The sequence below is a fragment of the Lycium barbarum genome, chromosome 5 (genome assembly GCF_019175385.1).
Source record: "Lycium barbarum isolate Lr01 chromosome 5, ASM1917538v2, whole genome shotgun sequence".
Classification (NCBI taxonomy): domain Eukaryota; kingdom Viridiplantae; phylum Streptophyta; class Magnoliopsida; order Solanales; family Solanaceae; genus Lycium; species Lycium barbarum.
The window spans coordinates 25,550,707-25,622,795 of NC_083341.1; positions in this window are offsets into that span (position 1 = coordinate 25,550,707).

A 72,089-nucleotide genomic window follows, 5' to 3' on the forward strand; every position below is an offset into this window, starting at 1 on the left:
AATAGGAGGCTGCAGGGCATTTAGGAGTGATTGACCTTTCCTTCTAATATTAGATCGGGTGATAAAGCCATGTTAGCAGGTCTTCCTTTGTCCTAATCTCGTGTTATGATTTCAGTAATGCTTATGAAGAGGAAGGCTATAGCAGCCCAGAAGAGCAAGACGGTGGCTGGAAGAAGGACTGAACGGGAGCCACCAGCAAAGATAGAAGAGGGTGAGTCCCATAATGAGGTTCCATCTCGGACCTCCCCAACTCCACTCTTGTCAGAGGAGAAGGAGAGGGCTCCAACTCCAGCTCCAGTACCCCCAATTCCTCCACCATGTGCTTCTGTCCAGCAGATGACCGAAGTTATTCAGTTGCTGAGCTAGTTAGTTGCCTCTCAGGCACAACGGCAGGGCGCGAGTCGGGGTGATAGAGCGGGCAGCGTGAGAGCCCGTGATTTTATTAGTCTGAATCCTCCAGAATTCTCCGGGTCAAAGCCGAATGAAGACCCACAGGGTTTTATAGATAAAATGTTAAGGATGCTACGAATAATACATGCTTCCGATATTGAGTCAATTGAACTGGCTTCTTATTGATTGCGGGATGTGGCCGTCCACTGGTAAACCTCTTGAATGTTCTTGCGGAGGGAAAATGCAAATCCTCCAGTATGGCAGGAGTTCATGGATGCCTTTTTGTGATATTACTTACCATCGGAGGTTCGACAAGCCCGAGCCGACAAGTTCTTGAATCTCAAGCAGGGGAATATGAGCACTCGGGAATACAGTCTCCACTTTAATTATTTGGCTAGGTATGCCCCAGCCATGGTAGCTGACATAGGGGACCGTGTAGACCGATTCGTGAGTGGTTTGGGGCCTCATTTGATTAAGGAGTGCTTTACAGCCTCTCTGCAGGACCGGATGGATATTGCTCATATTCAAGCCCATGCCCAGAATTGGGAGGAACAGCAACAGCTGTAGAGAGGCGAGCGTGATTATGATAGAAGGAACAGTAAGAGAGTTAGATCTTCCGGTGCTGCTAGCGAGTTCAGGGGGAGTCAAAGGCAGCAGTATTCCAGACATTCAGGCCAATCAGTGACCAGTGCACCTCCTTGATTTACGAGCAAGAGATTTGATCGTCTTATTTATTCTGGATTGGGCTAGAGCTCCAAAATTTCGAGTTTCCAGTATAGGGATGATTCAGGCTAGGTGGGACCACCTTCACCCCACTCTGCTAAGTATGATAGGCCACACTCTGGACAGTACCGCTTAGGTTCAGATGCTTGTTACGCCTGCAGTCGGGTTGATCATATGATGCACGATTGTCCATTGAGGAATGGCAGAGATGAGGCTCAGCCCACAAGATTAGCGGTTGGTTCTTCATTGTTAGTACACCTCGTGGGGCAAGGTTCGCAGACGCCAATAGGTCGTGGTAGAGGTAGGGGAGGAGCATCCAGTTCAAGTGGTCCTTAAAACCGTATCTATGCACTAGTTGGACGACAGGATTTTGAGACCTCCCCCGATGTTGTCACAGGTAAATTGTTAGTATTATCTCATGATGTATATGCATTGATTGATCCGAGTTCTACATTGCTATATGTTATCCCTTATCTTGCTTATTAGATTGGGGCAAAACTCGAGTTGATTAAACCTTTCAAAGTGTTTCATTAATTAGATGTTAGTATGATTAGACGGGAGTGGTAACTTCTTCTTGAAGTAAGTAGTGGAAGGGATAAGTATATAATTATTCGTGACCCTTGAGTATAAATAAGCTAATCATTTAGAAGTACAAAGGGGTACAAGAGGTAAGAGAACGATGTGCGTGCTAAAAGAGCTAGATATCGATAAAGGCTGTTTTATCATATAACGTATATGGGCAAGGATGTTGTACGGAGGTACGAGTATAAGGATAAGACAAAGTTAGGACTAAGGTATAGAAAGATTCTTTTTCAGAAATCCTCTTGTCACAAGATTATTGAGTTAGTAATATAATGCTGAATACCTAATGAAGGGTGTGAATGATGCTGCGAAGAGATTGGTTATGTAGTGGTAGGCGAATGAGTTGGAAGTCGCGAATTGATATAAGATGTACCCTCCATTAAGACGATAAATTTGTAGTTTAAAAGAAGTTTATCTAAAGACCGAGTGGTTATGTGGCAAAGAGAAGGAGGAACATTAACAATCAGGACAAATTTTGAGAATAAACATTAGCGCTAGATGCCATCACGGTGAGGAAATAGGGAAAGAGAATAATAGAAGAAAGGTGATCTTGGAAGAACAATAACTATGAAGATCCTTTTGATGAAAGCTTAGGCCCATCCAGGATCAGTACGTGACTCGTTACGAATAAGTCCAACTGATCAGATAAATTTAGACGGCGAATTGTTATGACTAAGATTGGTTACGGATTCGTTGAAAGTGTGTACTTGCAAGGAAAAGGAGAACTAATGAGATGTTAAATATAAAATAATGGGCTAACACCCTAAGGGGGGGGGGGGGGGGATGAGACAAACAAATATTGGACCAGAAGTAGGCCTTGTTAAAAGATGGAAATATGGAAATAAAGGAATTGGAGACCACCTCAAAGGGATACTACATTAGCAGGATGATAAGGTGAAATGACGATTTGATGATAACAATAACTAGTCAGTCATGTGCATGACCGAGTAAAGATTGAAAGGGAGTACACTATGGAGGAAGAAATTACTTAGAAATTTAAGATAAGAATGTAATAGGAAGTTCAGAGATGAGCAGGTAGAGAAGGATTGAGTATAATGGTATTCGAAGTAGATAGTAGACTAAGATAAAAGTTAAGTGAAATAGCCACTGAAGACAAGAGAAAGGTTAATAGGATAATGAGTTTGGGCAAGAGACAACACATCAATAACAGGGGATAAGAGTCTTGAAAAGGAGTACAGGAATTCGATTGCAATGAAAATAATAGGATGAATATACGAGGGATATGTAAAAATATGAACACGTCACGTTATTGAAAGGAAGATAAGAAGGGGACAAATATTGATAAGATATTGGAATAAATAGGACGTCTGACTATGGTACAACTACCTAATTAAGGGAGACTACAATACAGTATGAGTTGGGAAAATGAAAGAGCGGGTCGTGGAAAATAGATACGATAGTACATCGATTACGATAGTACTGAAAAGGAAATTTCGAGATATTTTTGATGTAAGTATGATAATTACCAATAGCCCAGACCGAGCATAAAAGAAAAGCGAGCGTCGAGTAAAGTGGATGGTGAAAGGAAATTTCAGGGTTATATTAACTGGAAAAAAAATTAGAATACCGTGAGGATCAATTAAGTTGCAATGGAAAAGCAAGGGATACTATATTACCAATTTCTGAGGTTGTCCTTAAGAGAAGAAGGATAAGTTAAGCTCCAAGAGAATTGAAGGCATGGAATATCTATAAAGCGTAAGAAGGATACATAAAAGTCTATGGAATAAGAGTTTCGACCATAGAAAAAGGCGATAAAAGTATGTGGTAAGCACTGGGTACACGAACATATAAAGGTATAAACAATAGAGGTTGAAAAGACAGTGCAGTCAATACGAGTATGACTTCTATCCACAGGAAGAAGAAGAATAATATCAAAGAATCGATCAAGCAAGAAATTTAACATAATCGAGTCCATAGGTATGTAAGGATTTTGAGCTAGTAGTTGTACGACGAAGAACTGCATATGTATTAAGAAGAAACCATGTTATTGCTTATATGAGGAAACCAAGGAATCCAATAAAGATTAGTCATCAGAAATTGAGGCGCTCCCTAGCGCGAAGGATCATCGAATACTATTGTAGTAAAACTAGTAATGTCAGAGATTCATTGTGAGAAAGCCCGAAAGGGGTAAGGAAAATACCAGCTAGTTGAAAAACTCGGTCATTGCCAGTACAACCAAACGGTATACAGGCAAGAAATTATGTAACATTTCCCCAGAAGAACTCCAGACAGAGACACCAGCACCCTCAAGTACATAATGCTTCCTTAAGGGATTTCTTTGTCGTATGTGGCCAGTATGGATATTAATGTTGTAGCCATGTGAGGCAATTATATATTTTGGGTTGTTGTGACAGGATGGTAGTGGTACAATTACAGAGGAAACTCTGGCGAAATTGTCATAGAAACTCCTAAGGGCATAACATTCGAGGACGAATGTTTTGAAGGGGGGGAGAATGTTACACTCCGTATTTCTATACGTTGAGATTTATACGTGTTGGTTGCTGTAAGTAGGAACTTTGAAGTTGTCTTCAAGGATATATATGATTGTACGCGTTTATCTTGCTGTTGTAAAGGTTTTACCTCACATAATGAGCTATGGGAAGATTGGAGAGCAAGTTAATTAAGGAAACTAAGTTCGTAGGAACTTTGGAGAAAATATGAAGGGCAATTTCGGTCCAATTTGGAGAAATAATATCTTTTATTATATGAGGAATTTTGTAGCAAAGCAAAAGCCTAAAATGAAGTCCAGGAAGTCTAGTTTCCATCGCAACAAACTGTACATCGATCGAACATAGGGATCAAGTGTTATAATCATTTTAAGACAGGCTGTCATAGCAGGGATTTACTCACATGGATGTGCTTGGGGGTGGCGCGAACGCGTAGAGGAGCCAGGGGACAACTCAGAGCGAACGTGCCCCAAGGTGGCGCGAATGCGCTGAGTAATTTTTAGGTTGGTTAAGGCAGACTCTGGAATGTTATAAAAGGGGGCTTACCTCTAATTTTTCATTCCAAACACCCCAAATCCTCTCTAGATTTCTGGAAATTTCCCCCAACTACCAAACCATAAATTTTAACGCGAATTAAGTATAATCTCCGGATTCAGGTACCGACAACGTATAGTTGCGATTATAATATCGTATTGCGGTGAATCTTGGCTGGAGTTCAAGGAGAATATTGAAGGTATCGCGGTTCTACCAGGAGTAAGGTATGAATATTCCTTTATTAGTATTTATCTAGGTTTAATTATGGAAATAAACTTACTAAATTGTCGTATAACGAATTTATTGGTTGAGAAATTGGAGAAATATCGTGTGGGATGTTTTATGGAGTATTTTGGCATTGAGGATGATGTTATTGGTGTGGTTGTTCTTGTTGTTGTGTTAGTTGTTGGATTATGATTTCAGGCTAGGCATAAAAATAGGGGAGATGTTGCTCGATTTTCGGCAGGATATGAAGTAGTTTAATTTGAAATCTTAATATAAGTATACGACAATAAGTCTAACCATAGTATGAGTTTTCTCAAATGTAGATTTACGAGCTCGGGAGGATAAGCATAGGTAGTAGGAGACAAAAAGGTATGTAAGGCTAGTCCCCTTTCTTTCTAAAGGCATGACTCCTACGTTACGATTCCATATATGTCTTCCCAAACATCTTTGTTCCCGAAAAAGCTAGAAGTTCATGATTCCCAAGGTTTTTATGATATTAAAGACAAGATGTTTTCTATGAAGACCATGATGAAAATGATGACTTCTTTCTTGTGAACCCATACATGTCTTCCATAATGTCCTTATTTCCAAAGGTAAAGATTCATGATTCTTGAAGTTTCTTATGACGCTAAATATGATTATGTTTTCATGATGAAAATGATGATGATGATGATGTTTCTAGAATTTTCAAAGTTCATGATTTAAAATGCTATGATGAGATTGTTGAGCTTATTTCATGAGTTCCTTGATGCTATTCATTGTTGTTGATCTCACCTTATAATCATTATTCCTTCAAGGTGAGGTTAAGCGATGATGATTGTTCCATAATATAATTGGAGGTGACCGGCCTTACGTCACTCCGATAAAGTGGTAACTTTTATTTGGGCTCTCATGCATGCTACTTATATTATATATGTATATTTTATATAGGGGACATGGGGAAAGGTGAGGCATTACATACGCATAACCACTTGATCAGTTGGTATATTATGATATCGACCTGGACGCGGGATGCCCGGATGAGGGATATATGGGTAAATGGATCGGGTTGTTCTTTCCGCGACAATATATATATTTTTATATAATGATGATATGATATATGGATCAGGCTGAATGTTCTGCAGTAATATAAAATATTTATGGATCGGGTTGTACGTTGCGCAACACTATTATTTATATATATATATATAAGGAATTCTTTTACTAAAAGAAAGCTAAGCATGCATGGTATCCGCCTTACGAGGCAGCCAAATATACGGGTTATCTTTATCTCATGTCATGTTCTATATTTCTTATTATGTTGTTACTCATGCCTTACATACTCAGTATATTGTTCGTACTAACGTCCTTTCTTGCTGACGCTACGTTCATGCCCGCAGGTAGACAGGTACACGGATTTGACCCGTAGTTGATTTATCAATGGATTCTCAGGAGCACTCCACTTACTTCAGAGCTGCAGTCTATCAGTATTGGTCCTTATGGTCGCTTGTGTTCTATGTAGAGGCTCGTAGACATGTGTGTATAGTTAGACATTTCATAACCCTACCGGTCTATATCATTTTATAACATTTTAGTAGCCTTGTCAGCTGGTGATGATGGACATAACTATTGAAGATTATATAGATATGTGTCGTTATATTGTGATATATGTCCTTACATATCATGATATCTAGGAGCTATCCTTGTGGTCCACCCAGAAATGTTTATGAGATGTATATTTAGAGGTGCTCGGTGTGTTAGCTCCGGGTGCCCGTCATGGCCCTCTGGTTGTGTCGTGATCGGTAAGTCAATCTACAATCACCCAAATTGAATTATGCTTTCGAAAAGAGCTAGATAGACCTGTTATGAAATCCATATTTATCATTTCCAGATGGGAATGCCTATGTTCTGAGCCAACCCACATGGCCTCTGGTGCTCGGCTTTCACTTGCTAGCAATTTGGACACTTAGCCACAAAATCTGCTACGTTCTTTTTCATGTCATTCCACCAGTAAATCTCCTTAATATCATAATACATCTTTGTGGAACCTAGGTGAATAGAATACCTGGAATTGTGGGCTTCAGACATAACCCGATCTCTGAGCCCATCTTTATCTGGAACTCATAGTCTGCCTCTGTACCTCAAAGTGTCATCATCTCCCCCTTGTTCAACGGTCGTAGTCTTGTGTTTGTGAATCCCCTCCCTTAGCTGCAATAGGTAGGGACTAAACTGTTTTTCCTTCACTTCAACTACTGCGGAGGATTTAGCCATGTTCTGAACAACAACGCCACCATCTTCGGAGTCCATCAGTCGAACTCCTAGGCTTGCTAAGCGGTGGACTTCCTTCATCATAGTTCGCTTATCTATCTCAACATGAGCTAATCTTACCATAGAATGCTGACTAAAACCATCGGCTACAACATTTGCTTTTCGTGGATGATAGAGGATATCAACATCATAATCCTTAAGCAATTCGAGCCATCTTCTTTGTCTAAGATTCAGCTTCTTTTGCTTGAAAATATACTGAAGACTCTTATGATATGTGAAAAGATCAACATGCACTCCATACAAATAATGGCGCTAGATCTTTAGCGTGAATACCATGGCTGCAAACTCAAGGACATGAGTCGGATAATTCTTCTTTTGGGGCTTGAGTTGTCTGGACGCATAAGCTATAACCTTGCCCTGCTGCATTAAAACACATCCAAGACCAACTCCTGAGGCATCACAATGCACCACGAACCCTTTGGTACCCCCTGGTAGCGTCAAGGCATGAGCTGAAGTCAACCTCTTCTTCAATTCCTTGAACCTTTTCTCGCAATCCTCTGACCACCGAGACTTGACCTTCTTCTAAGTCAGTCTAGTCAAAGGGGACGAGATAGAGGAAAATGCCTCTACAAAACACATGTAATAGCCTGCTAGACCCAAGAAACTTCTTATATCGGATACTGAGGTGGATCTAGGCCAATTATTCACTGCCTCTATTTTCTGAAAAAATCTATTTTCTGAAAATCCACTTTCACGCCTTCGCCTGAGATGAAATGGCCAAAGAAATGCTACTGATTTCAACCAGAATTCACACTTAGAAAATTTCGCATATAGCTTACTATCCTGCAGTGTCTGCAACACTATTCTGAGATGTTCTGCATGGTCAGTTTCGCTGCGGGAATAAATCAGGATATCATCAATAAACACAATAATGAACAAATCAAGATAAGGCTTGAAGACCCTATTCATATGGTTCATGAAAGTTGCTGGTGCATTCGTCAAACCAAACGACATCACCAAAAATTCGAAATGCCCATACCGAGTCCTGAAAGCTGTTTTAGGAATATCCACCTCCTTAACCTTCAAATGATAGTACCTTGATTTAATGTCAATCTTGGAATAACAATGGGCACCCTGAAGTTGATCAAATAAATCATCGATTCTGGGGAGAGTATACTTGTTCTTGATGGTGACTTCATTCAACTGACAATAGTCAATACACATACGCATTGGTCTATCCTTTTTTCGAACAAACATGACTGGTATGCCCCAAGGTGAGATCCTTGGCCTTATAAATCCCTTATCTTGAAGATTTTTCAACGGGGTTTTTATCTCTTTCAACTCTGCTGGAGCCATTTTATAAGGCAGAATAGATATCGGCTTAGTGCCGGGAAGTAGACCAATTCCAAAGTCAATCTCCCTATCAGGAGGGACTCCGGGAAGATCCGCAGGGAATACTTCTGGGAACTCATTTACAATTGGTACAGACTGGAGAGTGGGGGTCCAAGCATCTGCATCCCTAACTCAAACTGGATGATTGATATACCTTTTAGAGATAATCTTTTTGGCTCTAAGATAGGAAATAAACCTACCCCTTGGTGCTACTGCATCACCCTTCCATTCTAAGATTGGTTCACCGGGAAATTCAAAACATACTACCTTGGTCCTAGAACCCACTATGGCATAACAGGACTCTAACCAATCCATGCCCTTGATTACATCAAAATCTACCATCTCAAATTCTACTAAATCGGCTATAATAAGGCGAAGATACACTTTGACTAGACAGCTCCTATAGATATGTCTAGCTATAACTGATTCTCCAACTAAAGTGAACACTTCAAAGGTTTCACACAACCTTTCAGGTTCTATTCCAAATTTCTTAGCAATATATAGGGTTACATAATATAGGGTGGATCCTAGATCCATAAAAGCATAGACATCAAAGATGAAGACTGTTAGCATACCTGACAACATCTCCACCAGCCTCTGTATCTTGACGGTCTACCAGCCCATACAAGCGGTTCTGGCCATTTCCCATATCACTGGACTTTGCTGCACAACGCCCTTGCTGGGCCTGAGAGTTACGAGGGCTACTAAATTAGTGGATTGAGCTGCATTACCTCCATTATTCTGCCTTGCTGATGGACAATCCCTCAAGAAGTGGCCCTACTGACTGTACCTAAAGAAATAATTTGTGCTCGAATGACACACCCTTGGTGCCTCTTAACACACGTGTTGCAAGTAGGGTAATTAGGGACTCTATAGCCCAGACTAGCCTGCGACTGTGAGCCTGTTGCTCTAAAATTCTGGCTTTTCTTGTTAAACTTAGACCTCTAAACTAGTGAACTATCTGAAGATATGGCAGGTCTTAATTTTGATTTCCTGAAGAACTGGCAATTACCACCTCCTTGAGATCTCCCATGATTGAAATTCCCTACAGACCTAGATGTCTTGCTGAACTCCCTGTCCTTCTCCTTATGTAGCCGCTCTTCTTCTTTCAGCCTACCTTCATTCCCTTGGACAAAGGCAACCATCTTATTAATGGTCATTGTTCTGAGCAGCTATATTAGCATCACAATGCAAGTCGGGTATAAGGCCCAACACAAATCGCCTAACTCTAGCCCTCACATCACGTACCGTCTCCGGAGCATACTTGGCGGGAGCAACAAATTTAAGGTAGTTCTCGTTCACACTCATCTCATTCTATCTGAGTCTCTCAAACACAAAAGCCTTAGTCTCCTAAACCTCAATGGGTGGAAAATGCCCCAGAAACGCGTCTGCAAACTCTTTCCAAGTTGCAGGAGCAACATCTTCCCCTTAGAACTCTTCCCATGTTTCATACCAACTGTTAGCAACATCGTTCAGCTGGAACGCAGCAAACTTAGCTGCCTTTGCGTCTATACCATGCATCACCCAAAATATCTTTTGAATGTCATCAACGAAATTTTGCGAATCTTTATCCCTTTTGGTCCCTGTGAAAACTGGAGGTTTCATATTGAGGAATTCCCAGGACGTAGAACTACCTGTCCTATCAATATCACATGTTCCCTGGCTCTAAGCCTGAGTAGCAAAATTCTAGGTAAGTAACTAGATAGCTCCCCTGACATTCATGTCTGAAGTACTGGGCGGAGGACTAATTAGGACCTCCGCATGCCCTCTAGTAGAAAGTAGGGGTGCGGGAACTGAGGTGGCTCCTTGGGTCTAGATGTTCTCTTCCTGAGCAGCATTAGTCGTAGCCCTCTTGCTAGTAGCTGAAGTACTCTTAGTATACTTTCTCTTCCCAGGCATTTTTTGAAACACGTAAATCACACGAGTTAGTAGCTGAAGTCCTCTTAGTATACTTTCTCTTCCCAGGCATTTTTTGAAACACGTAAATCACACGAGTTAGAAGGATTCCTGAAAGCACAGCTCGAACTGCACGATTTAGAGTATGAAAGAAGAGAGACAATCCTAGATGTCTTGGTGGTCAACTGTTTACATGTGTGGCACACACACACATGTACAAGTGACCCCACTGGACACGGCTTCATAGACTCCCTAGGAGTCTTGAACCTTGTGCTCTGATTCCAAGCTTTGTCACACCCCGAACCATGGCCTGGGCAGAACACAGCACTCGGTGCCTGACTGCATGTGAGCGAGCGAACGAACTGGCTAACTAAATCAACATGTGATACCAAAACATACTTCAATACGGAAATAACATTAACACATGTTGTTCTACTAAAATCTGACTGAGATATCATAAATGTGAAAATACTGAATAAGTCTGAATAAGGAGCTGACAAGGCTAACACAAAACTGCTAAACACTTGACTGATTGGATTATAGTCAACGAAGCCCCTAAAGAGTACCGAACTACTAATTGTTTACCGGGATAAGGCCCCGGCATACCTCACTGACTGAACTACTATGAAGACTGAAAGTTTGATAATGCCCTGAGGGAACTAGGGCTCACCAAGTAGCTGATACGAGAAGGTCCTAGCAATCAGAATAGTCAACCTATAAATCGTTACCTGCATCACGAGATGCAGGCCCTGGGCAACAAAGACGTCAACACATTCGAATTGGACTGGTATGTAATGCAACTAAAAGAAAGAACTGTAAATACTGAGACTAAAACTGAACTAATAACTGAACTAAAATAATAAAGTAAAGATATGAATACTCCCTGTTCTGAACGAGGAACCACCTGTTTATCTGAGTAACTAATCTGCGGCCTCAGGGTTAATATATATATGCACAAACTGTGGTTTTGGGCCCAAGTATACGTATGTATAACTGCGGCCTTAGGCCCAATAATACTGGTATTCATCATTAAACAATTTACATAATAGAACTGAGAATCATGCTGAAAGATACAACACGGACATACTGGGCATTGATTCACTCTGACATGTATTAATGAATTGATTATGAGAACTGAATCCTTAATTATTTATAAACATGCTGAGTATTCTAGACTGAGACTCATGTGTATCAAACATGAGTCTATATCGATTATGTACTAAGCTCGCAACGTTCAGAATGAAAGTCATGAATGAATTACAAAACTAGAGAATAGAATTTATTCAACTATTCAAGGAACTAAGCATAACTATATTTCTAAGGCAATTAGTAACACTGTAAAAGAACATGGCATAGGGAGAATCATTAACATTCCCAAACGTAGAGAGTTAGCCTCACATACCTTAACTTCCTTCTTTCTGGGTGTAATACGACATTCGTCAACCCTTTCAACTTTAATCTATAGCAATACAAGTCAAAGGGAATCTATATTAGCACTAATATTCATGCTTTGGTCATTTAAGCATTTTGTCAAACACATGGTGGGCATAAAGCTCCACAACCTTCATTACTGGTGTTTCTACACCCAACAACCCATTCTCTTGCTCTTAGATGATACTACAATCTCATATTTCTTATAATCAATATAATTCTTCATCACCGAAAAGATAAACATCACTGTGTTAATCAATAACCAACAATCAACAACCCAAACCTATAACCGTTCAGGCTATTCTATCAAACCCCTCAAGTCATATCTCATGAACTTATAGTCCATAGTCATCAATACAAAACTATAATCTATTAAAGGATGAAGGTGTCACCTTTTTTACGATCAATTCTCTTGAATTTGAATTTTAGGGTTCTTTCGTCCAAAACGAATTAAGCTAGTTCATTTCTTTTAAGGGTAAAACCAAAGATCATCTTCTTGAAATGGCCAATTCCATTACTCTTAACTTCCTAGGTGCTTCTAGACCTTTGAATACACTAGTTTTTATAACCGTTTTTACCTTCAAACCTTTTATAAAGTGATGGGATTTAAAGAAGCCAATACCCTTTCAAGACAAGAGTGTTCCCCCATGGTTTATAGGCTGGTCATGACATCCCTCATTTGGGGGGTAGATACTATGAGCCAAGTTGGGCTTGACCCTTCTCTACCCCCCTCTTTGAGGTGTCTTGAAAAGACCATCCTAAGCCACGTCATCCACACTGCCTTTAAGAATACCCACCATATCCCAATAATCAACATCAAACCAATTCCAGTCTAATACTACGTCAGCATTATTAATAAAGCGTATGGACAGGCTGCCGCAGGGATCTTCCACAAAAAGAATGAGGATGTGGCAAGAATATCCCACATTCCCAACCAAAACCCAAAAGGGCCCTCACCTTCTCACCAAGCCCCACCCTTTCTGAATTACTCTACCCTTATGTACAGCTCAGCACCCTCGTATTACACACAACCAATATTTACCAATGTTGTGCTGGCCTATGCGGCCCTGCCCAGTGTCCGTGTATCCACCCCTACTTACCAACCACCACCACAAAAAACGTACCAGCCACCACCACAGTGAACCTATTGTCCACCGCAAAATAAACCCCTGTAAGCCTACCAAACCAAGAACTACCAAAATCAGCTACCACTCCCTACATATAACTCGCCACGTCCAGCTTTCAAGAAGAGACCTGTGAGGGAATTCACGACCCTCCTCGAATTAAGGGCTAGACTGTTAGAGAGGCTGCTGGCTGTAGGGATAATTCAGAAAGCCCAGCCAAAATTAGTGTAGCCCGGGAGCTGGTTTTACAGGATCGATCAAACTTGTGCCTACCACTCGGGAAGGGTCAGGCACAGCACTGAGGACTGTATAAATTTAAAGCACAAAATCCAAGATCTAAAAAGGGAAATCATTTTGGAAACTGCCGCCCCTAACGTGAACACGAACCTATTGCAAAATCATGAAAATGGCAGGGTCCACATGATAGAAAGGGACGAAAACTGGGAAGCTTGTGGAACGTTGTCCCTCACAATCACCTAGCCTCTGGAACAGATAGTGGCTTCCCTCACACTCCAAGAACATCCTAAATTCAAAGTCTTGATCCCCAGTCCGAGACTTTCTAAGGCCATGTTCAGAACTCTGATCCCAACACCTGTGGTGGCCCAGGTAGCGGTGGTAATTTTGAGTGGAAAGTTAACGGTGGATTAAATACTCTTTGGAGACGAGTGATAATGTCCCCTAGATTTGTATTGAGGTTGTAAAAAAGTGTCAAGAAGTTTCCATAAGGATTGGAGATCAAACGAGTCGACGAGAATGAAATCGGAACAGCTGGGCATTATACGGCCCAACATACTGGTCGTATAAATTATACTGGCCGTATGTTAGGTCGTATATTTATCCAAGAGGGGAAACATTCTCTGGACCAAACATACGGCCACACATACGGCCCGTATAAAATGTACGGACCGTATGTTGGTCCTTATATCTTGGTCGGGACTGATTTCAAGAATTAATATAAGGACCCCTCTCTCATTTTATTTCATTTCATTTCCACTCCCCACTCTTCAAGAAACCTCTAGAACACTCTCCACTATTCATCCATAAGAAATCAAGGGAAATACATGATCAACTACATCAAAACCATAAAATCAAGTGTTTGAAACCTAACAAAAGTTCATCTACACCAAGAAAACTCAAGCGACGTGAGTTAGGGTTTTGGTGCAAGAAGAGAAGTTCCACTAAAGGGTTTTTCATACATCATCTAAGGTGAGTTTTATGATTATTCTTGGTTGTTTAAGGTATTGAAAGCTAAAAGAACTTGGATTATAGAAAGATGTAGGAAATGGGTCATCAATGAGTGAATAGTGTCATGGTTGAGTAGTAGTTTGGGATTGAGCCATGATTATTGATGTATTGTGATTGTAAATATGTTATGACTGAAATTTAGAACATGGAATAAGTATGATATGATAGAAAATGTAATAATTATGACCACGATTATTGAGAAATTGAAGAGGAATTGTGAAATGCGAATAATGTGGGTGAATGATGATTGTTGCCTATTATATTTTATATGTTGATATGAATGTTCGGGAGTTGAAATATGAAATGGAGAAAGTAGTAGAAACAAAGGAAATGCTGCCCAATTTTCTTTAGCATTAGTAAGCACGTTTAAGTAATCGATTATCTAATGTTCATACGACTTCTCTTGAAGGTAGAAATGTGGGCATCAAAGGAGAACAACCAAGTGATAAATTAGTTAAATGTAAAAGGTGTGTGAGGCTAGTCCCTTCTTTCTATGGCATGAATTCGATGGTATGATTTTCCTTCTTCTCCATGAGTCATCTATATCTCAGAAAACTAATAGCCTATGTTCATGAATAGCCACATGAGATGAGAGATATATTATGAGTTCAATAATGATGATGATGAGTCAAGTATAAAGATTCTAGAGTTCATGATATGATGTTCCTATAACAATAATGATGTCATATATTGTATACACTCACCTTATATATTATTTCCTTCAAGGTGAGGCAGAGTACCATAAAGTAAATGATGTCATATATTGTATACACTCACCTTATATACTATTTCCTTCAAGGTGAGGCAGAATACTTATAGATGTCCATAATGGAATCGGGGGTTCACGACCTTAGGTCACTTCGATAGAGTATAGCTATCTTTGAGTTATTATACATGCATTATGATGAGTATATGTTGATGATATTACACCGTTCCTATATGGACGGGCAAACATACCACTGCAGTGGGCAGCTTATACCCCGGACGCGGGAGGCCTGGACGCAGGTTAATTATTATCACAGCGTACCTATATGGACGGGCAGCTTATACTTATACATTTATGCATACAGGATATGATGATGATTATAAAGTAAGCCAACATGCATTATAAAGTAGAGGATATGTTATGTGTCGGGTAAGAATTTTGAGTGGCAAGTTAACGGTGGCTTAAAGACATTTTAGAGACGAGTGATAGCGTCCCCAAGATTTGTATTGAGGTGTTAAACAAGTGTCAAGAAGTTTTCATAAGGATTGGAGATCAAACGAGTCGACGAGAACGAAATCAAAACAGCTGGGTATTATACGGCCCAACATACTGGTCGTATAAATTATACTGGCCGTATGTTAGGCCATATATTTAGCCAAGAGGGGCAAAATTCTCTGGACCAAACATACAGCCACACATACGGCCCGTATAAAATGTACGGACCGTATGTTGGTCCGTATATCTTGGTCGGGACTGATTTCAAGAATTAATATAAGGACCCCTCTCTCATTTTATTTCATTTCATTTCCACTCTCCACTCTTCAAGAATCCTCTAGAACACTCTTCATTATTCATCCACAAGAAATCAAGGGAAATCCATGATCAACTACATCAAAACCACAAAATCAAGTGTATGAAACCTAACAAAAGTTCATCTACACCAAGAAAACTCAAGGGAAGTGAGTTAGGGTTTTGGTGCAAGAAGAGAAGTTCCACTCACGGGTTGTTCATCCATCATCTAAGATGAGTTTTATGATCATTCTTGGGTGTCTAAGGTATTGAAAGCTAAAAGCACTTGGATTATAGAAAGATGTAGGAAATGGGTCATCAATGAGTGAATAGTGTCATGGTTGAGTAGTAGTTTGGGATTGAGCCATGATTATTGATGTATAGTGATTAAATATGTTATGAATGACATTTAGAACATGGAATAAGTATGATATGAGAGAAAATTCAATAATAATTATGACCACGATTATGGAGAAATTGAAGAGGAATTGTGAAATGCAAATAATGTGGGTGAATGATGATTGTTGCCTATTATATTGTAAATGTTGATATGAATGTTCGGGAGTTGAAATATGATATGGAGAAAGTAGTAGAAACCAAGGAAATGCTACCCAATTTTATTTAGCATTAGTAAGCACGTTTAAGTAATCGATTATCTAATGTTCATGCGACTTCTCTTGAAGGTAGAAGCGTGGGCATCAAAGGAGAACAAGCAAGTGATAGATTAGTTAAACGTAAAAGGTGTGTGAGGCTAGTCCCTTCTTTCTATGGCATGAATTCGATGGTATGATTTTCCTTCTTCTCCATGAGTCATCTATATCTCAGAAAACTAATAGCCTATGTTCATGAATAGCCACATGAGATGAGAGATATATTATGAGTTCAATAATGATGATGATGAGTCAAGTATAAAGATTCTAGAGTTCATGATATGATGTTCCTATAACAATAATGATGTCATATATTGTATACACTCACCTTATATATTATTTCCTTCAAGGTGAGGCAGAGTACCATAAAGTAAATGATGTCATATATTGTATACACTCACCTTATATACTATTTCCTTCAAGGTGAGGCAGAATACTTATAGATGTCCATAATGGAATCGGGGGTTCACGACCTTAGGTCACTTCGATAGAGTATAGCTATCTTTGAGTTATTATACATGCATTATGATGAGTATATGTTGATGATATTACACCGTTCCTATATGGACGGGCAAACACACCACTGCAGTGGGCAGCTTATACCCCGGACGCGGGAGGCCTGGACGCAGGTTAATTATTATCACAGCGTACCTATATGGACGGGCAGCTTATACTTATACATTTATGCATACAGGATATGATGATGATTATAAAGTAAGCCATCATGCATTATTTCTTTTATAAGTGACAGTCAGATACAGTTGCTCCTTACTGATGTTTCCTTTGTCTCATTGACGTATTATTATTTCTTATGCCTCGCATACTTAGTACAATGTTCGTACTGACGTTCGTTTTCTTTGAACGTTGTGTTCATGCCCACAGGTAGATAGGGAGGTGAGCTTGATCCAGACTCGTAGGAGCTAGTAGCTAATTTTAGAGCACTCCATTGTTCTGGAGGTGCCTTTGATTATTCTTTTGTGTATATATATGTATATTTGGGCACGACGGGGTCCTGTCCCGTCCCTATGTCTAGCATTCTAGTAGAGGCTCGTAGATACGCAGTTGTGGGTTATATGGTCTCACAAGGTAACTACTGTATAAAGACATATATTATTTTGATGGCCTAAAGGCTTATGTATATAAAGGTATTTACATTCTCAAGTGAAAAATGATTTTCTTATGAATTGAGTATGAATTTGATAAAAGAGCTTTTAATAGGTATGATGAATAGTAGACCGAGTGGTGCTCGGTGGTTAGCTCCAGGTACCCGTCACGGCCCCTAGTCGGGTCGTGACAAAAGTGGTATCAGAGCAGTTCAGTCCAAGGAAGTGTCTACGAGCCGCGTCCAGTAGAGTCTTGTTTATGGTGTGTTGCGCGCCACACTAATAAACAAGAGGCTACAGGGCATTAAGGAAAAATGACCATCTTTCATCTTAAGAGATCGTGCGGTAGAGCCATGTTGTAAGATTTTCTCCTCCCTAATAGTGTGCTATGATTTTGAGAAATTCCTCCAAAAGGAAAAGCTACAGCCGCCCAGAAGGGCAAGAGTACGACAAAAAGGCATGTAGAAAGAGAGCCTCCAATGAATGTAGAAGAGGGCGAGTCATATAACGAGGCCCCATCTAATACTTCCTCCACCCCGCCCAATGTAGAAGAACAAGGAGGAGCTTCAGCTCCAATTCCTCCACCAGTTGCTTCGGGTCAACAAGTGACCGAGGTCATTCATCTATTGACACAGTTGGTTGCCGCCCAGGCACAGTGGCAGAATGTCAGTTCAAGTGATAGGGCAACTAGTACTTGAGGATTTTATTGATGAGATGCTGAGAACATTGAGGATTATTCATGCCTCCGAGACTGAATCTGTGGAGTTGGCATATTATAGACTCCGAGATGTGGCGGTATTGTGGTACAAAAATTGGCTAGCATCAAGAAAATAAAATACGGTTCCTCCCGTGTGGCAAGAATTTGCAGATACTTTCATCTGTCACTATTTTCCACCCGAGGTCTGCCGAGCTAGAGCGGATAGGTTCTTAAATTTAAAGCAAGGAAATATGAGTGCCCGGGAATAGAGCCTTCAATTTAATTCGTTGGCTAGATATGCCCCGACTATAGTGGCCAATATGGGAGACAGGGTACATAGGTTTGTAAGTGGCTTGGGGCCACATTTGTTCAAGGATTGCTTGACGGCTTCGTTACAAGCTGGGATGGATATTTCCCGAATACAAACCCATGCCCAGAACTTAGAGGGACGACAGCAACCACAAAGGGGTGATCGTAACATTGATAGGAGGCAAAGCAAGAGGGCCAGATCTATGGAGGCAGGCAGTGATTATAGAGGGGGATCAAGGCAGACACATTCTAGATACTCAGGCCAGTCGGTGACTAGTGCACCTCCTCGATTTACAGGTAGGAGATTTGATCGCTCCTTTTATTCAGGGCAGGGTCAGCGTTCGAGGGCCCCAGATTCTCAGTTTGGGGGAGATTATAGCCAGAAGAGACCCCCAGTACCGCAATGCAGCCAGTGCGGTAGGTTACATTCCGGACGGTGTCGCCAGCGTTCGGATGCTTGCTATGCCTGTGGCCGGGTTGAGCATATGATGCGAGATTTCCCGTTGATAAGTGGTAGAGTTGGGGTTCAGCCCACATGATCAGTGGCTGGGTCATCTTCAGTGCGCCCGGTAGGTCAGACTTCCCAGATGTCAGCAGGACGAGGTAGAGGCAGAGGGGGAGCATCTACTTCAGGCGCCACTCAGCCCCGTGTGTACGCTTTAGCCGGACGACAGGATCTCGAGTCCTCCCCAAATGTGGTCACATGTACATTATGCATATTTTCCCATGATGTATATGCATTGATCGATCCGGGTTCTACTTTATCTTATATTACTCTGTATGTTGTCGGTCGTATTAGGGTGAAACCTGAGCCGATCAAAGCTTTTGAGGTATCTACTCCGGTTGGTGATCCCGTGATAGCGAGACAAGTGTATAAAAATTGTGTACTTGTGGTATGCAACCGCCAGACCAAAGCTGATTTAATTAAGCTGGAAATGCTAGATTTTGGTGTAATTATGGGTATGGATTGGTTGGCCTCATGTTATGCTAGTGTTGATTGCCGAATGAAAATAGTTCGATTTCAATTTCCGGGAGAGCCCGTGCTTAAATGGAAGGGTAATATAGCATCTCCAAAAGGTAGGTTTATTTCCTACCTTAAGGCAAGGAAAATGATAGCTAAGGGCTATATTTATCACTTAGTCCGAGTACATGACACCGAAGCAACATCACCAACGTTCCAATCTGTTCCGGTAGTGAATGAATTTCCGGATGTATTTCCAGATGAACTTCCAGGCCTTCCTCCACAAAGAGAGATTGACTTCGCTATTGATGTATTGCCGGACACCAAGCCTATTTCTATCCCTCCGTATCGAATGGCCCTAGCAGAATTGAAAGAGCTAAAGGCACAGTTGAAAGATTTTCTTGAGAAGGGGTTTATTAGACCTAGTTCATCACCGTGAGGAGCACCAGTCTTGTTCATGAGAAAGAAAGACGGTTCCCTACGAATGTGCATCGATTATAAGCAGTTGAACAAGGTAACAATAAAGAACAAATATCCTCTCCCAAGGATTGATGATTTATTTGATCAACTACAGGGTGCCAAGTGGTTTTCTAAAATAGACTTGAGGTCGGGCTATCATCAAGTGAGAATTAGAGAAGAAGATATTCCCAAAACAGATTTTAGAACGAGATATGGCCACTATGAGTTCCGAGTGATGTCGTTTAGGTTGACTAATGCTCCGGCAGTGTTCATGAATTTGACTAATAATGTATTCAGGCCACTCTTGGATTTATTCGTGATAGTATTCATTGATGATATTCTGGTATACTCTCGCACAGAATCAGAACATGCAGATCATTTACGTATTGTTCTTGGGATTCTTCGAACCCGAAAATTGTATGCAAATTTTTCAAAGTGCGAGTTTTGGCTGAATTCTATAACATTTCTAGGCCATGTTATTTCAGATGATGGCATTCGAGTCGACACTCAGAAAATTGAAGCTGTGAAGACTTGGCCAAGGCCTACGACACCTACAGAGGTCCGTAGTTTTCAGGGACTGGAAGGCTACTATAGAAGATTCGTAGAGGGATTTTCCACTATTTCAACTCCATTGACAAAGCTAACCCAGAAGTCAGCTAAATTTCAGTGGAATAATGCTTGTGAACGCAACTTCCAAGAGTTGAAGGACAGATTAACCTCAGCTCCAGTCTTAACACTTCCAGAAGGGCCAGATGGCTATGTGGTGTATTGTGATGCTTCCGGCGTTGGGTTAGGATGCGTGTTAATGCAGCACAGTAAAGTCATTTCTTATGCTTCAAGACAGCTGCGGAAACATGAAAAGAACTATCCAACTCATGATCTCGAATTGGCTACAGTTATTGATGCATTAAAAATGTGGAGACATTACTTGTATGGTGTGCATGTCGATATCTATACAGATCACAAGAGTCTTTAGTACATTTTCAAACAGAAGGAGTTAAATCTGCGGCAGAGGCAGTGGTTAGAGTTATTGAAAAATTACGATGTGAATATTTTATACCACCCCGGAAAAGAAAATGTAGTGGCTGATGCGCTTAGCCGCCGATCAATGGGTAGCCTATGTGAAGTTCCTCCGAAAAATAAAGACATGGTTCATGAGCTCCACCAATTAGCTAATCTTGGAGTGCGTGTCATTGATTCGGGTAGTGCAGGGATTGGTATTAATGAACCCACAGTTTCATCTCTGAATATGGAAGTGAAAGAGCGTCAGTATGAAGATCCTCAGTTGTGCCACTATAGAGACACATCTCATGGAAAAGATAAGTCCCTATTTGAAGTTTCTATGGATGGAATTCTTAGATACCGTGGCAGGCTATGTGTTCCGAATGTCGTAGAATTACGCCGTCGAATTCTAGAAGAAGCCCATTATTCTCAGTATTCTATTCACCCAGGTGCAACAAAGATGTATCACGATCTCAAGTTGATATATTGGTGGGATGGAATGAACAGAGGTATAGCAGAATTTGTAGCTCAGTGTCCAAATTGCCAACAAGTGAAAATCGAACATCAGAAGCCAGGAGGATTATTGCAAGCAATGGAAATCCCTACATGGAAATGCGAAGTGATCAACATGGATTTTATTGTAGTGTTACCTCGTTCCCGAGGCAAGTATGATTCTATATGGGTGATCATGGACAGACTCACGAAAGCAGCTCATTTTCTTCCAGTTAGAACCACATACTCAGCAGAAGATTATGCGAGGTTGTATCTCAAAGAAATTGTGCGACTCCATGGTATTCCACTATCCATTATTACAGATAGAGGAGCGCAGTTTACAGCCAGGTTCTGGAAATCCTTCCAAGAAGGCCTAGGTACTCTAGTGAAGCTTAGCACGACATTTCATCCGCAGACGGATGGGCAGGCCGAACGTACTATTTAGACTTTGGAGGATATGTTAAGAGCATATGTTCTGGACTTTGGTGGTAGTTGGTATGATCATTTACCTTTGATTGAGTTTGCGTCTAACAACAACTATCATTCCAGTACCCAAATGGCTCCGTATGAAACATTATATGGAAGGAATTGTAGGTCCCCAATTGGATGGTTTGAAACAGGAGAAGTACAGCTGATAGGCCCTGAATTGATTCAGCAAGCGGTAAAAAAAGTCAGGGTGATCCGAGATTGATTGTTGACAGCCCAGAGTCGCCAAAAATCTTATGCGGACAATCGCCGGCGAGACTTGGAATTTCAGGTTGATGATTGGGTATTTTTGAGATTTAAGTCCTCGATACATTGAACCTTATAAGATTATCCGCAAGGTGGGTCATGTAGCCTACGAGCTGGACTTACCTTCAGAGCTTGAATCAGTCCACCCAATTTTTCAGGTCTCAATGCTCCATAAGTGTATTGGAGATCCTATGAGGATTGTTCCGATTGATGATGTTCAAGTGACAGAAAAGCTAGCATATGAAGAGGTACCCATTGCCATCTTAGACAGGTAAGTACGAAGACTTCGAAATAAGGAAGTAGCTTCAGTCAAAGTCTTGTGGCGAAACAACAACCGGGAAGAAATGACTTGGAAAGCAGAAGAGAGAATGAAATCCACATATCCGCACTTATTTCAACCCCCAGGAGAGGTTCAAGATGAAACACTAAAAATATGAGGTATGTATGCTTACTTTTCATGCTTTTGGTCGTGTGTGGCCAATTTATAGTTCTATTTTGTTGTGGCCCTGTGAGGCATTATTATTATGGGTTGTTGTGACAGGATGGTAGTGCCATAATACAGGGGAAACTCTGGCGAAATATTTGTAGAATTCCCGAGTATTTAACATTGGAGGACGAATGTTCCAAAAGGGGGGAAGAATGTTACACCTTGGAAAAATTCCCCGTTAATGTACAGTGAGTAGGCTAGCAAAAAGAGTGACGTATATGAAGTTTTGATGAGTAAGAAATAGCATTTGATGATCCTAATCGAGATTCAAAGATATTTGATGTAAGGGAAGAAAGTTGTCAAAGAAAGTAGAGGATATGTTATGTGTCGGGTAAGAATTTTGAGTGGCAAGTTAACGGTGGCTTAAAGACATTTTAGAGACGAGTGATAGCGTCCCCAAGATTTGTATTGAGGTGTTAAACAAGTGTCAAGAAGTTTTCATAAGGATTGGAGATCAAACGAGTCGACGAGAACGAAATCAAAACAGCTGGGTATTATACGGCCCAACATACTGGTCGTATAAATTATACTGGCCGTATGTATGGCCATATATTTAGCCAAGAGGGGCAAAATTCTCTGGACCAAACATACAGCCACACATACGGCCCGTATAAAATGTACGGACCGTATGTTGGTCCGTATATCTTGGTCGGGACTGATTTCAAGAATTAATATAAGGACCCCTCTCTCATTTTATTTCATTTCATTTCCACTCTCCACTCTTCAAGAATCCTCTAGAACACTCTTCATTATTCATCCACAAGAAATCAAGGGAAATCCATGATCAACTACATCAAAACCACAAAATCAAGTGTATGAAACCTAACAAAAGTTCATCTACACCAAGAAAACTCAAGGGAAGTGAGTTAGGGTTTTGGTGCAAGAAGAGAAGTTCCACTCACGGGTTGTTCATCCATCATCTAAGATGAGTTTTATGATCATTCTTGGGTGTCTAAGGTATTGAAAGCTAAAAGCACTTGGATTATAGAAAGATGTAGGAAATGGGTCATCAATGAGTGAATAGTGTCATGGTTGAGTAGTAGTTTGGGATTGAGCCATGATTATTGATGTATAGTGATTAAATATGTTATGAATGACATTTAGAACATGGAATAAGTATGATATGAGAGAAAATTCAATAATAATTATGACCACGATTATGGAGAAATTGAAGAGGAATTGTGAAATGCAAATAATGTGGGTGAATGATGATTGTTGCCTATTATATTGTAAATGTTGATATGAATGTTCGGGAGTTGAAATATGATATGGAGAAAGTAGTAGAAACCAAGGAAATGCTACCCAATTTTATTTAGCATTAGTAAGCACGTTTAAGTAATCGATTATCTAATGTTCATGCGACTTCTCTTGAAGGTAGAAGCGTGGGCATCAAAGGAGAACAAGCAAGTGATAGATTAGTTAAACGTAAAAGGTATGTGAGGCTAGTCCCTTCTTTCTATGGCATGAATCCGATGGTATGATTTTCCTTCTTCTCAATGAGTCCTCTATATCTCGGAAACTAGTAGCCTATGTTCATGAATAGCCATATGAGATGAGAGATATATTATGAGTTCAATAATGATGATGATGAGTCAAATATAAAGATTCTAGAGTTCATGATATGATGTTCCTATAACGCTAATGATGTCATATATTGTATACACTCACCTTATATATTATTTCCTTCAAGGAGAGGCCGAATACCATAAAGTTAATGATGCCATATATTGTATACACTCACCTTATGTACTATTTCCTTCAAGGTGAGGCAGAATACTTATAGATGTCCATAATGGAATCGGGGGTTCGCGACCTTAGGTCACCTCGATAGAGTATAGTTATCTTTGAGTTATTATACATGCATTATGATGAGTATATGTTGATGATATTACACCGTGCCTATATGGACGGGCAGACACACCACTACAGTGGGCAGCTTATAACCCAGACGCGGGAGGCCTGGGCGCAGGTTAATTATTATCACACTGTACCTATATGGACGGGCAGCTTATACTTATACATTTATGCATACAGGATATGATGATGATTATAAAGTAAGCCATCATGCATTATTTCTTTTATAAGTGACAGTCAGATACAGTTGCTCCTTACTGATGTTTCCTTTGTCTCATTGACGTATTATTATTTCTTATGCCTCGCATACTTAGTACAATGTTCGTACTGACGTTCGTTTTCTTTGAACGTTGTGTTCATGCCCACAGGTAGATAGGGAGGTGAGCTTGATCCAGACTCGTAGGAGCTAGTAGCTAATTTTAGAGCACTCCATTGTTCTGGAGGTGCCTTTGATTATTCTTTTGTGTATATATATGTATATTTGGGCACGACGGGGTCCTGTCCCGTCCCTATGTCTAGCATTCTAGTAGAGGCTCGTAGATACGCAGTTGTGGGTTATATGGTCTCACAAGGTAACTACTGTATAAAGACATATATTATTTTGATGGCCTAAAGGCTTATGTATATAAAGGTATTTACATTCTCAAGTGAAAAATGATTTTCTTATGAATTGAGTATGAATTTGATAAAAGAGCTTTTAATAGGTATGATGAGTAGTAGACCGAGTGGTGCTCGGTGGTTAGCTCCAGGTACCCGTCACGGCCCCTAGTCGGGTCGTGACAAAAGTGGTATCAGAGCAGTTCAGTCCAAGGAAGTGTCTACGAGCCGCGTCCAGTAGAGTCTTGTTTATGGTGTGTTGCGCGCCACACTAATAAACAAGAGGCTACAGGGCATTAAGGAAAAATGACCATCTTTCATCTTAAGAGATCGTGCGGTAGAGCCATGTTGTAAGATTTTCTCCTCCCTAATAGTGTGCTATGATTTTGAGAAATTCCTCCAAAAGGAAAAGCTACAGCCGCCCAGAAGGGCAAGAGTACGACAAAAAGGCATGTAGAAAGAGAGCCTCCAATGAATGTAGAAGAGGGCGAGTCATATAACGAGGCCCCATCTAATACTTCCTCCACCCCGCCCAATGTAGAAGAACAAGGAGGAGCTTCAGCTCCAATTCCTCCACCAGTTGCTTCGGGTCAACAAGTGACCGAGGTCATTCATCTATTGACACAGTTGGTTGCCGCCCAGGCACAGTGGCAGAATGTCAGTTCAAGTGATAGGGCAACTAGTACTTGAGGATTTTATTGATGAGATGCTGAGAACATTGAGGATTATTCATGCCTCCGAGACTGAATCTGTGGAGTTGGCATATTATAGACTCCGAGATGTGGCGGTATTGTGGTACAAAAATTGGCTAGCATCAAGAAAATAAAATACGGTTCCTCCCGTGTGGCAAGAATTTGCAGATACTTTCATCTGTCACTATTTTCCACCCGAGGTCTGCCGAGCTAGAGCGGATAGGTTCTTAAATTTAAAGCAAGGAAATATGAGTGCCCGGGAATAGAGCCTTCAATTTAATTCGTTGGCTAGATATGCCCCGACTATAGTGGCCAATATGGGAGACAGGGTACATAGGTTTGTAAGTGGCTTGGGGCCACATTTGTTCAAGGATTGCTTGACGGCTTCGTTACAAGCTGGGATGGATATTTCCCGAATACAAACCCATGCCCAGAACTTAGAGGGACGACAGCAACCACAAAGGGGTGATCGTAACATTGATAGGAGGCAAAGCAAGAGGGCCAGATCTATGGAGGCAGGCAGTGATTATAGAGGGGGATCAAGGCAGACACATTCTAGATACTCAGGCCAGTCGGTGACTAGTGCACCTCCTCGATTTACAGGTAGGAGATTTGATCGCTCCTTTTATTCAGGGCAGGGTCAGCGTTCGAGGGCCCCAGATTCTCAGTTTGGGGGAGATTATAGCCAGAAGAGACCCCCAGTACCGCAATGCAGCCAGTGCGGTAGGTTACATTCCGGACGGTGTCGCCAGCGTTCGGATGCTTGCTATGCCTGTGGCCGGGTTGAGCATATGATGCGAGATTTCCCGTTGATAAGTGGTAGAGTTGGGGTTCAGCCCACATGATCAGTGGCTGGGTCATCTTCAGTGCGCCCGGTAGGTCAGACTTCCCAGATGTCAGCAGGACGAGGTAGAGGCAGAGGGGGAGCATCTACTTCAGGCGCCACTCAGCCCCGTGTGTACGCTTTAGCCGGACGACAGGATCTCGAGTCCTCCCCAAATGTGGTCACATGTACATTATGCATATTTTCCCATGATGTATATGCATTGATCGATCCGGGTTCTACTTTATCTTATATTACTCTGTATGTTGTCGGTCGTATTAGGGTGAAACCTGAGCCGATCAAAGCTTTTGAGGTATCTACTCCGGTTGGTGATCCCGTGATAGCGAGACAAGTGTATAAAAATTGTGTACTTGTGGTATGCAACCGCCAGACCAAAGCTGATTTAATTAAGCTGGAAATGCTAGATTTTGGTGTAATTATGGGTATGGATTGGTTGGCCTCATGTTATGCTAGTGTTGATTGCCGAATGAAAATAGTTCGATTTCAATTTCCGGGAGAGCCCGTGCTTAAATGGAAGGGTAATATAGCATCTCCAAAAGGTAGGTTTATTTCCTACCTTAAGGCAAGGAAAATGATAGCTAAGGGCTATATTTATCACTTAGTCCGAGTACATGACACCGAAGCAACATCACCAACGTTCCAATCTGTTCCGGTAGTGAATGAATTTCCGGATGTATTTCCAGATGAACTTCCAGGCCTTCCTCCACAAAGAGAGATTGACTTCGCTATTGATGTATTGCCGGACACCAAGCCTATTTCTATCCCTCCGTATCGAATGGCCCTAGCAGAATTGAAAGAGCTAAAGGCACAGTTGAAAGATTTTCTTGAGAAGGGGTTTATTAGACCTAGTTCATCACCGTGAGGAGCACCAGTCTTGTTCATGAGAAAGAAAGACGGTTCCCTACGAATGTGCATCGATTATAAGCAGTTGAACAAGGTAACAATAAAGAACAAATATCCTCTCCCAAGGATTGATGATTTATTTGATCAACTACAGGGTGCCAAGTGGTTTTCTAAAATAGACTTGAGGTCGGGCTATCATCAAGTGAGAATTAGAGAAGAAGATATTCCCAAAACAGATTTTAGAACGAGATATGGCCACTATGAGTTCCGAGTGATGTCGTTTAGGTTGACTAATGCTCCGGCAGTGTTCATGAATTTGACTAATAATGTATTCAGGCCACTCTTGGATTTATTCGTGATAGTATTCATTGATGATATTCTGGTATACTCTCGCACAGAATCAGAACATGCAGATCATTTACGTATTGTTCTTGGGATTCATCGAACCCGAAAATTGTATGCAAATTTTTCAAAGTGCGAGTTTTGGCTGAATTCTATAACATTTCTAGGCCATGTTATTTCAGATGATGGCATTCGAGTCGACACTCAGAAAATTGAAGCTGTGAAGACTTGGCCAAGGCCTACGACACCTACAGAGGTCCGTAGTTTTCAGGGACTGGAAGGCTACTATAGAAGATTCGTAGAGGGATTTTCCACTATTTCAACTCCATTGACAAAGCTAACCCAGAAGTCAGCTAAATTTCAGTGGAATAATGCTTGTGAACGCAACTTCCAAGAGTTGAAGGACAGATTAACCTCAGCTCCAGTCTTAACACTTCCAGAAGGGCCAGATGGCTATGTGGTGTATTGTGATGCTTCCGGCGTTGGGTTAGGATGCGTGTTAATGCAGCACAGTAAAGTCATTTCTTATGCTTCAAGACAGCTGCGGAAACATGAAAAGAACTATCCAACTCATGATCTCGAATTGGCTACAGTTATTGATGCATTAAAAATGTGGAGACATTACTTGTATGGTGTGCATGTCGATATCTATACAGATCACAAGAGTCTTTAGTACATTTTCAAACAGAAGGAGTTAAATCTGCGGCAGAGGCAGTGGTTAGAGTTATTGAAAAATTACGATGTGAATATTTTATACCACCCCGGAAAAGAAAATGTAGTGGCTGATGCGCTTAGCCGCCGATCAATGGGTAGCCTATGTGAAGTTCCTCCGAAAAATAAAGACATGGTTCATGAGCTCCACCAATTAGCTAATCTTGGAGTGCGTGTCATTGATTCGGGTAGTGCAGGGATTGGTATTAATGAACCCACAGTTTCATCTCTGAATATGGAAGTGAAAGAGCGTCAGTATGAAGATCCTCAGTTGTGCCACTATAGAGACACATCTCATGGAAAAGATAAGTCCCTATTTGAAGTTTCTATGGATGGAATTCTTAGATACCGTGGCAGGCTATGTGTTCCGAATGTCGTAGAATTACGCCGTCGAATTCTAGAAGAAGCCCATTATTCTCAGTATTCTATTCACCCAGGTGCAACAAAGATGTATCACGATCTCAAGTTGATATATTGGTGGGATGGAATGAACAGAGGTATAGCAGAATTTGTAGCTCAGTGTCCAAATTGCCAACAAGTGAAAATCGAACATCAGAAGCCAGGAGGATTATTGCAAGCAATGGAAATCCCTACATGGAAATGCGAAGTGATCAACATGGATTTTATTGTAGTGTTACCTCGTTCCCGAGGCAAGTATGATTCTATATGGGTGATCATGGACAGACTCACGAAAGCAGCTCATTTTCTTCCAGTTAGAACCACATACTCAGCAGAAGATTATGCGAGGTTGTATCTCAAAGAAATTGTGCGACTCCATGGTATTCCACTATCCATTATTACAGATAGAGGAGCGCAGTTTACAGCCAGGTTCTGGAAATCCTTCCAAGAAGGCCTAGGTACTCTAGTGAAGCTTAGCACGACATTTCATCCGCAGACGGATGGGCAGGCCGAACGTACTATTTAGACTTTGGAGGATATGTTAAGAGCATATGTTCTGGACTTTGGTGGTAGTTGGTATGATCATTTACCTTTGATTGAGTTTGCGTCTAACAACAACTATCATTCCAGTACCCAAATGGCTCCGTATGAAACATTATATGGAAGGAATTGTAGGTCCCCAATTGGATGGTTTGAAACAGGAGAAGTACAGCTGATAGGCCCTGAATTGATTCAGCAAGCGGTAAAAAAAGTCAGGGTGATCCGAGATTGATTGTTGACAGCCCAGAGTCACCAAAAATCTTATGCGGACAATCGCCGGCGAGACTTGGAATTTCAGGTTGATGATTGGGTATTTTTGAGATTTAAGTCCTCGATACATTGAACCTTATAAGATTATCCGCAAGGTGGGTCATGTAGCCTACGAGCTGGACTTACCTTCAGAGCTTGAATCAGTCCACCCAATTTTTCAGGTCTCAATGCTCCATAAGTGTATTGGAGATCCTATGAGGATTGTTCCGATTGATGATGTTCAAGTGACAGAAAAGCTAGCATATGAAGAGGTACCCATTGCCATCTTAGACAGGTAAGTACGAAGACTTCGAAATAAGGAAGTAGCTTCAGTCAAAGTCTTGTGGCGAAACAACAACCGGGAAGAAATGACTTGGAAAGCAGAAGAGAGAATGAAATCCACATATCCGCACTTATTTCAACCCCCAGGAGAGGTTCAAGATGAAACACTAAAAATATGAGGTATGTATGCTTACTTTTCATGCTTTTGGTCGTGTGTGGCCAATTTATAGTTCTATTTTGTTGTGGCCCTGTGAGGCATTATTATTATGGGTTGTTGTGACAGGATGGTAGTGCCATAATACAGGGGAAACTCTGGCGAAATATTTGTAGAATTCCCGAGTATTTAACATTGGAGGACGAATGTTCCAAAAGGGGGGAAGAATGTTACACCTTGGAAAAATTCCCCGTTAATGTACAGTGAGTAGGCTAGCAAAAAGAGTGACGTATATGAAGTTTTGATGAGTAAGAAATAGCATTTGATGATCCTAATCGAGATTCAAAGATATTTGATGTAAGGGAAGAAAGTTGTCAAAGAAAGTAGAGGATATGTTATGTGTCGGGTAAGAATTTTGAGTGGCAAGTTAACGGTGGCTTAAAGACATTTTAGAGACGAGTGATAGCGTCCCCAAGATTTGTATTGAGGTGTTAAACAAGTGTCAAGAAGTTTTCATAAGGATTGGAGATCAAACGAGTCGACGAGAACGAAATCAAAACAGCTGGGTATTATACGGCCCAACATACTGGTCGTATAAATTATACTGGCCGTATGTTAGGCCATATATTTAGCCAAGAGGGGCAAAATTCTCTGGACCAAACATACAGCCACACATACGGCCCGTATAAAATGTACGGACCGTATGTTGGTCCGTATATCTTGGTCGGGACTGATTTCAAGAATTAATATAAGGACCCCTCTCTCATTTTATTTCATTTCATTTCCACTCTCCACTCTTCAAGAATCCTCTAGAACACTCTTCATTATTCATCCACAAGAAATCAAGGGAAATCCATGATCAACTACATCAAAACCACAAAATCAAGTGTATGAAACCTAACAAAAGTTCATCTACACCAAGAAAACTCAAGGGAAGTGAGTTAGGGTTTTGGTGCAAGAAGAGAAGTTCCACTCACGGGTTGTTCATCCATCATCTAAGATGAGTTTTATGATCATTCTTGGGTGTCTAAGGTATTGAAAGCTAAAAGCACTTGGATTATAGAAAGATGTAGGAAATGGGTCATCAATGAGTGAATAGTGTCATGGTTGAGTAGTAGTTTGGGATTGAGCCATGATTATTGATGTATAGTGATTAAATATGTTATGAATGACATTTAGAACATGGAATAAGTATGATATGAGAGAAAATTCAATAATAATTATGACCACGATTATGGAGAAATTGAAGAGGAATTGTGAAATGCAAATAATGTGGGTGAATGATGATTGTTGCCTATTATATTGTAAATGTTGATATGAATGTTCGGGAGTTGAAATATGATATGGAGAAAGTAGTAGAAACCAAGGAAATGCTACCCAATTTTATTTAGCATTAGTAAGCACGTTTAAGTAATCGATTATCTAATGTTCATGCGACTTCTCTTGAAGGTAGAAGCGTGGGCATCAAAGGAGAACAAGCAAGTGATAGATTAGTTAAACGTAAAAGGTATGTGAGGCTAGTCCCTTCTTTCTATGGCATGAATCCGATGGTATGATTTTCCTTCTTCTCAATGAGTCCTCTATATCTCGGAAACTAGTAGCCTATGTTCATGAATAGCCATATGAGATGAGAGATATATTATGAGTTCAATAATGATGATGATGAGTCAAATATAAAGATTCTAGAGTTCATGATATGATGTTCCTATAACGCTAATGATGTCATATATTGTATACACTCACCTTATATATTATTTCCTTCAAGGAGAGGCCGAATACCATAAAGTTAATGATGCCATATATTGTATACACTCACCTTATGTACTATTTCCTTCAAGGTGAGGCAGAATACTTATAGATGTCCATAATGGAATCGGGGGTTCGCGACCTTAGGTCACCTCGATAGAGTATAGTTATCTTTGAGTTATTATACATGCATTATGATGAGTATATGTTGATGATATTACACCGTGCCTATATGGACGGGCAGACACACCACTACAGTGGGCAGCTTATAACCCAGACGCGGGAGGCCTGGGCGCAGGTTAATTATTATCACACTGTACCTATATGGACGGGCAGCTTATACTTATACATTTATGCATACAGGATATGATGATGATTATAAAGTAAGCCATCATGCATTATTTCTTTTATAAGTGACAGTCAGATACAGTTGCTCCTTACTGATGTTTCCTTTGTCTCATTGACGTATTATTATTTCTTATGCCTCGCATACTTAGTACAATGTTCGTACTGACGTTCGTTTTCTTTGAACGTTGTGTTCATGCCCACAGGTAGATAGGGAGGTGAGCTTGATCCAGACTCGTAGGAGCTAGTAGCTAATTTTAGAGCACTCCATTGTTCTGGAGGTGCCTTTGATTATTCTTTTGTGTATATATATGTATATTTGGGCACGACGGGGTCCTGTCCCGTCCCTATGTCTAGCATTCTAGTAGAGGCTCGTAGATACGCAGTTGTGGGTTATATGGTCTCACAAGGTCACTACTGTATAAAGACATATATTATTTTGATTGCCTAAAGGCTTATGTGTATAAAGGTATTTACGTTCTCAAGTGAAAAATGATTTTCTTATGAATTGAGTATGAATTTGATAAAAGAGCCTTTAATAAGTATGATGAGTAGTAGAACGAGTGGTGCTCGGTGGTTATCTTCGGGTACCTGTCACGGCCCCTAGTCGGGTCGTGACACTACCACCCTAACACAACTCGGCTACGACATGGGAAAGATCCGCCAGAGTGCGACAAACTTCAAAGGATTCGACGGAGCCTTAAGTGACTCTTTAGGAGAAGTCGACCTACAAATTCGGGTTGGGCCTGCCTCCTTCACAGCAGAGTTCCATGTCATGGTAATCACTGCCAATTACAACATGCTCTTAGCAAGGCCCTGGATCCACTCTGCTGGTGCGGTACCGTCAAGTCTGCACCAGGCCATAAAATTTGAGTAGCAAGGACAGGAAATCGTAGTGACAGCTGAGAGGGATATTCAGAAGCCTCCTTACAACACGGTTCCCGTGATTGAAGGGAGTCCTCATCTCTCCAACTTTCACATAGTGGAATAAGTGGGATCCACTCATGGAGAAGAAGAAGTCGGTAAGCCCATGCTAGCAGTCTACAGAATGATTGCCTCTACCCTGCTGAGAAACGATTCTGAATGGGGAAAAGGTCTAGCAAGGGAACTCGAAAGGATAACATAACTCATGCCGATCCCAAAATAAAAATAGCATTTCGGCCTAGGGTATACCCCTAACGAAGATGAGCTCACAAGGAAAATTAGGAGGAAGCCCAGAACGAGGAATCTACCTCATCTAATCCCGGGTCTTTACCAGTCATTCCCTAGAGAAATGCCGATGCTGAATAAAGAAGAAGCTCGTGAACGTCTCAAATCACTATTTCAAGAAGAAGGATACTACGTGGTTGTTGAAGGAAGTCAGGAAACGCCCAGCATAAGCAGCCTGAGGCCGGAGGAACGCCTGAACAATTGGACATCCGCCCCCTACTTGGCTCCTCGGTAGAGAGATGTACATTTCTTGAAATAAAATATTTTGCTAAAAAACGGCGACGTCGGCCGAGGCGCTAATGATCGACCCCTTTTCTAAAAAGTTATTTTTGCGGTGTTTTAAAACGAGAATGGTCCGATGTTGTTCCGGCCCAGGACTACAGTTGTAATCAGTTGCCTTTTGAATTAATGGAAGCCTCGTAAATCACCACCTTTACCGACTAACAATAACTGCTTTTCTTGCTAACTAAGTAATAACAACCGATAATAAGCCTAATTTACTTCGCCTCACTTTTTCAGTAATAATCATAATAAAATGACAAAAAATGTCATGACATGTCACGAAACGAGCGAAGAAGGTGACCAATAGGAGTATGAAGAGTACGACGAATCAATAATGATGCCAGAAGGGCTGGTGGAAGAGTTGGAAGAATTAGAAGAAAAGGAGAAGCCAAATATGGACGAAACTAAGGTAATCGACCTCGGTGACGGAAAAGATGTCAAGGAGACACGAATCAACGCTCATTTAGGGCCCCACAAAGGGAAAAGCTCATAGCTTTACTAAAAGAATACATGGACGTCATTGCTTTGTCGTACCCAGATATGTCGGGGCTAAGCACCGAGATAGTGGCCCACATATTGCCCATCAAAGAGGGATTTACCCCAGTAAAACAAAGAATGCAAACGTTCAAACCAGACATGAGTATCAGGATAAAGGACGAAGTCGAAAAACAGATCGAGTCAGGAATAGTGGAAGTGACGTCCTACCCCACTTGGGAGGCCAACATAGTGCCAATGCCCAAGAAGGACAGGAAGATCTGAATCTGTGTAAACTACAGAGATCTGAACCGGGCTAGTCCGAAGGATAACTTTCCTCTCCCAAACATCCACATCCTGATAGGTAACTGAGCCAAGCATGAGCTGTTGTCGTTTGTAGATTGTTTCGCTAGGTACCACCAAATACTCATGAGCGAGGAAGACGCTGAAAAGATAGACTTTATCACCCCTTGGGGAGTCTATCATTACAGGGTAATGTCGTTCGGTCTCAAAAATATCGGCGCCATATACATGAGGGCTATGACCACCGTATTCCATGATATGATGCATTGAGAGATTGAAGTCAATGTGGGCGATGTCATCATAAAGGTCGGAGCACGCCACACACTTGCGCAAGTTCTTCGACAGGCTTTGCAAATTCAACCTGAAGCTAAACCCTGCTAAGTGCACATTTAGAGTGCCCGCCAAAAACCTGTTGGGATTCATAGTCAGCTGTCGGGGCATTGAATTAGATCCTACCAAAATCAAAGCGATTCAGGAATTGCCGCCACCCAAAACCAAGAAGGAGGTCATAATTTTCTTGGGGAGGTTGAAATACATTGGGCGGTTCATAGCCCAGTCCACCGTGATCATGGAGAAAATCCTTAACTTTATCAAGAAAGACGCTTCCATGAACTAGATGAAAAAATGCCAAGAGGCATTCGACAAAATCAAGAGATATCTCTCCAATCCCCCCGTTCTGGTGCCGCCCAGGCAGAGGAGTCCTCTCTTACTATACCTATCAGTATCAGAGAACGCTTTCAGTTACATGGTGGCCCAGCATGATGACAGAGGCAAAAAGGAGCATGCCATCTACTATCTAAGCAAGAATTTCACATCCTATGAGGCACGGTACAAGCTCGTAGAAAAAACATGTTGCGCTCTGACCTGGATCGCTTAGAAGCTGAGACACTACCTGTCGGTGTTCACCTCCCACCTCTTATCTCTAATGGATCCATTAAGATATATTTTCAGGAAACCCATGCCCGTAGGAAAGTTGGCTAAACGGCAAATGCTGCTAAGTGAATTCAACATCATATACATAGCACAAAAGGCAATCAAAGGACAAGGCATAGCCGACCTAATGGCAGAAAGCCCTGTCGACGATGAGCTTGACCATTTGCGGACTTTCATCCCAGATGAGAAGGTACTAGCTATGGAAGAAAAAATGGCGGAGCCATATAAATGATAGAGGCTATTCTTTGACGGGGTGGTCAATTACAAAGGATCAGGCATCGGGGCAGTATTGATATCAGAAACAGGACAACACTATCTGATTGTCGCAAAGCTCAACTTTAGGTGTACTAACAACATGGCAGAGTACGAGGCTTGTGCCCTCAGCCTTAGGATGGCGTTTGACATGAACATACCAGAATTGTTGGTAATCGGAGACTCTGATCTACTTATAAATCAGGTAAAAATGGACTTGGGTAGCTAAAACCGACAAGATACTCCCGTACGTGAATCTGGTGCAAAGACTATGTGGGAGATTCAAGAACATCGACTTCAGGCATACCCCGAGAACCCAAAATGAGTTTGCAGACGTGGTAGCTACGATAGCCTCAATGATCCAGCACTCCAAAAGCAGTCACATCGACCCTTTAAAGATGACAATAAGGGAAGAACAGGCCCACCGTGCCCACGTCGAGGCCGAGCCAGATAGCCAATTGTGGTACGCCGACATCAAGGCATACTTAGAGAAGGGAGAATACCCTAGAGAGTTCAGCAATTCAAAAAAAGACCATCAGGAGGTTGGCCAACGATTTCTTCCTGAACAAGGAAGTACTATACAAAAGAACCCCTGATCTCGGGTTGCTCAGATGTGTGGATGCCGAAGAGGCCATGAAATTGCTAAAGGAGGTACACGCAGGGTTATGCGATCCTTACATGAACGGATTCGTCCTTGCAAAGAAAATCCTAAGGACAGGATACTACTGGATTACCATGGAGCATGACTCGTGCAAATTCGTTCAGAGATGCCATCAATTCCAGATACATGGGGATTTGGTCAAGGTTCTTCCTACTGAGTTACACGCGATGAGCTCGCCGTGGCCCTTCGTAGCATGGGGGATAGACTTCATAGGACCCATCGAACCCCCGAACTCCAACGAAAATCATTTCATTTTAGTTGCCATTAACTACTTTACCAAATGGGTGGAAGCCACTTCCCACAAGTCAATGACCAAGAAAGTCATGACCGACTTTGTCAGGAGCAATCTGATATGCCACTTTGGTGTACCCCATCTGTCATCATGGATAATGGTGACAATTTAAACTATCATTTGATGAAGGATGTTTGTGAACAATTCATAATCACCCATAGGAACTCTACCGCTTATCGACCATAGATGACTACAGCCGTTGAGGCTGCCAACAAGAATATCAAGAGAATCTTGAGAAAAATGATGGAAAACTACAGGGATTGGCACGAAGAACTGCCTGATGCTTTGTTAGGGTACCGAACGACGACCAGTACTTCCACCGGGGCAACCCCATACCTCTTTGTCTATGGCATAGAAGCGGTCATACCTGTTGAAGTGGAAATCTCTTCACTCTGGATCATTCAAGAGGTGGAGCTATCAATTGCGGAATGGGTTAAAAATCGTTATGAGCATATGGCTATGATAGAGGAGAACATAATGGTGGTAGTATGCCACGAACATCTATATAGACAAAGAATGTCTCAAGCCTTCAACAAGCGGGTTAGAACCCGACTCTTCCAAATCGGATAACTCGTGCTCAAGCCAGTATTTCTCCACCAAGAAGAATATACGGGAAATTCGCGCCAAACTGGCAAGGGCCATACATGGTCAGGATAGTACTCTCGGGAAGAGCCATAGTCCTAGCCGAGATGGACAGACAAGAGTGGCCCAAGGCTATCAACGCAGATGCGCTCAAGAGATACTACGTTTAGGATTCCATTTGCGTGTAATCGCGTCGTTATTTCCTTGTAATCGTACCTTTTGCTTGTAATCATACTATAATAGGAGAAAAAAATCATATATGTAATGAACTACGCAATGACTTGACTTCCCAAGGCAGGATACGTAGACAGTTCATATCGGACCTGGTCGCTTTATAAGGAAAACAAAAAAAAAAAACCCCTATTAATTTATCCCGAACTACGTTCGACCTGAATTCCTGTTGCGACAGGATACGTAGGTGCTTTTGAGCTTGGTCTCCATAAAAGTAAAACCTAGAAGCCATTATGAAAACCCCAGAGACAATGAAGAAAAATGGAAGCGGCAAAATTAAACCACGAGGACAGACCAATGTCAACACCACACTGGGGTAGAATTTTTGAGAGGGTCTCAAAAATTCCTATCAGGAGCAGTCAATAGAGAGACAGAAAAACTAAGACCCTACACTGGGGTAGTTGCTACACCCCGTATCTTCGAAGAGCACTTATCAAATTTGATACATAAGTACGTTGAGTTGGGGTTAAGTAAAACAACTTTGGAATATAAGGACCAAGCATTATTAAGTATATTTAATAAGTGAAGGATGTATATAAGGTATACCGGAAGGTTTTATAAGGAAATAAGTTGAAGCAATGAAGTAGTGCGACTTTGGAGGAAGGATGGGTAGTGTTTGTGTGAAAATTCTGGTCCAACTTGGGGGACGCATATCTCTTAGCATAGGAAGTGTTTTAAGGTGAAACAAAAGCCTAAAATGAAGTTCGTCGAGTCTAGTTTCCAATGCAACAAACTACTCGTCGATAGGACATCGGAGTAGAGAATTATGGACGTTACACGTTCAGCTGACAGAGCAGAAACGTGTGCTAAGTACTGCTACAGTTCCGACTTGCTACAGTACTGCTACAGTGAAATGCTACAGTCCCGACCCGAATTTGACCCTTATAAAAAGTGAAAGAACCCCCATTTTTCAGCCAACTACACCCAAAAACATCCCAAACTCTATAGAAAATTCCCCAACCTTCCCACACCCACTTTTTAGCCCAAACCAGGTATAATTACCGAATTTTGGTCCGGATAGCGTATAGTTATTGTTGCAGAATCATATAGCGGTGTGTCGTGGCCTAAACTTAAGGTGGAAAAGTGAAGATAAAATAATATTAACAGGACAAAGGTATGGATCTCTTCCTATTTATGTTGATATTGACTTATTTACAAAGATAGAATGGTTGAATGGTTGTATAGTGAATTAATTAGTTATGGAAGTTGAAAAATAGCGTGTGGGCTGTTTTATAGAATACTTTGATATGGGTAATGATATTATTGATTTTGGTACTGTTGTTGTTGTTGTTGGTTGATGAACTAAGAATTCGGGCTAGGCACATAAACAGGGGAGATGCTGCCCGATTTTCGATAGAATATAGAACAATTTGATTTGAAACTCGGAATAAGTGTGCGATAAAGAGGCTAACGTTAGTGTAAATCCTCCTAAATGTAGACTTACGAGCACGGACGCATAAGCGTAGCCTATAGGAGGTTGAACAGGTATGTTAAGGCTCGTCCCTTTTTTTCAAAGGCATGATTCTGATGTTATGACATCAAAATGTTTCCATATCTTCCCCGTTTTCAAAAGTTGGACGTTTATGACTCCAAGGCATAACCCCTTTCCTAATAATTCATAAATGTTTTCCAAAAAGACATATTTTCCAAACCAGGGATTTATGATTCTGTGAGCTCTTATGATAATAGCAATGAACATGTTTTTACGATGATAATGATGTCAAAGATGAGAATATTTTCTATGATGATTATGATGATGATGATTTTATGATTAAAAGTCTCAAGTTATGAGACTAATGCTTTTATGAGATTATTGAGCTTATTTCATGATTATGTCGATTTTATTCATTGTTGTTGATCTCACCTTATAACAATTACTCCTTCAAGGTGAGATATAGCGATGATGATTGCTCCATAACATAAATCGCAGGTTACCGACCTTACGTCACTCCGATAGAGTTATAGCCTTTCTTGGGCTCTCATGCATGCTGCTTATATGATATATGATATATGTATATGTATATGTATATGTATATGTATATGGGGAATATGGGAAAAAGGGCCGGAGCGCTATAGACGCTGATATATGTACATGATACATGTATATGTATATGGGAAAGAGGGCCCGAGCATTATATACGCGTAACCACCTGATCAGTTGGTATTATATGACATGATATCATCCCGGACGCGGGACATATGTGGCTAAATGGATCGGAGCCGACGCCTCGGCAACATGATATGTTCTATTTTCTATATATATGAACAAGAAATGTTTTTTTTCAAGAAAGCTAAGCATGCATAGCATCCGCCTTAAGAGACACTCATATGTACAGGTCACTCTTTTATCTTACGATATGATCTACATTTCTATTCCGTTATTATTCATGCTTTGTACTCCTTACTATATTATTGTTCATGCCTTACATACTCGGTACATTACTCGTACTGACGTCCCTTCTCGTGGACGCTGCGTTCATGCCCGCAGGTAAACAGGAAGACGCGTCTGATCCCTAGGAGCTCCAGCAGCGGTACATTGTGAATATATGTATCTTATCTACAGGCTCGTAGACAGATGTGTACAGTCAGATGTTTCAAAATCTTGTTTGTTCTTGTCGTTGTATAATATGTTAGTAAAGCTTATTGACACTTGTTTACGAGTATGCTATTGATGACGGTGTTGAGTAAAATATGACGGTATCGTCCATTGGCCCACTCAGTAGTAGGAATAGAATGCGAGATAAGAGGTGCCCGGTATAGTAGTATCAGGTACCCGTCACGACCTCTAGTGGGGTTGTGACAAAAGTGGTATCAGAGCAGTTCGTCCTAGGAATTGTCTACAAGCCGTGTCCAGTAGAGTCCTATTTATGGGTGTGAAGCGTGCCACATTCATAAGCAGGAGGCTGCAGGGCATTTTAGGAATAATTGACCTTCTTTCCTATCTTAGATCGTGCGATAGAGCCATGTTATCAGGTTCTCCCCCTTTCCTAATCGTGTGTTATGATTTCAGCGATGCCTGTGAAGAGAAAAGCTACGGCGGTCCAAAAGGGCAAGACGGTGGCTGGAAGAAGAGTTGAACGGGAGCCACCGATGGAGGTAGAAGAGGGTGAGTCTCATAACGAAGTCCCTCCTCGGACTTCTCATGCTCCACCCGTGTCAGCAGAACAGGAAAGAGTTTCAGCTCCAGCCCCAGTACCTCCAGTTTCAATGCCAGCAGCTTCGGGCCAGCAGATAACAGAAACTATTCAGTTGCTGACCTAGTTAGTTGCCGCGCAAGCTCAGCGGCAAGGTGCGGGCCAAGGCGACACGGCGGTGATTGCTAGAGCCCGTGATTTTATCACTTTGAATCCTCCAGAGTTTTATGGGTCGAAACCCGATGAAGACCCGCAATGCTTCATAGACGAGATGCTGAGAACGCTGCAGCTAATACATGCTTTGGATACGGAGTCAGTAGAGTTGGCTTCGTATATATAGCGGGATGTAGCTGTCCAGTGGTATAATGCTTCAATATCTTCGAGGGAAGCAAATGCACCTCCCTCAGTTTGGCAAGAGTTCACCGAAGCATTCCTGCGACATTACTTACCACCGGAGGTTCGACGGGCTCGAGCCGATATGTTTCTGAATCTCAAACAGGGAAATATGAGCACCCGGGAATATAGTCTCCGTTTTAATTCTCTAGCCAGGTATGCCCCAACCATGGTGGCTGACATGGGGGATCGTGTGCATCGATTCGTGAGTGGGTTGGGACCACATCTAGTTAAGGATTGCTTGAAGGCTTCACTCCAGGATGGGATGTATATCGCTCGCATCCAGGCCCATGCCCAAAACCTAGAGTAACAACAGCAGCCGCAGAGAGGCGAAGGTTATTCTAATAGGGGGTCCAGAAAAAGGGCCAGATCTTTCGAAACTAGAAGTGAGTATAGAGAGGGACAGACACAGCAATATTCCAGGTATTCAGGCCAATCAGTGGCCAGCGCACCTCCTCGATTCACGAGCAAAATATTTGATCGTCCTATCTATTCAGGACCAGGTCATAGTGCCAAAGCTTTAGGGTCCCAGTATAGAGCTGATTCTAGCAGGATGAGGCTACCCCTACCACGGTGTACTCGGTGTGGCAGGCCACACTCTGGACAGTGTAGCGCAGATACAGATACTTGTTTTACCTGTGGTCGAGTTGGCCATTTGATGCGTGATTGCCCACTGAGGAATGAAGGAGACAAAGCTCAGCCCGTCGGGTCGGCAATTTGTTCATCATCGTCCGTGCACCCTCCTGGACAGACTTCCCAGGCTCCAGCAAGCCATGGCCGAGGCAGAGGAGGGGCACCCAGTTCAGGTGGTCCTCAGAACAGTATATATGCACTAGCGGGACGGCATGATCTTGAATCTTCCCCAAACGTGGTTACAGGTACACTATCGGTATTCCCCTATGATGTGTATGCGTTGATTGATCCAGGTTCTACTCTATCATATATCGCTCCTTATATTGCTGAACGTATTGGGTTGAAACCCGAGCCAAATAAAATGATTTAAGATGTCTATGCCTGTTGGTGACCAAGGTGTTTTCGCCACTATTGAGAATCTGGAAATCCAGGATGAAAGGTAGTCGTACACATAGGTGAGAGCTGAATTTTGAGGATCGAAAAGGGTAAAATAGTAATTATGTAATCGGAAGAGTAAGAGATCCTTTCTAATTCGGAGGGAGAGGCAGTACAAGAATGTTTTGGAATCTATCAAGACTTCAGCGTGCTCTAGATTATGCGGTGAAGGTCACGCGGTGAGGTAGATGTGATCATGCCAGCATTAACGCACCGGATTTCATCAGAGTTCCAAGGTTAAGCGTGCTAGGGTGAGAGAAATGTTAGGATGGGTGACCCCCTGGGACGTGTACTAAAAGTCCTATAAATTTAGACATAAGACATGAATAAGAAGCTAAAGTAGCCTAAGGGAAATTAGAGTGTGCAGAGTAGTTGGGAACCTTAAGAGGTCACGTAGAACGAGGCAGACTAGACCGGTGAAGAGAAAGAAAGTGCATTACAGCTCTAGAATTAGGATGAGTTGAAGTAGCGCTTGGAAATACCTTGCAAGCGAGGCGTTAGGAAATGTACATATGTATGCACATGATATCCCATTTATGGCTGCATCAGCCGGTATGTGTATCCCAGCAACCGGTGTTGCGGTATCTTGAAGGCATTAATCGAACAGGGTAATAAAGTTCATGTGACAAAAGAACGTTACCAGGTAAGCTGATTTACTTTCACTACCGGATAGGTCTGGAGAGTTCTAATGCAATGGCATTGGGAAAAGAAAGAAAGTGAAAATACGGAAGGTAAGGAGATCAAAGTGTTGAGAAAGTAAAAAGTAAGAAACATGAGTGAGCGAAGCCTCCGAGAGAGACGACGAGTAAAACGCGAGACTATTTGGGTAAATATTGAAAGGTAGGCATGCGAAAGGGATAAAGTGTGGTAGTATGAAACAAAAGAGGAATGGTGGGGTTCGAGAATCGAATTCGATAAGTGGGGCTAAAAGGATAGTGACCACGACAAGGAATGTGAAGTAAGAGAAAGAATGATTAAGCCTTGTAACGATGCTAAGAGATTTTCAGCTCTCGAGCGGTATATAAGAGGACAAATCGGGTAGTCATATTGACATGGTTGCCTCGGACATGGAGGAGTTCTCTTAAAGGGATGACTTAAGAATAGAACGAGTTTGTACGTTTAAAGTAATATTTCATGAACTCCAGAGCTGATACCATAAATAACAAGAGAAGAAACGTGCTCGAGAAGGAAGAAACCCAAGGAAGGTTAAGGATGAAAGTAGGAAAGGTATGCTAATAGGTTAGTCAAAGGAAGAGGAGAACATTTAGGAGTAGAGTAACTGTAAATCTTTAACCATGGGAGTGAGAAGGATACTTTAACAAGTTCGCAGTAGGACACCAATTACTCATCGAGGAAAGAACAAGGATGATGAGTCGACACAATTGATTAGAAAAATGGCATGGAACAAGAATTCATGTGAAGACCGAGAGATTTGATCATAGAGGAAATCAAATAAAATGTAAGGAACGTGCATGGAAGACCACTGCCGTAGCATCAGAAAGATAGATAAAGGTTCGATGAACGAGGATAGAGAGAGTGTAAACAATAAGAATTCTGTGCTAAGAGAAAAAGTAGCAGGACACTCGAAAAACTTAGATGCATAGCTATAACACAAACGCGTTGTTAAAAAGGATTATGAGTAAGTGAGCTAAGCGGGCGAAGGGACTAGTAGTGGATGGAAGGGGTAGGGAAATGCTGGAAAAAATAAAAATAAAAATAATAATGATATAGACATAAATGGAAGAAAAACTCAGGGAAAGAAGTTTTAGATATGTTATAAGCAAAGTCGGGAAGAAAAACGAGGAGTAAGGTATAATCGAAGACTTCATAAAGGACGTGGTGAATCTCGATGTCCCCATTAACTTGCAGGTCCGGAAAACCGTTAGTCATAAAAGACAAAGGTGTGAAAAGACGGAAAAGAAGGCATCGGGATTTGATCTAACCCTTATAAGTATTCCGATTGGATACAAGACTGTAACTAGCAAGAAGATAGACAAGTTAGACCATACGATGACGGAACCCCGACCCCAAGAAGATCGTGAAGGGCAGCAGATAATTGCCGAAGACGATGGATATTCGAACGCTATTGGTGTATTAGGACCTCCTTAATAAGGGGGGAAGAACATATTGAACTTGAAAGGGATTATGACGTTCTCAAGCTCCAGAAGGAGAAATTTATTAGCTCGGGGCCAGAGTCCGAAATATAACGGCATATCAAGAAGTTATCAGAAAGAAGCAGAAACGAATTGACAATAAGTGTACCATGGGACAGACATAGGTAGAAGGTATGGAAGACACCGTAAGAGAATGCTTCACGCAATGGGAACTACGATATTTCTAGACCATGATTTGAATCCCTCGAATCGGGTAAAACTGTGTCGTCCCTAAGTATGTAGTGATATGCCTAAAAGGGTAGTAAAGAGACCCAGAACGGATTACAAGTCAAATTCACAAGGATGACAGAGAGGATGATGGATCCAAGGATGACAACAAAAGGGGATTTTACACTAGAAGGGATAACAATTGTAACAAAAGGAACAAAAATTGGTAGTTCGGTAATCGTCTGAGGAAAGGAAGAACACTGCTCTTGTGGATGGAAATAAAAGAGTTCACTGGATATTAGAAAACATTTCCTGGATTGCTAATTATACTGAACATGAGAGTATATGCTATGTAATTATATGAACCGTCAACCTGAAGCTATGCCCAACTACAATTGTAAAAAGGCCACACGAGAAAGCCAATAAGGAATAAGGATGGATGAAGCGACCACCGGTACAAGGAAATTGAAGCTATATATATATATATATATATATATATATGTGTGTGTGTGTGTGTGTGTGTGTGTGCATGTGTGTGTGTGTGTATGTGTGTGTGTGTGTGTGTGTATGTGTTGTAAGAGAGTCGTAACAGAGTGAGGATTGTTGTAGCCCTATGCTTCGGCGTTGTATTGCGGGATTTGAAGGAAGAAGCTTAAAGGAACAGTTGTGGCAGGAGCTCAAAGAGGTTGTGAGCTATGAAATTAGTTGAACTCGGATTATGAATTGCCATAAGTGTAACTGTACGGTGAAAGATAGTAAAGGGTGAAGAACCATTATGTATTTGGATCGATGGAGGTGGTCTTGGGAAGGAACTGGGAGGAATAGTTTAAGGAACACATCCATTATACCCACTAGCGATAAGGTCATGTTGGATAAACACTCGAAATGTAAGGGTAAGAGAGATGGTGACAAGGATGTAGGGACTAATGAAGCTGACCAATGAACTACAAGGAGTCAGCACAGTGTATATCCAAGACCAACAGGTATCAAAAAGTGTAGCCCGAGATGGTACCGAAGAGATAAATGCAAAGAGTCCGTCGTATATGAGCAAGGTAATTGCCCACTAGTAGGGAAACAAGGAGCAATAAAAAGAGACTACTTACAAGCCGATGAATAGTCATGGCACGATAAGCAAGACTACAATAATGGAGACAAAACGAGAGCGAGGTGCTAGTTAATTTCTGACCATGTACATGAAGACACAAAAGTGAAACAAGCCGACTGAAGACAATGAAAGAGTTAAGAGAAGATGAGAAGAGACTGAACCAAGTTATAGTCTAAGCAAACGGTAATCGGACCCTAAGGAAAGAATAACGGCTCTAAGGAATCAAAAATGGTGTCGTGGGTTGGCATTACTGCAATATTCGAGGACGAATGTTTCTAAGGGGGGAAGGATGTTACACCCTGTATCTTTGAAGAGCACTTATCAAATTTGATACATAAGTATGTTGAGTTGGGGTTAAGTAAAACTACTATGGAATATAAGGACCAAGCTGTTACACCCCGAAAATTTTCCCGTTAAGCGTACAGTGAATAGGCTAACAAGGATATAGTGTATACGATGTTGTGGAGATGAGTGGTAACGTTCATTTGATTGGTATCGAGGTGTTCAACAATTGTTAAGAAGGTCCTGTAAGGATCGGAGATTAAACGAAGTGACAAAATAAGACTCAGTGAACTGGCGAATTATACGGTAGGTTATACGAACCGTATAATGGTTTTACGGCCGTATAATGAACCGTTAAAGTGGCACAGAAAGAAGTTGAAGAAAAGTGGGTTTTACGGTACATTATACGGCCCGTCAAATGAACCGTCAAGTTGACATAGAAAGGGGTGATCACTGAGTCAGTTTTACGGATCGTATAAATTTATACGGACCGTATAATGGCATCGGGACTGGTTTTGTATTTATAAAAATATGATCCAAGTTCATTTTATTCATTTCTCCTTCTCACTTCATGACCCCATCTCCCTCTAGAACATTCCAAACTCTTCCAAACCAAGAATTCAAGTGAAGAATCAAGATCAACTTCATCAATCCACTAAAACCAAGTGTAAGAAACACATCAAAGGGTCATTTAAGTCAAGACACTCCATAGAAGGTGGAACTAGGGTTTGGTGCAAGTGAAGTAATTCAACTCAAGACTTGTTCAACCATCATCTAATGTATGTTTCCTGACTTTATCATGTTGTTTAAGGTATTAGGAGACTAAGAAGATTGAATTGTAGAGAGACATGGGAAATGGGTCTTGAATGGGTGAATAGTGTCACCATTGAATGATAGTGGAATTTAATCATGAATGCTAGTGTGTTGTGAGTATGAATATGTTATAAATGACATGTATACCGTGAGATAAGCGTGATACGGGGAAAATACGACAGCGAACCTAAAACCATAAATGCGGGAAAAAGGGGGAGAAATGGTGGATTTTGTTTAAAGTATATAGAAGATGATTGGTGATTGCTATATTGTGATTGTTGTTGTAAGTGTTGGGAGTTGATACGGAAGATGGGAGAAGTAGTATAAGCAAAGGAAGTGCTGACCAATTTTCTCTAGAAATAGTAATGCGTTCTTATGGCTAATTGACTAATGTTAGTATGAATCCTCTTCTTGAAGGTAGAGGCGTGACGTTGAAGGAGAATAAGCAAACGCTAAATTGCTTAAACAACTAAGGTATGTGAGGCTTAACTCTTCTTTCAAAAGGCATGAATCCTTCAAGCTTTTCATAAATCCTTCTATAAGATGAAGCTTAAGAGCCCTTCCATATATTAAATCCTCTATGAGCATGATAGTGATGACAATCAGCTAGAGTATAGAGATTCAAGAAATTGTGGCATGTTGTTCCTACAATGCTAATGATGTTATTACTGTAAACACGCGCCTTATGTTTTATTCCCTTCTAGGCGGGGCATGATACTCATAAATGTCCATAATACAATCGGGGGTTCACGACCTTACGTCACCCCGACATAGTATGGTTGTCTTAAATCCTAATGAATGCTCTTAATGCTAATGTATGTTATGACAATAAGATGATAAGTAATGCTAACTTGTAACACCATGGGGTACATGGGACACTAAGAAATGATAACATGATGCCATGGCTTGAGATGTATAATAATGACGTGTTATTATGATACGATTCCACCGCACCTATATGGCCGGGCATGTCACCACTAATGCGGGCTGCGTATGCTTCCACCGCGCCTATATGGCCGGGCATGTCACCGCTAATGCGGGCTGCGTATGATTCCACCGCGCCTATATGGCCGGGCATGTCACCGCTAATGCGGGCTGCGATGTTTACACCGAGCCGAGAGGGTCGGGCGTGATCACCACTAGTGGGCGGCACATGAGGGTTACCCGGACGCGGGTAACGATACAGATGATGTTGTGATGAGGTATATAATGACGTACGTGATGATGTATGGGATGTGATAACATGGGTACTATGATTGTGTAAACTGTGAAATATGATAATAATACGATTGCCTATGACATGTGTGAAGGTTATATCTTTGTTCCATGACATATGATCTTTCTATTCTATTTGTTTATTTCATTCCTGCCTTACATACTCAGTACAATATTCGTACTGACGTCCTTTTTTCTATAGACGCTGTGTTCATGCCCACAGGTAGACAGGGAGGAGATTTCCCTTCACATTCATAGAGGCTGCTAGCTAATCGGAAGCCCTCCATTTTCCCAGAGGTGCCTATGATGATTCTTTTGTGTACAGTTCTAGGTGTCATCTCTTAGAGGCTCGTAGATGCTCAACGTGGGTCGTGTGGTTTCGTGGCATGGTCATTATGTATATATGTATATGTGTGTATATTATTTTGCTAGCCTAAGGGCTCGTATGTATAAAAGCATTTCGTTCTAAATGAAAAATGGATTTTATTATATATTAAGCATGAATTGGACAAATGCCTGCTAAATAAGCCTAATAAGTGATGGCACGAGCGGTGCTCGGTGGTTAGCCCCGGGTACCCGTCACGGCCCCTAGCTGGGTCGTGACACAAGCATTATTAAGTATATTTAATAAGTGAAGGATGTATATAAGGTATACCGGAAGGTTTTATAAGGAAATAAGTGGAAGCAATGAAGTAGTGCGACTTTGGAGGAAGGATGGGTAGTGTTTGTGTGAAAATTCTGGTCCAACTTGGAAGACGAATATCTCTTAGCATATGAAGTGTTTTAAGGTGAAACAAAAGCCTAAAATGAAGTTCGTCGAGTCTAGTTTCCAACGCAACAAAAACCGCTCGTCGATAGGACATCAGAGTAGAGAATTATGGACGTTACAAGTTCAGCTCACAGAGCAGAAACACGTGCTACCGTACTGCTACAGTACCGACTTGCTACAATACTGCTACAGTCCCCCGACCCGAATTTGACCCTTATAAAAAGGGCAAGAACCCCCATTTTTCAGCCAAATACACCCAAAAACATCCCAAACTCTCTAGAAAATTCCCCAACCTTCCCACACCTACTTTTTAGCCCAAACCAGGTATAATTTCCAAATTTCGGTCCGGATAGCGTATAGTTATTGTTGTAGAATCATATAGTGGTGTGTTGTGGCCTAAACCTAAGGTGGAAAAGTGAAGATACAATAATATTAACAGGAGAAAGGTATGGATCACTTCCTATTTATGTTGATATTGACTTATTTTCAAAGATAGAATGGTTAAATGGTTGTATAGTGAATTAATTAGTTACGGAAGTTGGAAAACAGTGTGTGGGCTGTTTTATGGAATACTTTGATATGGGAAATGATATTACTGATGTTGGTACTGTTGTTGTTGTTGGTTGATGAACTAAGAATTCGGGCTAGGCACATAAAGAGGGGAGATGCTGCCCGATTTTCGATAGAATATAGAATAGTTTGATTTGAAACTTGGAATAAGTGTGCGATAAAGAGGCTAACGTTAGTGTAAATCCTCCTAAATGTATACTTACGAGCACGGACGCATAAGCGTAGCCTATAGGAGGTTGAACAGGTATGTTAAGTCTCGTCCCTTTCTTTCAAGGGCATTATTCCGATGTTATGACTTCAAAATATTTCCATATCTTCCCCGTTTTCAAAAGTTGGACGTTTATGACTCCAAGGCATAACCCCTTTCCTAATAATTCATAAATGTTTTCCAAAATGACATATTTTCAGAACCAGGGATTTATGATTTTGTGAGCTCTTATGATAACAGCAATGAACATGTTTTTACGATAATAATGATGATGTCAAAGATTAGAATATTTTCTATGATTATTATGATGATGATGATTTTATGATTAAAAGTCTCAAGTTATGAGACTAATGCTTTTATGAGATTATTGAGCTTATTTCATGATTATGTCGATTTTATTCATTGTTGTTGATCTCACCTTATAATAATTGTTCCTTCAAGGTGAGATATAGCGATGATGATTGCTCCATAACATAAATCGCAGGGTACCGACCTTACGTCACTCCGATAGAGTTATAGCCTTTCTTGGGCTCTCATGCATGCTGCTTATATGATATATGTATATGTATATGTATATGGGGAATATGGGAAAAAGGGCCAGAGCGCTATAGACGCTGATATATGTACATGATACATGTATATGTATATGGGAAAGAGGGCCAGAGCGTTATATACGCGTAACCACCTGCTCAGTTGGTATTATGTGACATGATATCATCCCGGACGCGGGACATATGTGGCTAAATGGATCGGAGCCGATGCCTCGGCAACATGATATGTTCTATTTTCTATATATATGAATAAGAAATGGTTTTTTTCAAGAAAGCTAAGCATGCATGGCATCTGCCCTAAGAGACACTCATATGTACAGGTCACTCTTTTATCTTACGATATGATCTACATTTCAACTCCGTTATTATTCATGCTTTGTACTCCTTACTATATTATTGTTCATGCCTCACATACTCGGTACATTACTCGTACTGACGTCTCTTCTCGTGGTCGCTGCGTTCATGCCCGCAGGTAAACAGGTAGACGCGTCTGATCCCTAGGAGCTCCACCAGAGGTACATTGTGAATATATGTATCTTATCTACAGGCTCGTAGACAGATGTGTACTGTTAGATGTTTCACAATCTTGTTCGTTCTTGTCGTTTTATAATATTTTAGTAAAGCTTATTGACACTCGTTTATGAGTATGCTATTGATGACGGTGTTGAGTAAAATATGACGGTATCGTCCATATGGCCCACTCAGTAGTAGGAATAGAATGCGAGAAAAGAGGTGCCTGGTATAGTAGTATCAGGTACCCGTCACGACCTGTAGTGGGGCTCAAAAATTCCCGCATGATGAAAAACAACAAGAGCCGCTCGGGGCAAGCCCGAACATAGGCAGTGCTTTGGGCAAAGGTCTCGGGATTCTACCATCAAGACCCGGAACCAACAGTCACACCTCCCAGGGGATCCGGAAGACCGCGCTCACAGTCACATGTCATGACAAAAGATTTTCAAAAGAAATCTATGTATATATGTTTATAACAATAATGACGAACTTGTATGTGTAAGACAATGAGCTTTGCTAATTTGTACTGCGATTTTCAACAAAATCTATGCACTCGTTAGTATAAGCGCGCTCCAAAACCATCTCTAAGAATACCAAGGCCAAGAGGGTTTAGAAGAACGTCCAGATGAGCCGTCAGACGGGAGGATGACAACACTAATCGACCTTTTAGGAAACTCACAATTTTTCTATGAATGCAGGTCTTAACCGGAAAATGACGAAGCTACAGAGGCCAGATCCAGTATGAATGACTTGTTGGACTAGTATATACGCTACAGAACGAATAGACGAAAGAAATACATCCGACCAAGAGACGGATCATACGAGGAAAGAATAAGAGACATGCCTAAGTAAGTGGCTTAGCAAATAAAGGAAAGGCACTGGATTTGAAGGAAATAGCTGGCCAAAAGAATCGTGAGAGGGACAAATAACAGAGGCCACACTAACCAAAGGGTCCTGAGAGGGACAAGTGACAAAAGAATGAACGGTAAAGACATATCAGCCCAAAAGGGTCATATAACAAATAAACGAAAATGATATATCTGACCACAAGGGTCACACAAAAACAAATGAACGAGAAAAGACATATCTAACCACAAGAGTCACACAAAGAATGAACGAGAAAAGACATATCTGACCCAAGGAAGATGGGAGAAGTAGTATAAGCAAAGAAAGTGCTGACCAATTTTCTCTAGAAATAGTAATGCGTTCTTATGGCTAATTGACTAATGTTAGTATGAATCCTCTTCTTGAAGGTAGAGGCGTGACGTTGAAGGAGAATAAGCTAACGCTAAATTGCTTAAACAACAAAGGTATGTGAGGCTTAACTCTTCTTTCAAAAGGCATGAATCCTTCAAGATTTTCATAAATCCTTCTATAAGATGAAGCTTAAGAGCCCTTCCATATATTAAATCCTCTATGAGCATGATAGTGATGACAATGAGCTAGAGTATAGAAATTCAAGAAATTGTGGCATGTTGTTCCTACAATGGTAATGATGTTATTACTGTAAACACACGCCTTATGTTTTATTCCCTTCAAGGCGGGGCATGAGACTCATAAATGTCCATAATATAATTGGGGGTTCACGACCTTACGTCACCCCGACATAGTATGGTTGTCTTAAATCCTAATGAATGCTCTTAATGCTAATGTATGTTATGACAATAAGATGATAAGTAATGCTAACTTGTAACACCATGGGGTACATGGGACACTAAGAAATGATAACATGATGCTATGGCTTGAGATGTATAATAATGACGTGTTATGATTGATGTTATGATGATACGATTCCACCGCGCCTATATGGCCGGGCATGTCACCGCTAATGCGGGCTGCGATGTTTACACCGAGCCGAGAGGGCCGGGCATGATCACCACTAGTGGGCGGTACATGAGGGTTACCCGGACGCGGGTAATGATACAGATGATGTCGTGATGAGGTATATAATGACGTACATGATGATGTATGGGATGTGATAACATGGGTACTATGATTTTGTAAACTGTGAAATATGATAATAATACGATTGCCTATGACATGTGTACAGGTTATATCTTTGTCCCATGACTTATGATCTTTCTATTCTGTTTGTTTATTTCATTCCTGCCTTACATACTCAGTACAATATTCGTACTGACGTCCTTTTTTCTATGGACGTTGTCTTCATTCCCACAGGTAGACAGAGAGGAGATTTCGCTCCAGATTCATAGAGGCTGCTAGTTGATCGGAAGCCCTCCATTGTCCCGGAGGTGCCTATGATGATTCTTTTGTGTACAGTTGTAGGTGTCATCTCTTAGAGGCTCGTAGATGCTCGACGTGGGTCGTATGGTTTCGTGGCATGGTCATTATGTATATTTGTATATGTGTGTATATTATTTTGCTAGCCTAAGGGCTCGTATGTGTAAAAGCATTTCGTTTTAAATGAAAAATGGATTTTATTATATATTAAGCATGAATCGTATAAATGCCTGCTAAATAAGCTTAATAAGTGATGGCACGAGCGGTGCTCGGTGGTTAGCCCCGGGTACCCGTCACGGCCCCTAGCTAGGTCGTGACAAAAGTGGTATCAGAGCAGTTCGGTCCTAGGAAGTGTCTACGAGTCGTGTCTAGTAGAGTCTTGTTTATGGTGTGTAGCACGCCACATCAATAAACAGGAGGCTACAGGGCATTTAGGATAAATGACCATCTTTCTTCTATGAGATCGTGCGATAGAGTCGTGTATACGATGTTATCCTCCCTAATAGTGTGTTATGATTTCAGAATGCCGCCAAAGGGAAAAGCTACCGCCGCCCAGAAGGGCAAGATTACGACAAAGAGGCGGGTAGAAATAGAGCCTCCGGTGAATGTAGAGGAAGGCGAATCACACAACGAGGCCTTGTCAAATACTTCTTCTACCCCGCCCGATGTGGGAGAGCAAGGAGGAGCCCCAGCTCCGATCCCTCCAACGGTTGCTTCGGGTCAACAAATGACTGAGGCTATTCAGTTATTGACCCAGTTGGTTGTCGCACAAGCACAACGACAAAATGTGGGTTCCAGTGACCGGGAAGCAAGTACAAAGGCCCGTGATTTTATAAGTCTAAATCCCCCGGAATTCTTCGGATCAAAGCCGGAGGAAGACCCCCAAAGTTTTATTGATGAAATATTGAGGACGTTGAAGAATGTCCATGCCTCCGAAACTGAATCTGTGGAGTTGGCATCCTATAGGCTCCGGGATGTGGCGGTGTTGTGGTACAACAATTGGTTATTATCAAGAGGAGAGAACGTGCCTCCTCCGATTTGGTAAGAGTTTGTAGATGCTTTCATTCGCCACTATTTACCACCCGAGGTCCGCCGGGCGAGACCAGATAGATTTCTGAATTTGTGGCCAGGAAACATGAGTGCCCGAGAGTATAGCATGCAGTTCAATTCCTTGGCTAGATATGCTCCGACTATGGTGGCCGACATGGGAGATCGGGTACATAGATTTGTGAGTGGTCTAGGACCGCATCTATTAAGAGATTGTCTGACGGCTTCCTTTCAAGACGGGATGGACATTTCCCGGATACAGGCCCATGCTCAGAACTTAGAGGGATGAAATCGACAACAAAGGGGCGATCGCGACAGTGATAGAGGCAAAACAAAAGGGCTAGATCTGAGGGCACAGGTGGTGATTATAGAGGGGCTTCAAGGCAGGCTTATTCCGGACATTCAGGCCAGTCAGCGACTAGTGCACCTTCCCGGTTCGCAGACAGGGGATTTGATCACTCTTTTCCGTTGGGGCAGGGTCAGAGCTTCGGGTTCCCAGTTTGGGGGTGATTACTGTCAGAGGAGACCACCAGTTCCCCGATGTAGTCGGTGCCGCAAATTACATTCAAGGCCGTGTCTTCAGGACACTGATGGTTGCTATGTTTGTGGGCAGACTGGACATTTGATGCGAGATTGTCCCTCGCGATATGGTAGAGGTGGGGTTCAGCCCACAGGCTCAGCAGTGGATTCCTCATCAGCACGCCCCGCAGGGCAGACTTCTCAGATGACAGCAGGCCGAGGCAGAGGCCGAGGGGCAGCATCTACTTCGGGTGCCACTCAGCCCCGTGTATATGCTTTAGCGGGACGACAGGATCTCGAGTCCTCTCCGGATGTAGTCACAGGTATATTGTCTATATTCTCCCGTGATGTGTACGCGTTGATAGATCCGGGTTCTACATTTTCTTAGATTTCTTCGTATGTTGCTGGTTTTATCGGGGTAAAACCCGAGTCAATTAAATCCTTTGAGGTACTCACTCCAGTTGGTGATCCTGTGATAGCAAGACAAGTGTACAAAATTGTGTTATTGTGATATGCGATCGTCAGACCCAAGCTGACTTGATTGAGTTAGAAATGGTAGATTTCGATATAATCATGGGTATGGATTGGTTGGCCTCGTGTTATTCAAATGTTGATTGTCGCACAAAAGTGGTTCGATTCCAATTTCCAGGAGAGCCCGTGCTCGAATGGCAGGGTAATACAGCATCCCCGAAGGGTAGGTTTATTTCCTACCTCAAGGCAAGGAAGATGATAGCCAAGGGCTATATTTATCACTTAGTTTAGGTTCATGATACCGAGGCAAAGCCACCAATTTTCCAGTCAGTTCCGGTGGTGAATGAGTTTCCAGACGTATTTCCAGATGAACTTTCAGGTCTTCCACCAGAAAGGGAAACTGATTTCGCTATTGACGTATTGCCGGACACAAAGCCTATTTCTATTCCCCCTTATCGAATGGCTCCGGAAGAATTAATAGAGCTAAAGGCGCAGCTGAAAGATTTGCTCGAGAAGGGATTCATTAGAACCAGTTCATCACCGTGGGGAGCACCGGTCTTGTTTGTGAGAAAGAAAGACGGATCTCTACGAATGTGTATCGACTACAGGCAATTGAACAAAGTGACGATAAAGAACAGATATCCTCTCCCAAGGATTGATGATTTATTCGATCAATTGCAAGGTGCCAAGTGGTTTTCAAAAATAGATTTGAGGTCGGGCTACCATCAAGTGAGGATTAGAGAAGTGGATATTCCAAAAACAGCCTTCAGAACGAGGTACGGCCACTATGAATTTCGAGTGATGTCATTCGGGCTGACTAATGCTCCAGCTGTATTTATGAATTTGATGAACAACGTATTCAGGCCTCTTTTGGACTTGTTCGTGATAGTGTTTATTGATGATATCCTAGTGTACTCTCGCACAGAATCAGAACATGCAGATCATTTGAGGATCGTTCTTGGTATTCTTCGAGCTCGGGAGCTGTATGAAAAATTTTCAAAATGCGAGTTTTGGCTGAACTCGGTGACATTCCTGGGCCATGTTATTTCCAATGACGGTATTCGAGTCGACACTCAGAAAATTGAAGCAGTAAAGACTTGGCCAAGGCCTACGACGCCTACAGAAGTTCGCAGTTTTATGGGTTTAGCAGGCTATTATAGAAGGTTTGTAGAGGGTTTCTCATCCATTTCAGCACCATTAACAAAGCTAACCCAGAAGTTGGCAAAATTCCAATGGAGTGATGCTTGTGAACATAGCTTTCAAGAGTTGAAAGACAGATTAACTTCAGCTCCAGTGTTGACACTTCCAGATGGCTACGTTGTGTATTGTGATTCTTCCGGTGTGGGATTAGGATGCATGTTGATGCAGCATGGTAAAGTTATTACATATGCTTCGCGACAATTGCGTAAACATGAAAAGAACTATCCGACGATGGATCTTGAATTGGCTGCGGTTATTCATGCCCTGAAAATGTGGAGGCATTATTTGTATGGTGTGCATGTTGATATCTATACAGATCACAAGAGCCTCCAGTACATCCTCAAGCAAAGGGAGTTGAACCTGCGGCAGAGGCGGTGGTTAGAATTATTAAAATATTATGATGTTAACATTTTATACCACCCCGGGAAGGTGAATGTAGTAGCCGATGCACTTAGCCGCCGATCAACGGGCAATTTATGTGAAATCCCTCCGGAAAGGAAAGAGATGGTTCAAGAACTTCATCGATTGACTAATCTTGGAGTGCGTGTAATTGTTTCAGGTAATGCGGGTATTAGTATCAAAGATTCCACAATTTCGTCCTTGGATATGGAAGTGAAAGAACGGCAGTGTGAAGATCCTCAGTTATGTCATTATAGAGACACATCTCATGAGAAAGAAAAGTCCCTGTTTGAAGTTTCTATTGATGGGATTCTTAGATACCAAGGCAGGTTGTGTGTGCCGAATGTGGCGGATTTGCGCCAACGGGTTTTAGAGGAAGCACATTATTCCCGATATTCTATTCATCCAGGTGCAACCAAGATGTACCAATATCTGATATATTGGTGGGATGGCATGAAGCGAGACATAGCAGAATTTGTGGCACAATGTCCGAATTGCCAGCAAGTAAAGGCTGAGCATCAAAAGCCAGGAAGTTTATTGCAAGCAATGGAAATTCCTACGTGGAAGTGGGAAATCATTAACATGGATTTTGTTGTGGGATTACCCCGTTCACAAGGGAAGTATGATTCTATATGGGTGATCGTGGATAGATTGACAAAAGTAGGCCATTTCCTTCCAGTTAGAACCACATACTCAGCAGAAGACTATGTAAGGCTATACCTCAAGGAAATTGGGCGAGTCCATGGTATTCCATTGTCTATTATCACGGATAGAGGAGCACAGTTTACAGCTAAGTTCTGGAAGTCTTTTCAAGAAGGTTTGGGCACGCAAGTGAAGTTTAGCACGACATTTCATCCACAAACTGACGGGCAAGCCGAGCGTACCATTCAAACCTTAGAAGATATGTTACGGGCATGTGTGTTGGATGTCGGTGGTAGTTGGGATGATCATTTGCCACTAATTGAGTTCGCATATAACAATAGCTATCATTCCAGCATTCAGATGGCTCCATACGAGGCTTTATATGGAAGGAAGTGTAGATCTCCAATTGGATGGTTTGAAACAGGAGAAGCACAATTGATAGGCCCCGAATTGATTCAACAAGCGGTGGAAAACGTTAAGGTGATCCGAGATCGATTACTAACAGCTCAAAGCCACCAAAAGTCATATGCAGACAATCGCCGACGAGACCTGGAATTTCAAGCTGGCGATTGGGTGTTTCTGAAAGTGTCACCGATGAAAGGCGTGATGAGATTTGGCAAGAAAGGGAAGCTAAGCCCTAGATACATCGGACCCTATGAAATCATTAGTAAGGTGGGTCAAGTAGCCTATGAGTTGAAATTGCCTTCGGAGCTTGAATCAGTCCATCCAGTATTCCATGTTTCGATGCTCCGTAAGTGTATCGGAGATCCCACAAATATTGTCCCGATAGAGGATGTGCAAGTGACAGAGAAGCTAACATATGAAGAGGTGCCTATTGCTATTCTAGATAGGCAAGTGCGAAGGCTTCGGAATGAAGAGGTAGCATCAGTCAAAGTTCTATGGCGGAACAACAATCGGGATGAGATGACTTGGGAAGCGGAAGAGAAAATGAGATCCAAGTACCCCTATTTTTTCCAACCCCCGGAAGAGATTCAAGATGAAGCGTCGACGATATAAGGTATGCATGCTTTATTTTTATGTTTTTGGTCGTGTGTGGCCATAGATGTGTTGATATTGTGATGTAGCCCTGTGAGGCGATGATATTATGGGTTGCTGTGACAGGTCAGTAGTGCCAGATTACAGGGGAAACTCTGGCGAAATTTTTATAGAATCCCGAGTGTTTAACATTCGAAGACGAATGTTCCAAAAGAGGGGAAGAATGTTACACCCCAGAAATTTTCCCGTTAAGCGTACAGTGAATAGGCTAACAAGGATATAGTGTATACGATGTTGTGGAGATGAGTGGTAATGTTCATTTGATTGGTATTGAGGTGTTGAACAATTTTTAAGAAGGTCCCGTAAGGATCAGAGATTAAACGAAGTGACAAAATAAGACTCAGTGAGCTGGCGAATTATACGGTAGGTTATACGGACCGTATAATGGTTTTACAGCCGTATAATGAACCGTTAAAGTGTCACAGAAAGAAGTTGAAGAAAAGTGGGTTTTACCGTAGATTATACGGACCGTATAAAATTATACGGCCCGTCAAATGAACCGTCAAGTTGACACAAAAAGGGGTGATCACTGAGTCAGTTTTACGGACCGTATAATGGCATCGGGACTGGTTTTTTATTTATAAAAATATGATCCAAGTTCATTTTATTCATTTCTCCTTCTCACTCCACGACCCCATCTCTCTATAGAACATTCAAAACTCTTCCAAACCAAGAATTCAAGTGAAGAATTAAGATCAACTTCATCAATCCACTAAAACCAAGTGTAAAAAACACATCAAAGGGTCATTTATGTCAAGAAATTCCATAGAAGGTGGAACTAGGGTTTGGTGCAAGTGAAGTAATTCAACTCAAGACTTGTTCAACCATCATCTAAGGTATGTTTCCTGACTTTATCATGTTGTTTAAGGTATTAGGAGACTAAGAAGCTTGAATTGTAGAGAGACATGGGAAATGGGTCTTGAATGGGTGAATAGTGTCACCATTGAATGATAGTGGAATTGAATCATGAATGCTAGTGTGTTGTGAGTATGAATATGTTATAAATGACATGTAGACCGTGAGATAAGCGTGATACGTGGAAAATACGATAGCGAACCTAAAACCATAAATGCGGGAAAAAGGGGGAGAAATGGTGGATTTTGTTTAAAGTATATAGAAGATGATTGGTGATTGCTATATTGTGATTGTTGTTGTAAGTGTTGGGAGTTGATACGGAAGATGGGAGAAGTAGTATAAGCAAAGGAAGTGCTGCCCAATTTTCTCTAGAAATAGTAATGCGTTCTTATGGCAAATTGACTAATGTTAGTATGAATCCTCTTCTTAAAGGTAGAGGCGTGATGTTGAAGGAGAATAAGCAAACGCTAAATTGCTTAAACAACAAAGGTATGTGAGGCTTAACTCTTTTTTCAAAAGGCATGAATCCTTCAAGCTTTTCATAAATCCTTCTATAAGATGAAGCTTAAGAGCCCTTCCATATATTAAATCCTCTATGAGCATGATAGTGATGACAATGAGCTAGAGTATAGAGATTCAAGAAATTGTGGCATGTTGTTCCTACAATGCTAATGATGTAATTACTGTAAACACGCGCCTTATGTTTTATTCCCTTCTAGGCGGGGCATGATACTCATAAATGTCCATAATACAATCGGGGGTTCACGACCTTACGTCACCCCGACATAGTATGGTTGTCTTAAAGCCTAATGAATGCTCTTAATGCTAATGTATGTTATGACAATAAGATGATAAGTAATGCTAACTTGTAACACCATGGGGTACATGGGTCACTAATAAATGATAATATGATGCTATGGCTTGAGATGTATAATAATGACGTGTTATTATGATACGATTCCACCGCGCCTATATGGCCGGGCATGTCACCGCTAATGCGGGCTACAATGTTTACACCGAACCGAGAGGGTCGGGCATGATCACCACTAGTGCGCGGCACATGAGGGTTACCCGTATGCGGGTAACGATACAGATTATGTTGTGATGAGGTATATAATGACGTACGTGATGATGTATGGGATGTGATAACATGGGTACTATGATTGTGTAAACTGTGAAATATGATAATAATACGATTGCCTATGACATGTGTACAGGTTATATCTTTGTCCCATGACTTAGGATCTTTCTATTCTATTTGTTTATTTCATTCCTGCCTTACATACTCAGTACAATATTCGTACTGATGTCCTTTTTTCTATAGACGCTGTGTTCATTCCCACAGGTAGACAGGGAGGAGATTTCGCTTCACATTCATAGAGGCTGCTAGCTGATCGGAAGCCCTCCATTGTCCCGGAGGTGCCTATGATGATTCTTTTGTGTACAGTTCTAGGTGTCATCTCTTAGAGGCTCGTAGATGCTCGACGTGGGTCGTGTGGTTTCGTGGCATGGTCATTATGTATATATGTATATGTGTGTATATTATTTTGCAAGCCTAAGGGCTCGTATGTATAAAAGCATTTCGTTCTAAATGAAAAATGGATTTTATTATATATTAAGCGTGAATCGGATAAATACCTGCTAAATAAGCTTAATAAGTGATGGCACGAGCGGTGCTCGGTGGTTAGCCCCGGGTACCCGTCACGGCCCCTAGCTGGGTCGTGACACAAGCATTATTAAGTATATTTAATAAGTGAAGGATGTATATAAGGTATACCGGAATGTTTTATAAGGAAATAAGTGGAAGCAATGAAGTAGTGTGATTTTGGAGCAAGGATGGGTAGTGTTTGTGTGAACATTCTAGTCCAACTTGGGAGACGAATATCTCTTAGCATATGAAGTTTTTTAAGGTGAAACAAAAGCCTAAAATGAAGTTCGTCGAGTCTAGTTTCCAACGCAACAAAAACCACTCGTCGATAGGACATCGGAGTGGAGAATTATGGACGTTACAAGTTCAGCTCACAGAGCAGAAACGCGTGCTACCGTACTGCTACAGTACCGACTTGCTACAATACTGCTACAGTCCCCCGACCCGAATTTGACCCTTATAAAAAGGGCAAGAACCCCCATTATTCAGCCAAATACACCCAAAAACATCCCAAACGCTCTAGAAAATTCCCCAACCTTCCCACACCCACTTTTTAGCCCAAACCAGGTATAATTTCCAAATTTCGGTCCGGATAGCGTATAGTTATTGTTGTAGAATCATAAAGTGGTGTGTTGTGGCCTAAACCTAAGGTGGAAAAGTGAAGATACAATAATATTAACAGGAGAAAGGTATGGATCTCTTCCTATTTATGTTGATATTGACTTATTTACAAAGATAGAATGGTTAAATGGTTGTATAGTGAATTAATTAGTTATGGAAGTTGGAAAACAGCGTGTGGGCTATTTTATGGAATACTTTGATATGGGAAATGATATTATTGATGTTGGTACTGTTGTTGTTGTTGGTTGATGAACTAAGAATTCGGGCTAGGCACATAAACAGGGGAGATGCTGCCCGATTTTCGATAGAATATAGAATAGTTTGATTTGAAACTTGGAATAAGTGTGCGATAAAGAGGCTAACGTTAGTGTAAATCCTCCTAAATGTATACTTACGAGCACGGACGCATAAGCGTAGCCTATAGGAGGTTGAACAGTATGTTAAGGCTCGTCCCTTTCTTTCAAAGGCATGATTCCGATGTTATAATTTCAAAATGTTTCCATATCTTCCCCGTTTTCAAAAGTTGGACGTTTATGACTCCAAGGCATAACCCCTTTCCTAATAATTCATAAATGTTTTCCAAAATGACATATTTGCAGAACCAGGGATTTATGATTCTGTGAGCTCTTTGATAACAGCAATGAACATGTTTTTACGATGATAATGATGATGTCAAAGATGAGAATATTTTCTATAATGATTATGATGATGATGATTTTATGATTAAAAGTCTCAAGTTATGAGACTAATGCTTTTATGAGATTATTGAGCTTATTTCATGATTATGTCGATTTTATTCATTGTTGTTGATCTCACCTTATAATAATTGTTCCTTGAAGGTGAGATATAGCGATGATGGTTGCTCCATAACATAAATCGCAGGTTACCGACCTTACGTCACTCCGATAGAGTTATAGCCTTTCTCGGGCTCTCATGCATGCTGCTTATATGATATATGTATATGTATATGTATATGTATATGGGGAATATGGGAAAAAGGGCCAGAGTGCTATAGACGCTGATATATGTACATGATACATGTATATGTATATGGGAAAGAGGGCCAGAGCGTTATATACGCGTAACCACCTGATCAGTTGGTATTATATGACATGATATCATCCCGGACGCGGGACATATGTGGCTAAATGGATCGGAGCCGACGCCTCGGCAACATGATATGTTCTATTTTCTATATATATGAACAAGAAATGTTTTTTTTCAAGAAAGCTAAGCATGCATGGCATCCGCCCTAAGAGACACTCATATGTACAGGTCACTCTTTTATCTTACGATATGATCTACATTTCTACTCCGTTATTATTCATGCTTTGTACTCCTTACTATATTATTGTTCATGCCTTACATACTCGGTACATTACTCGTACTGACGTCCCTTCTCGTGGTCGCTGCGTTCATGCCCGCAGGTAAACAGGTAGACGCGTCTGATCCCTAGGAGCTCCACCAGAGGTACATTGTGAATATATGTATCTTATCTACAGGCTCGTAGACAGATGTGTACAGTCAGATGTTTCACAATCTTGTTCGTTCTTGTCGTTGAATAATATGTTAGTAAAGCTTATTGACACTCGTTTATGAGTATGCTATTGCTGACGGTGTTGAGTAAAATATGACGGTATCGTCCATATGGCCCACTCAGTAGTAGGAATAGAATGCGAGAAAAAATGTGTCTGGTATAGTAGTATCAGGTACCCGTCACGACCTGTAGTGGGGTTATGACAGTAGTATTTTTTAGGGGACCTCAAAAATTCCCGCATGATGAAAAACAACAAGAGCCGCTCGGGGCAAGCCCGAACTTAGGCAGAGCTTTCGGGAAAGGTCTCGGGATTCTACCATCAAGACCCGGAACCAGCAGTCACACCTCCTAGGGGATCCGGAAGACCGCGCTCACAGTCACATGTCATGACAAAAGATTTTCAAAAGAAATCTATGTATATATGCTTATAACAATAATGACGAACTTGTATGTGTTGGAATGAGCTTTGCTAATTTGTACAACGATTTTCAACAAAATCTATGCACTCGTTAGTATAAGCGCGCTCCAAAACCATCTCTAAGGATACCAAGGCCAAGGGGGTTTAGAAGAACGTCCAGATAAGCCGTCAGACGGTAGGATGACAACACTAATCGACCTTTTAGGAAACTCACAATTTTTCTATGGATGCAGGTCTTAACAGGAAAATGACGAAGCTACAGCTACAGAGGCCAGATCCAGCATGAATGACTTGTTTAACTAGTATACACGCTACAGAACGAATAGACGAAAGAAATACATCCGACCAAGAGACGGATCATACGAGGAAAGAATAAGAGACATGCCCAACTAAGTGGCTTAGCAAATAAAGGAAAGGCACTGGATTTGAAGGAAATAGCTGGCCAAAAGAATCGTGAGAGGGACAAATAACAGAGGCCACACTAACCAAAGGGTCCCGAGAGGGACAAGTGACAAAAGAATGAACGGTAAAGACATATCAGCCCAAAAGGGTCATATAACAAATAAGAGAAAATGACATATTTGACCACAAGGGTCACACAAAAACAAATGAACGAGAAAAGACATATCTAACCACAAGAGTCACACAAAGAATGAACGAGAAAAGACATATCTGACCACAAGAGTCACACAAAGAATGAACAATGAAGACATATCAGGCCAAAAGGGGGCATACTGAACAAGAATAAAGGTATATTCAACCAAAAAGGTCACGACAAAAACAAAAGGCGTATCCGACCACAAGGGTCACGGCCCACATTACGAATGAAAGAAAGATCATCCAGCCGCAAGGGCCATATCTGTATCCTTTAATTCCTTTCAATTCTTCTACTCTTTAAATTCCTTCCAATTCTTTACTTTCCTGTTGTCGAGAGGACCATTGCACGTTTATTTTCTTCTGCCGAGAGGGCCATTGCACGTTTATTTTCTGCTGCCGAGAGGGCCATGCTGAGAGGGCCATTCATGCATTTACTCATACTACCGAGAGGGCCATTCATGCATTCATTCAAACTGTTGAGAGGGTCATTCATCCATTCATTCATACTGCCGAGTGGTCCATTCATTTGTTCATTCATACAGCCGAGAGAGCCATTCATTCATTCTTGCATACTGTCGAGAGGGCCATTCATCCATTTCATTACATACTGCCATCACATGTTTGCTTTGATGTAGACACGGTCATTCATGCAAATATCACGTAGACTCTAAGATATGTTTGGATTTCGGAAGCAGGTGCACAATCTCTGAGAGAGAGCCAAGCTGCTGAACTGGATCCGGACGAATTGTAGAAAAGACGTGGGACTTTTCTTACGCGGCCGACCAAAAAGGGGTGCCCATGAGAGTCAAGCTGTCCAGCCAGGATTTGGAGGACCTCACTCTCGAACTCAGCCAAGTTTGTTTGCTTTTGGTTTTTTTGTTTTACTAAAAATCGCGACTGGTCGGGTACACACCGGGAAGTCCGAAGATATTCCCTCATAAGGGATGTGTTGTTCTCCAGTGAGTCGAACTACATATGGCCTGATTCCCTAAGACCAGGGATATGTAGGCAAGCTCAAGACCAGAGAGTCGGTCACCCTCCCACAAGTCTCTAAGAAAACCTCACAACACCGGTGATCTCAGGACCTTTCAGCTACGCACATGAAATCTTAGTAGAGTCGAACTACAAGTGGCCTGAATTCTCGTATGACCCGAGATATGTAGGAAACCCAGAAGCCAGGGTCCGGCCACACATATGTGAATTGCTTGAAATATAAAGGCAAGCTGAGTCGGGTCCATTAAAAATTAGGGTTAGTCAAATTTCGTAGCCCAGGGATGGTCCGACCATCCCCGAACACCGAAGGGGCAATTGTTGACCTCCCGAAATCTATTTTAAGAGCTCGGAGTCCTTGGATGATAAATAAAACCAGACGCCTAAGGGGTCTAAATAATTTTTATGAAATTATTTGGGACAATATATGACCCTTTTGAGTTGATAAAGAAACATCTGAAGTATTTTAATTTTTTCTGGAAATTGATTTTTGAAGATAATTTTATTGTAGTTACTCGAAGGGGCAAGGAAACCCTTTTTTGGATAATTATTCGTTTAGTTAATTAAATCAGGAAAATTAGATTAATAAGCAATTTTATTCTAGTTTTACTGTCCATGGCATTTTAAGTAATTAAAAGGAATGATCATTTTACCCTTTAAATCCTGATTCTACGCGCGTTTGCGTAATCAATTAATTTTCTTAACTCAAAGACTGGTAGCTGCAAAATGATTTTTACTTTTATTTATATCACGACCCAACTAGAGGGCCATGACGGGTACCTGATGCTAGTATATCGAGCACCACCTGTGAGACTAATCATCAAACTCAACCTTACATATACCATTCCCAACATAAGCTTATCATGAAATGATCTTCGAATAAATACAATTCTCGAGCAACACTTAATGTGGGACAGTCTTCAATTACTCACCAAAACATATATAAACAGATGTATAAGCCCACGAGGCTACAAAACAATATACAAGATGTACACTAAAGGTATCACAAGACATCCACTACCCACATATATGTATCTACGAGCCTCTAGCTGGGATACTGAAATCATAAGGACGGGACAGGGTCCCGCCATGCCCCAATTTTGTACACAAAAGAATATACCATTAAGCGGCAACTCCGAAGTAGTGGAGTGTTGTCGTATATCTGCTGATAAAGTTCCTATATATCCAGTCCGTCTCCCTATCTACCTGAGGGCATGAACACAGCATCCATAAAAGAAAGGACGTTAGTACAAACAATGTACTGAGTATGTAAGGCATGTATAACAACATAATAAAGGAATAAGAGAGCATAAGATAAAGGAATAACCTGTAACTGATTGCCTCTTAAGGCGGAGTCATACATGCTAACTTTTATATTAAAACATCATCATGTCATATATATATATATATATATATATATATATAGTGCCCGACCATATAGGTACGGTGTGATCATCATTAGCCCGCGTCTGGAGTAACCATCGCATGCTGCCCACTAGTGGTGTCTACCCATCCAATTAGCTACGGTGTAATTATCATCATAGCTGCCCACTACGCCCATCGTAGTGGTGTCTGCCCGATCAAGTAGGCATGGTGTAATTATCATCATATACATAGCATAAAGCACGCATGAGAGCTCAAGTAAAACCTACAACTCTTTCGGAATGACGTAAGGTTGGTAACCTCCGATTATATTATGGAACATTCATAATCGCCATGTCTCACCTTGAAGGAACTAGTATCATGAGGTGAGATAGCCAACAATGAATAACATCAAGGACATTATAAAACAAGGTCATTAAGCTCACACTAGCATCAATAGCTTTGGAATCTCTACAAATAGAATCATCATCATCATCCTTATCATAGAACACATATTTTCTCTTTCTCATAAGAAGCTTTTAAGAACCTTTAACTTTCAACCTTTGGGATGTAAAAAGGTCATGGAAACATAGAGAGGAAATCATAATATAGACGTCATGCCTTTGAAAGAAAGGGACTAGCCTTAACATACCTTTGCATCTCCTTAATGACTAAACGTTCTCTTTCCAAGCTCACAACTCTACATTCAAGAGAATTCGTATTAAATCAGATCATTTAAAACATGCTTAAGTCTAAACTAAAGCGATTAAGAGCTAACAGAAATTGGGCAACATTTCCTTTATTTCAACAACTTTCTCCATATAATAAACAACTCCCAAACATCAATAGCAACACTCACAATACCATAATTAATAGAATTTTCAAGTTAAACATTGTTCAATCCCCAAAACTCCTTTTCAAAGTTATTCATACCTATAACTACAACACAACACCAAATTCGTTCACATATAATACTTCCTCAACGTCATTAATATCATCTACAACAAAATTATAGTCATAGCATACTAAGAATTATGACTCAAGTCAAGATACTATTCAAGAATATCATTAAATCCATGTTTGAGCCTCATATTCTTCTTCCTCCCTTCCTCCAAGTTGTTCCACAACCACATACTCTTAATAACATGAAATAGATGTAAAGTGTTACACCCCGGGAAAAATTTCGCGTTATCAAAACTGTAGACGGCTTGGTATGGGCCAAAGAAAGAGTAAAACTATGCGAGGATTAACAAGGTTAAGCTTCTGAGGCTTAGAAGGAAAGTTAGGCAAGGTTTGATACGGAAATTTTAGTCTAAATGAAACGAATAATATGTATTAGTATATTAAGAGTTTTGAAGTAAAGCGGAAGTCTAAAGTGAAGTTCGGGAAGTCTAGATTCTAACGCAAAAAACTGCACCTCAATCGGACATCGGGATAAGGAGATATGGACGTTACATGATGGGCTGGCAGACCAAGAAAATGGCCTGCGCGAACACGCAGAAGGCCCAGAGCCAATGCAGCGTGAACGCGCCACCACGGGGCGCGACCGCGCTGAACAAATTTTAACCTCGGGTTCAGGATGAAGGTTATATTATAAGAATATGATAATAACACATATATAAGACATTTAGAGACCATATGGGGTGAATTGGTTCATATGGCATTTAATAAGAAATTCTCGTTGCCGCACGCTAAGTGGGGCCCACACGTCAGTGTTTTATAAAAGACATATGAAGAGACATAGGAGTAGTACATGGAGAGTTGAGCAAGTCCCAAGAAGGATCCATAAGCCAAAAATGAGTGTAAGCCCTCCAAAAGGATGATTTAAAGAAACATTTTCGGATGATCTAACTTGGAGGGGCAATAACGGTATTATAAGTTTGTAATTTGGAAAACCACCAAGAATGAAGGTTGTAGATAATTGAATTATATTTCCAACCATAGGTCGTGGGCCCTCACACGATATCGAGATCCAGAGTTATGACCGGTTTACTTAACAAAGGTGCAGTCACAAAAACTGACCCAGCGCGAACACGCCCAAGACCCACGCGAACGCGCTGGGCAATTTTATGTCGGTTCTGGGTAAAAGGGGGATTACCCCCTTATTTCATCATCAAACACCCCAAATACTCTCCAAAAATCTGGAGAGTTCTCCCCAACACCCAAGCCAACTTTTTAGCCCGAAACCAGGTATAATTCCCAAATTCTGGTCCAGACAGCGTATAGTTGCAACTATAAAACGGTGTATTGAGGCGTTGTGGCTTAAGTTCAAGACGGAAAAGTGAAGATACAATATTATTAACGGGATAAAGGTATGAATCTCTTTCTACTTGTGTTAATATTGGTTTATTTATGAAGAAAGCGTGATTAAATGATCGTATACTGAGTTAATTAATTATGGGAGTTGGAAAGACAGCGTGTGGGATTTTTTACGAGATAAGTTGATATGAAAAATGATATTATTGATGTTCATATTGTTCTGTTGTTGTTGGTTGCTGAATTGAGAATTCTGGCTAGGCATATAAACAGGGGAGATACTGCCCGATTTTCGATAAAATATAAAATGGTTTAAATTGAAACTCGAAATAAGGGTCTGATATGGAGACTAACGTAGTGCGAATCTTCTCAAATGTAGATTTACGAGCCTGGACGAATAAGCGTAGCTAATAGGAGGTTGAACAGGTATGTGAGGCTCAACCCTTCTTTCTAAGGCATGATCCTATGGTATGGATTTCCTTCTTCTTTATGAACTTCCTATCTCCTAGAAGACTATAAGTCCTTGTTTATAAATAGCCATATGAAATGAGAGATATGCTATGAGTGTGTTAATGAATGATAAGCTTAAGGCTAAGAGGTGTCGTAGTCTACGATATGATGTTCCTATGGATCTAGTATACACTCACCTTATATGCTAATTCCTTCAAGGTGAGGCATAGCGGTCATGATTGTTCCATAATGGAATCGGGGGTTCACGACCTTACGTCACCCCGATATAGTACAATTGTTCCTAAGTCCCATGCACGCAATATGATGAATTATGATGAGGAATTGTGATAGTGCCATGGTATGCTTATAAGACAATTAGTAACGACAGGTGTATGACTGATATGTTATATAAGCTTACGTGACGAGTGACAATGATAAGAGTACGGTATATTTAATGAAGTCCACGCCATGGAAGTGATGCTATTCTTAACAGACCGTCCTTAAGTTAAATATGTGATTTAGGGAAGGTCATGATATGTGTTTAAGGTGAATGTGATGATAGGAAGTATATGAATATGACGATAAGAAATATACCGAGCCTTGTCATGGCCGGGTATGGAAGACATGTAAGTGATACTATCGACCCACTACTGTATTATGATGATGATTATGTGATATATTGACGTATATGCTATGACGATACGAGTACGACGAGTGTGTATACGTGGGATATGCGATAGGTATGACGATAAGCGTAGGACAGGTGTGTATGTATGACATATGATGTATGTAGGAAATACATTCGTTCTTAAGGGTTGCGCAGGTTTGCTCTCACCTTATGACTTATGATTCTCTATTACGTTTATTTCACTCCTGCCTTACATACTCAGTACAACATTCGTACTGACGTCCGTTTTCTTTGGATGCTGTGTTCATGCCCACAGGTAGGCAGGAAGATGGCGCAGACCACTAGGAGCTTTCAGCAGATTTGCAGGAACACTCCACTATTTCAGAGGTGCCAGTCGGGTCTATGCTTTTGTGTATACATGTATATGTCCAGTTCTCCAGTAGAGGCTCGTGGATATGTAGTGTGGGTCAGATGGTCTCACTAGAATACTTTGATATATGTGAATATATTATGTTGTCGCCTTAACGAGGCTTATGTATATAATCTAGAGCGGATAGATTCTTGAATCTAAGGCAAGGAAACATGAGCGCCCGAGAGTATAGTCTCCATTTCAATTCATTGGCTAGATATGCCCCGGCTATGGTGGCTGATATGGGAGACAAGGTGCACAGGTTTGTGAGTGGCCTAGGGCCGCATTTGTACCAATATTGCCTCATAGCTTCATTGCAGGATAGGATGGACATATCCCGCATTCAAGCCTATGCTCAAAATCTAGAAGAGCAACAACAGCAGCAAAGGGGTGAGCGTGACATGAATCAGGGGCCAAGTAAGAGAGTCAGATCCATAGACGTTGATAGTGACTATAGAAGAGGATCGAGACAGACGCATTCTAGGCGCCCAGGCCAGACGGTGACAAATGTACCCCCACGGGTTGCAGGCAAAGAGTTCGATTTTTCTAGTCATACCGGATCGAATTGGAGTATTACAGGATCGGACTCTCGTTACAGGGGTGAATCAGGCCAGAGAAGATCATCTATACCGTGATGTACCCAGTGTGGTAAGCTACAGCCGTGTCAGTTGGGTTCGGATGCCTGTTATAGTTGTGGCCAGTTAGGACATGTTATGAGAGAATGTCATTTTCGAGGCGGTAGGCATGCGGTTCAGCCCGCAGGATCAGCGGTGGGTTCTTCCTCGGTGCGCCCGGGGAGACAGACTTCCTCAATTTCAGCAGGTCAAAGTAGAAATAGAGGACGAGCATCTACTTCAGGTGCCGCTCAGCCCAACACATATGCTTTGCCCGAGCAACAAGATCCAAAGTCATTCCCCGATGCTGTCACAGGTATGTTCATATCTTTGATTATGTGTTAAAGGAGGGAAAAATATTTGTATTAATAAGCAAGCGTGAGTTGAAGGGTTTACGTTATGTAGCGACGGTAATAGATAAAGAATGATAAGTGGTACCATGGTTCTTAAGTCTAAGAAAGTGAGGTATGAAGGGTAGAACTTAAAATATAGTGATGACTATGAGTCTATGACAAAAAGGAGCTACTTATGTATAACGTGAAGAAGAGAGGTAAGATACGAGTATGTTAAGCCCTCGCACACAGATTATCGTAACTATAGATCACGAGTAACGGTACGACTAAGATGTAGTACAGTGAGGGATATAAGAAGTAAAGATTTAATAGCGGGATAAGGGGTTTAAGAATGGTATAGGTAGAACCCTTAAAAGGGGGGAAGCGAGTAAGAAGAGCACAAGTATAGAGATTTAGTGATAAGATCTTACGATGGAAATGGATAGATGTAGTGAACCACGATAACTCTGACATTAAAAGATACCTACGACCTTATATGTATATGTGCCTATGTATGGTTATTATGGGACCCCGAGCTGTGTGATCTGTTATAATAGAGTATATATATATATATATATATATATATATATATATATGTATGATGTTGCGCATGCACCACTACAGCTGGGTACGGAATCACTGAGCCTTGGAAGGGCCAGGTATGTGAGGTACTGACTCTTAGTGGTCGGGTATGCTATGTAAATGATATGCATATGAAATTGATGTGAGTACAAATATGCTAGGTGTATATAACATAAGCAATATGTATGTGATACGAATATGAGTTTAAATATGCCACAGACAACGAAATGTTATGAAAATGATTATGCATGTGAATATGAATATATGTATATGTGTAAGTGTGTATGTGCACGAATCACTCAAGAATGACTATATAACTTGCACGTATTTATACTTCGCCAATGAGATCAAATGAGATAGAATTGCAAGCCATAAGAGACTTAATGCTACCATTGAGCAAGGGAGGAGAATTGATGAGATATAGACATCCAGATGAAAGGTGTGATGAAACGGCGAGATGACAAGTTTGGTAGTGCTAAGTTACAGGGGAAACTCTGGCGAAATTTTTCTAGAATTCTCGAATATTTTAACATTCGAGGACGAATGTTCCAAAAGGGGGGAAGAATGTTACACCCCGGGAAAAATTTCGCGTTATCAAAACTGTAGACGGCTTGGTATGGGCCAAAGGAAGAGTAAAGCTATGCGAGGATTAACAAGGTTAAGCTTCTGAGGCTTGGAAGGAAAGTTAGGCAAGGTTTGATACGGAAATTTTAGTCTAAATGAAAGGAATAATATGTTTTAGTATATTAATAGTTTTGAAGTAAAGCGGAAGTCTAAAGTGAAGTTCGAGAAGTCTAGATTCCAACGCAACAAAC